At 39.8% G+C, this 68,870-nt stretch overlaps 9 protein-coding genes across 10 annotated transcripts in view; 7 read left to right on the top strand and 2 right to left on the bottom strand.

The window, feature by feature from the left end:
* bdnf (brain-derived neurotrophic factor) overlaps positions 1-4,374 on the top strand; it is an 8,028-nt gene extending 3,654 nt beyond the window's left edge. Inside the window, exon 2 of the mRNA XM_076110099.1 lies at positions 2,967-4,374. Coding sequence (XP_075966214.1) covers positions 2,988-3,797 — 810 coding nt within the window. The 5' untranslated portion in view covers positions 2,967-2,987 and the 3' untranslated portion in view covers positions 3,798-4,374. The remainder of the gene's footprint in view (positions 1-2,966) is intronic.
* A 2,824-nt stretch (positions 4,375-7,198) lies between these two features.
* lin7c (lin-7 homolog C (C. elegans)) lies at positions 7,199-14,495 on the top strand. Its single transcript, XM_076109875.1, has 5 exons — positions 7,199-7,375; positions 8,714-8,832; positions 9,024-9,095; positions 9,238-9,447; positions 10,673-14,495. The coding sequence occupies exons 1-5, from the start codon at positions 7,339-7,341 to the stop codon at positions 10,838-10,840; spliced, it is 606 nt and encodes a 201-aa protein (XP_075965990.1). The 5' UTR covers positions 7,199-7,338; the 3' UTR covers positions 10,841-14,495.
* A 1,090-nt stretch (positions 14,496-15,585) lies between these two features.
* Positions 15,586-17,849, top strand: rplp2b (ribosomal protein, large P2 b). The gene is made up of 5 exons (XM_076109878.1): positions 15,586-15,723; positions 16,635-16,758; positions 16,869-16,917; positions 17,208-17,300; positions 17,728-17,849. Exons 2-5 carry the CDS (start codon positions 16,636-16,638, stop codon positions 17,805-17,807), a joined length of 345 nt encoding a protein of 114 aa, XP_075965993.1. The 5' UTR covers positions 15,586-15,723; position 16,635; the 3' UTR covers positions 17,808-17,849.
* Positions 17,850-21,005: 3,156 nt separating this feature from the next.
* LOC142969827 (ferritin, heavy subunit) lies at positions 21,006-24,528 on the top strand. The gene is made up of 5 exons (XM_076109876.1): positions 21,006-21,292; positions 21,966-22,071; positions 22,773-22,919; positions 23,234-23,359; positions 24,044-24,528. Exons 2-5 carry the CDS (start codon positions 21,970-21,972, stop codon positions 24,200-24,202), a joined length of 534 nt encoding a protein of 177 aa, XP_075965991.1. The 5' UTR covers positions 21,006-21,292; positions 21,966-21,969; the 3' UTR covers positions 24,203-24,528.
* Positions 24,529-25,456: 928 nt separating this feature from the next.
* On the bottom strand, positions 25,457-28,163 carry mcee (methylmalonyl CoA epimerase). Its single transcript, XM_076109877.1, has 3 exons — positions 28,086-28,163; positions 27,014-27,354; positions 25,457-25,780 (listed from the first exon to the last, which is right to left on the bottom strand). The coding sequence occupies exons 1-3, from the start codon at positions 28,111-28,113 to the stop codon at positions 25,628-25,630; spliced, it is 522 nt and encodes a 173-aa protein (XP_075965992.1). The 5' UTR covers positions 28,114-28,163; the 3' UTR covers positions 25,457-25,627.
* mphosph10 (M-phase phosphoprotein 10 (U3 small nucleolar ribonucleoprotein)) lies at positions 28,145-34,147 on the top strand. The gene is made up of 11 exons (XM_076109872.1): positions 28,145-28,291; positions 29,353-29,998; positions 30,088-30,266; positions 30,360-30,516; positions 31,385-31,526; positions 31,686-31,753; positions 31,852-31,989; positions 32,074-32,184; positions 32,998-33,105; positions 33,207-33,437; positions 33,798-34,147. Exons 1-11 carry the CDS (start codon positions 28,182-28,184, stop codon positions 33,945-33,947), a joined length of 2,040 nt encoding a protein of 679 aa, XP_075965987.1. The 5' UTR covers positions 28,145-28,181; the 3' UTR covers positions 33,948-34,147.
* A 1,306-nt stretch (positions 34,148-35,453) lies between these two features.
* Positions 35,454-41,240, top strand: ist1 (IST1 factor associated with ESCRT-III). Of its 2 annotated transcripts, none has more exons than XM_076109874.1 (10): positions 35,454-35,549; positions 36,149-36,249; positions 36,388-36,568; positions 36,690-36,777; positions 36,898-36,981; positions 37,092-37,202; positions 37,296-37,544; positions 38,135-38,236; positions 38,721-38,766; positions 39,347-41,240. In XM_076109874.1, exons 2-10 carry the CDS (start codon positions 36,162-36,164, stop codon positions 39,511-39,513), a joined length of 1,116 nt encoding a protein of 371 aa, XP_075965989.1. In that variant the 5' UTR covers positions 35,454-35,549; positions 36,149-36,161; the 3' UTR covers positions 39,514-41,240. The 2 variants fall into 2 exon arrangements, with proteins under 2 accessions (XP_075965989.1, XP_075965988.1); XM_076109873.1 differs by having other exon boundaries at positions 35,480-35,549; positions 36,153-36,249.
* A 1,281-nt stretch (positions 41,241-42,521) lies between these two features.
* On the bottom strand, positions 42,522-54,560 carry pkd1l3 (polycystic kidney disease 1-like 3). Its single transcript, XM_076110183.1, has 23 exons — positions 53,556-54,560; positions 52,427-52,534; positions 52,236-52,264; positions 52,119-52,152; positions 51,928-51,989; positions 51,744-51,806; positions 51,459-51,617; positions 51,278-51,390; positions 51,014-51,137; positions 50,803-50,925; positions 50,186-50,405; positions 49,742-49,923; positions 49,426-49,656; positions 49,199-49,300; positions 48,294-48,472; positions 47,969-48,115; positions 47,683-47,885; positions 46,206-46,393; positions 45,876-46,008; positions 45,454-45,649; positions 45,139-45,358; positions 44,908-44,992; positions 42,522-43,770 (listed from the first exon to the last, which is right to left on the bottom strand). Exons 1-23 carry the CDS (start codon positions 53,881-53,883, stop codon positions 43,724-43,726), a joined length of 3,276 nt encoding a protein of 1,091 aa, XP_075966298.1. The 5' UTR covers positions 53,884-54,560; the 3' UTR covers positions 42,522-43,723.
* dhodh (dihydroorotate dehydrogenase) lies at positions 54,344-64,340 on the top strand. Its single transcript, XM_076110184.1, has 9 exons — positions 54,344-54,453; positions 56,304-56,516; positions 56,606-56,805; positions 57,945-58,027; positions 58,476-58,663; positions 59,275-59,388; positions 62,307-62,460; positions 62,562-62,721; positions 63,252-64,340. The coding sequence occupies exons 1-9, from the start codon at positions 54,436-54,438 to the stop codon at positions 63,376-63,378; spliced, it is 1,257 nt and encodes a 418-aa protein (XP_075966299.1). The 5' UTR covers positions 54,344-54,435; the 3' UTR covers positions 63,379-64,340.
* Positions 64,341-68,870: the final 4,530 nt, after the last annotated feature.

Raw genomic sequence — 68,870 nt, 5'->3', positions numbered from 1 at the left:
TCCTATTGTTCTGGGTATGTTGTCTGGAATAAAGGCGTGTTTGCAGCGGTTATTGCAGGCTTTTATCTTCCTGTTATCTCATGTTAAGTGATTTACGTTGATGGATAAAAGAACTGTCATACTTGGACAGCCTTGACACTTAGTTTATTATGTGACACAGCTGGATTGTTGGCATCTATCTGGATTTCATTTACAAACAATATGATTTCAACAATACTCACGAGGCAAAAGACACAAGATAACAGAAATGGCACTGTGCCCAGCCAGCTCCTTGTGTTATCTTTTTTTTATAATCAAACCGCTCGTCACAAAGTTGGCCCAGAGGCTCCAAAAAAGTACATTTTATTCCAAACATTCCTCCATATGTTGTTCTGCCCTCGCTCTATTATTCATGCTCATTGTGTTAACTCGCAAGCCGCTTTTTCATTAACTGCGAAATCCAGCAGTGCACATAAAATGTTCCTTCACTGGATGTATAAAACAAGAGCGAACCAATCAGTTGTCACATTTAGCCTCTAGTAGATATAAGCCAGAGATTCTCCGCCAGTCCCACAGCAATTAAATGATTCATTGGCTTTATCGCATTTTAACAGGATGTTGATTGAGAGCATAAGCCATATTGATTGTCCTGATGGAAACAGGAAATCACAGAGATAGAAATAAAATCATTTGTTGTTCCCGGTGTGAGGATTCCCGGGGGAGCAGCCTGCAATTGCACACTGTTGAGTGGCATTACCCCCAGCAACCTCCTCCCCTCCATTCTCTCCCCTATGGAGACCTGGAAGAGACGTCATCTGTGGTTGTTATGCTGCGAAATGACGCTGGCAGTCTCTCCACCCCCTGCTACTGCAATATTACCCCTGTGGTCTGTTACGGAAGATGCAGCACTCATCGTCTGCACCATTTCCAGCATGAAGTTTGACGCCTAACAGTAATCAGCCCTCTGCCTTCATTTCCGTCATGTGGAAGTGGAGCCATTTGAGCGTGATGCTGATAATAATATCAGCCTAAATGCATCCTACACATAAAGCTCGTGACTGGCCTCGATCCCGTAAACCTACATGATTTTCTGTGCTGGGAAGCCTCACAGAGATTTCATTGTTATCAGAACCGAAACCGTAGCAATATAAAGGGGTTACTAAGCTTGATAAATACGCTTTTATTAACAGTATTTAATTACAATTTGATAATTAGCTCCTTTGTCCTCATTGTTGTTTTAATTGCAGAGGGGAGAGGAAAAATACCCCCATCTCCTTGCAGAGATATCCAAGCCAGCCCCTCCCCATGCCCTCCCCCTAACACACACACACACACACACTCACACACTCTGGAGATGCACGTCACTGAGCTCAGGGAATGAGTGGCTCATTAAGAAGAAGGATGTGATATTCTGAATAGAGACTGTGAGACTCCCAACACATCTATTTATAGACGAGATATCTCTATGGCAGTCACTGTGGTGTTGGTTAATTGCAGCCACGGCCCCTGATACCAATTAAGAATGAAACAAATGCTTTTAAGGTGGGGTTTTCGCTCCTCCCTTACTGTAAAGGTCCTCATGTCCGTCCTGAGTGGAGGCAGAGTGTGTTTGCTCGCCGTTTTTTTTTTCCTGTATCAAGTTGGGACATGCAGAGTGCAGTCAAAGCCTCGGTCAGGCTATTTTTAAATGAGCCCCAGTGGAAAGCAAGATCTAGATTTTCTTTTCATTATGGTTGCTTTTATATCTCGGGCTGTTGGATGTCCATATCATTGATTTGCTGAGTCTTAGAGCTTCTGAAAGGTAAGGGATGCATATATGCTCAGGCAATGTATATATATATATATTTCCGCTACACCTGGCTCGATGTGGATTGCCCCCCCCCCCCCCCCCCCCAGCAGTGCTTTGCTTCTCTTCTGACATTTGAGTTTTTCCAGATTGGTACTTCACAGTGCAGCGAGGATCACACATCTTTCTGTCTCTCAATTTCCGCATGACATCCTGTTAGTTCATCCTGCAGTGCTCTCGTCATCCACCTATACCAAAAACAAACAGTGTCCCTCAACAAACTCCTGATGCCCGTACATGACTCAAAGGGATTAGTATCAGACCTGTCCTACAGCACAGACCAGTTAAAAAACAGCCAGTAAGTGCTGTCCATGAGGGTTGATAATGGTGATTTTGTTAGTGAGGTAATGTCTAAGCCAAAAGATAATACATGAGCTCTTCAAATGAACAAAACCCTATCCTTATGTCAACACATGCAGAGCCTGCCCTAATTTTGTGCCAATCCACGGTTGACCCTCACTTGTTTGGAGCCCAATGTGTATCCATTTTTCGCCAATTTAATGGTCACTGTATTGTGAAATCTTACAACTTTCCCTAAGTAACATAATGTTTAACATTATCTGCCATGTCCTTTATATAGTTTTAGAAAATAGGGGAAGGTCTGAGCTTTCAAAACGAACAAAACAACCCTATGACTGAGGCAGTGAGGGATGAATGACTGGTTTGGTCGTTATATCCCTACAAGTTCGAGAAACAAACTGCACAGTTTTAACACACCTTTTTCTTTTTTTAAAGCGCATGAATAATAACAAGCCTGTTCGGATGAAGGGACATCTATTTGTGTGTGATCTTATCTTTTGTAATAGGAATCTTTTAGATGCTCAGCACTGCTTTTGCACACGGCTGCCAACAAATAAAAACCTAAGCCAGACCTCACATAGGAACAGAGTGATTACAGTTTGCAAACATTTTGAAAACACTGATGACTCAGTTGAATAAAAAAACGTTTTGTGATTATTCCAAAGCAACTGGCTCTCCTGTTGGCTTGCATAGAAAGGGATAGATGGTGTAAATAAGAAGAAAGGCTTACATGGTGCATTATGGATCAAGAATAAGCTAACTTCATTGAAAATGCTCTTTGACTAACAGTTTTGTTCTCTCCCCCTCCCCTTTTGTCTTCTGTCTTTTTCTCCCCCTCCAGTTCCACCAGGTTAGAAGAGTGATGACCATCCTGTTCCTTACTATGGTTATTTCATACTTCAGTTGCATGAGAGCTGCGCCCCTGAGAGACGCCCCGGGCATGCGGGGCCATCGGACGGAAGGCTACTTGGGCGCCGCTGCGACGGCCACACGAGGCCACGGGACTCCACAGAGTGGTGGCGGGCCAGGCCAGCACGGGGAACTGCCCTCACTCACAGACACCTTTGAGCAGGTGATAGAGGAGCTGCTGGAGGTGGAGGGAGAGGCGGCACAGCTGGGACAGGGGGCTGATAAGAGCCAGGGAGGTGGGGGCCCATCTTCTTTGGTCACCACAGAGACCAAGGATGTCGATCTGTACGACTCGCGGGTGATGATCAGCAACCAAGTGCCTTTGGAGCCGCCGTTGCTCTTTCTTCTGGAGGAATACAAAAACTATCTGGATGCCGCTAACATGTCCATGAGGGTGCGGCGACACTCCGATCCCTCGCGGCGCGGAGAGCTCAGTGTGTGTGACAGTATTAGCCAGTGGGTGACAGCTGTGGATAAAAAGACGGCAATAGACATGTCTGGGCAGACAGTTACCGTCATGGAAAAAGTCCCTGTCCCCAATGGCCAGCTGAAGCAATACTTTTATGAGACCAGATGCAACCCCATGGGGTACACAAAGGAGGGCTGCAGAGGAATAGACAAGCGGCATTATAATTCCCAATGCAGGACAACCCAGTCCTACGTGCGAGCGCTTACCATGGATAGCAAAAAGAAGATTGGCTGGCGGTTTATAAGGATAGACACTTCATGTGTATGCACATTGACCATTAAAAGAGGGAGATAGTGTATAAAATGTATAGATTTTATTGAAGAGTTTAAAAAAGAGAATAAAGAGAAAATATCTATTTGTATATATACATAACAGGGTAAATTATTCCGTCAAATGAAAATTTTATGGACTGCATGTAAAAAAAGATGAAGTTTATACAGTAAAAGTGATACTACAGTCTATTTATTGAACATATTCATGACCTTGTAAACGATTAAAAAAAATCTGATCAGTCATTTGCGCCCAGTTTAAATTACTATATCACATCTCTCAAGACATTGTGATTTGTTTACGTTGCCAAGAATTAGAAAATGAAGGAGGAAAAAAAAGGCAAGGAATGAGAGGGGACAGTTCCATCTTCAAAAAGCTTGCATGCTGCTTCAATTGTGAATTGAGAAATTCTCCACTTACAAAAAAGGATACGACGCTGACCAAAAAACATTCCGTTTACATATTCAGCAGAAAACAATTTTCCTCTCAAGTAATTTATCTGTTTACTGTTCTAAACTTCTCAAGGTAATGTTGGACTTACATACTATGTCAAGGTGCTGTTGTCAAAGCTTTGCTGTTTATTTTTTTATCCCCACCAGAGGACAAGATATATATATAAAAAAAGAATTTATATATATATATACATATATATATATATATATATATAAAATATATTCATTGACATGTTTCTGGGTTAATATTATTCATTTTGTATGTTGTGAAGTTGTTTGCAATATTAAACTGAAATATTTGAAGAAATAAAAATATAGGCAACTGAAAAACAAAATCAATGTCGATAAAGTTTCAACAGTGCATTTCCGAGCAGGATAAACTTTATTATACAGACAGGAAGGCGGGGAAGAAGGCATGGCACACATACACACTCATGCACGTGCAAAGAATTTGCTGCCAACCAAAATGACCAAATTAAAATCATGCATGACCAGGATGCTCAATAAATTGAAAGGCTGCAAGAAAATATAATATTTTCAGTAGCAGAGGAGTCAATGCATTCGGTTATATTACTAAAAGCAATAATGACTGAATAATGCTATGGGTGGAAAGAATGTATATTTTGCAGCTCTTCGTGTTATTCAGTATTATAATGAGGAGGGGAAAAGTTTTAAAATACTCCTAAACCACTTCCTGCTCCCCACCAGCACATTACTTACACAAATGTATCGAATGTCCTTTGATACTTTGGTGTTTATACACTTATTCAATGATTTACTTGCTGCACATGTAATTTACAATTACAAGAACTTAGACTACAGTACAAGTAGACTGAGTTTCGACAGGGACACATACATTTGTGTACATTAAAAAGATACACCTGATATGACATGGTAATCCCATCTTTGAATCTTCTACAAAAGAACAAACACCCAGATTTGATGCAGCAGTACATTTACAGTGATCGGAAGGAAAATGCCTGGTTTGGTATCTGGGTTAAAGACTACTGCAACTTTGTATCTCCAGCAGATTATAACTCGCAGTGAGCATTACGTGGTGAGAACCCCATGCTTTCCAAGTCCGGATCCCATAGTTTAAGGTCATAGCAGGATAACAATTAAACATGTTCACTTTGCATCAACCACGTCCCATAATAAGACGTACTTCAGAAAGAGAAGACTCACATATAAAAAGACAGATACAAAGCTTCATTGAAGGCTTCAATTATGTCTTATATTTGTGTTACATGTGATCCCAACCACCTCATTTTACACTTCGTCATCAACCTGAAGGTAAGTGTGACCTCTGAAGAGAACCGGATCTGGCATTTTGAGATTTGGAAAACAAATTGCTGCAAAGAGAAAACTTTTTTCATGAAGCAAGGAAAAGATGTTCCACTTTCTTCTCTATTTGTCTCGGATTCTCCAGAGGAGGCTGATGAAGATGCTGTGAGTTACTTTTTTTTTCATACAGAAGCTTAGAAGAAATAGAAAGTCTCTATGCCACCTCTGAGAAAGATGACAAGCATGCAGTAGTGTCTCTCAAATGATCTATTGTCATGAATCACAGAGTAAAAGGTCTCACCAAGTAAGAATTTAAAAAGTATTTAGTTATCCTACAGGACGACAAGCAGCTGCTCTGCCTTGCTTTTCACAGAAAGTCCACCCTAGAATTTGAATGATTTAATACAATTCAAACAACATGTCTGAGCACGAACACATTTTCAGCATACAGGACAGTGAATCAAACCTTTTGCCATGTATAATAGACAAGGTATTCTGAGCTGCTCCATATATCATGAGTAGGAGCCTCTAGCTGTTTTTGTTTAACAAAGCATCAGTAATAGAAAACTGCCATCCTCTAATCAAAGTGACTCTGAATAGGCCAGTTGCCTTTCACTCCGAATGAAGCCCATATTGTATTTTGTGATCATAAATCATACATGTGAATAGATCTTACAGTATGATTTAGCATTTGTTTAACCCAGAGATGTGGCTGACGCTTAGAGACAAAAACAATGAGCCTTTTGTATAAAAAAAAAAGACAATAAATACTGCTGCTCCACTACATTCAAGTGTGTTGTGCTTCTGGCCGCACCCCAATCAGTGATGTCACAGCAGGTGTATTTCATCAGACGTCAAAGGCAAACACTTTGTGAGTCATCACTGGGGTGTGGTCAGAAGTGAGTCAAGCTTGAAAGTTTCCGCCCACATGGAGCAGTGCAGCAGCAGTTTTCTGCAGATTTATGTACTGGAGTCTCAATATGTGCTGCAACCAGTAGAGAGCAGCAGAGAGAATATTCCGAGGTATCTGGAAATAGCCAAAGAACATTCTGGTTGTTCCCTTGACATATTATGTATTAATCCCTTGAGCTATGAGCATCCATATATAGGTGCAGCACAGCCGTTAAAGGAATGATGCACTAACACACAGATTACTGTTGATTGTGTGATTGTGAAATGGGTCTGGGATCATAGTGGGCAATTTTCTTCACCTTTTTCCTGAATGCTGCGAGGAGAACTATAGTGTAAACACAACACAAGAGGTCCATATTCCATGTGCGCATTACAGAAAACGTACACAACCCAATACCTATACTACAAGTTAAACCAGAGTCACCGTGACATATCCAACATTGAGAGTGGGAATCAACTCCAGAAATAAAATATGCACCAAGGCACTCGAGCATTAAGAAGGACGGGTCCTCAAGGATATAAATAACTTCCATTATCCACTACATTAAGCCATGCGCCCTTATTGTGATGTATGTACGGTATTACATAAATACTTAACTACGTCTGGGTTGTTTGAAAATAAAATATTGACCTATTCACATTAGTTTGGAAAGATGCCTTCAGTGGTGCCTCGGAGCATCCTTAACTATGGGAAAACAACATGGCTTTGGTGGGTAATGAGTTGTAGACTTTACGATTATTACATGAACGCATCATGACACTGGCAACTAGCCTAGCCGGCTAACTTGGCTAATCTGATGTATCGTCTCGGTTAAACGCACGTAACGTTAGCCCACAGGGGATTACCATATTTCGTTTTCCATATCCAGTGTTTAACGCAAAAACTACCTGAAATTAAATAGCCACTAGTTTCAAGAATGGCATCGCTTGGGGAGCCCGTGCGGTTGGAAAGAGGTAAAGTTAATTGGCTAGCTAGCGTTAGCTTAGAAGTATTTGTTGTGATCCATGGCGACATTAAGATAGCTTAGCGTTAGCCACACAGAGCTGGTGATCATCGGCACTTTCTTGTGTATCGTTAGTGGGCCAATGCTGTCCTGCTGATAGCCAGTGTTTCTGACTATGACTAATATATATATATATATATATATATATATATGTGTATATATATATATATATATATGTTCTAGTCACCGAGCGAGAGTAACGATAGCTTTTACAGCTACATGGTTTTACTTAGCGCACTAGCTAACTCGCTAATACCGGTGACAACATACAGTAATCAGTTAACCCAGCTGGTTCGTTAACGTCTTCAACGTATGATAATTGAGGTTTCATGCACTCTTTTGCACAAGCTTGATCATGAGCAGCAAGAACGAGCAGGACATATTTACATAGCAGACTCACTCTTTCTTTTAATAACAAGCTGACATTAGTTCATGCTGTGTCTGCTAATACAGTGTTTTTATTTAAACTAGCCCCAACGTTAATGTTAACCTAGACTAAAGAAGAACATAAGAAACGTCAAAATAATATGTGAAACAATCTCTTCGCTTGTTGGTGAAACTGAAATGCTGAAGGAAGTTGTAGCTAATGATTTAATCAGCCTACGTTACAGTAGCTGTTAGCACAGATTAACGGAATAATAAAAACATAAACAGGAGGAGGAAAAAGGCTCACACTTGTTTTTGTCCGTATTGTAATTTCATATTTATTTCGACAGAGCAGCTGATAATGTTTGCTCCTTCTCCCTGTGGTGGTAGAGGCAATTACTCATCTGTGAAACATGAAGTTAATGATATATTAGCTCTGAAATGTACTAATACAGTATATCATTTAGCTAATGTCCTCGCTGTGGGTCTAATAAGGGATTAACTTATTTTATATCTTGCTTTGGAGTGTTCTGTATTGGAAGTTGCTCTATTGACATGTGTAGTTTCTTAACAGTTTATTAGTATTCTTAATATTTTTTTATTTATGGTATATTAACAGTGCTGCAAGACAAGCTTCCTCACAGGGACAAAGTCTTTATCATCACAACAATTGTAGTGCAAGTCGAGGTAAATTCAATCTCAGACTAACTAAAGTCATGTTAACTGACAGAAGTGATCAGTAATCAGGTTCAGTGGTAACAACAAGCATTTGCTAAGCTTATTCATAGTTACTTGCTTTTTAGCTTTATATTGATACAGATTTAGTACTGACATTAACACCGAAAACAGTCATTGTGAATGTCTCAATTTGCAGATATCAATGGAAACCCTGACGGTGGTGTATGTGTGTTCTTGTTGACAGATATTAACCGTGCTGTCGAACTGCTTGATAAGCTCCAAAGGACGGGGGAAGTGCCTCCCCAGAAGCTGCAGGCGCTGCAGAGGGTCTTACAGAGTGAATTCTGTAACGCTGTCAGAGAAGTGAGACCCGTTGACTTTAGTATTTGTAAAACACTTAACTGTGACATGGCGTTAGTTCACTTTTCTCGTCTGCTGTTAAACGAATGTGTTTTAAAAACAGGGTTTGGTTTGATGACTTTGTGTTCACCATTTGGAAATGTGGCAGCTGTTCCTGGGATGTGACAAAATATTGTCCAACAATGTCTCTTCAGGTTTATGAGCATGTGTATGAAACGGTGGACATCAACAGCAGCCCTGAGGTCAGGGCCAACGCCACAGCTAAGGTATACCCAACTCAAATAGCATCTTTTTCACATTTTATTTTCAGACCATTTGTTTTTTTTTAAATTACTCTAGTTGAACACTTCACATCGCGTGTCGAGTGCATTTTCAATGGTTGAATGACACCACTTTGTTCATTTGTAGGCAACTGTGGCAGCTTTTGCAGCGAGTGAGGGACACTCGCATCCACGTGTCGTGGAACTGCCCAAAACAGAAGAAGGCCTGGGTTTCAATATAATGGGTGGAAAGGAGCAAAACTCACCTATATATATCTCACGGATCATCCCAGGAGGCATCGCTGACCGACATGGAGGCCTGAAGAGAGGCGACCAGCTTCTCTCTGTCAATGGGGTGGTACGTTCACTTCACAGCATCGAGACTTACTCCAGGATGTTACAAGTGAAGCTTTAGCATGACACACACTTCAGATGATCTTTTTGTAAACTGGGCTTCATTATTCACCAGGTGATAAACTAAACACTTGAGCAATTAGGGCAGATTTAACAATTTAATACCTCGTAGATTTACTTCTATGTTTTTTTTATAGCTTCATAATATCATAAATCACAAATTTGCCTCAAAGGGCTTTACAATCTGCAGAGCAAAGGACACCCTATGTTCTTAGACTCTCTCCAAAGTTCACCTCTGCTTCTTTAGCTTATAGCTCAGCTAAACTTCAACTTGTAACTCATGTGTTCAGTGTACTTGCCACCAAAGTTGGACTGAGGTGTCTCCAGCAATTAGGCAACAGAGATGCATTTTTATTATCATGTTGGTGATGGTGTTGTTATTGTCAACGGTCCCTTTGCACAAAGCAGATGTCAGAAGAACTAAATCTAGAGTTTTTTTCAGTGTTGCTATGGAGCAATGTTTTTAGCAGTAGGTCCTCTATTTGTCAGTGGGGATATTCAAACATTCCCCCGTGTATGTAGGTGACGCATATTCAGTCCTGGTGTTACACTATTCCACTAGGTAGTTGTAAGCATCACGGCCAATATAGCGCCTGCTAGACTGCTAGAAAAGCAAATATGAATGTAAACGATAAAGGTTTCAAATCCTTCTGAGAATTGCTACTTCTAAGAATGGTTTATGAGGAAGGGAATTGCATTCAACATGTTTTATAGGCTTTAATAATACAAGCAATGTGTTTTGTTTAGAATTTAAACATGCAGTTATTTGTTTAAAAAAAACTCCACACGGCAGCACTCTGCAGATGTGCTTAGTTAGTTTAAAATGCCGGGATCAGCCAATAACAATCATCCGATTGTTGTACAACATAAACAGATTTTGTTTATTGCTCAGTTTATTCTCCCATTAAAATTTCCAAATTACAAATGTTTATATGGGAAAGTTGAACCAGGCTGCCAAACCTTATGATAGTTTTAAAGTCTCTCCAATTCCTATTAAGCTTTGAGGTTATTGTTTCTTCCATAGGTTACGACATAACGTGTTACTTAACAATTGCCCACTGTATATTGCTTTTTGGATTATGAAGCTATACAAACAGTGGACTTTACAACGGTTGTTATTCCTCTTTGTGATTAAAATCTTACAGCATGTTTCTGTGTTTTTCCCCCAGAGTGTGGAAGGTGAGCACCACGAGAAAGCTGTGGAACTCCTCAAAGCAGCTCAGAGCTCAGTGAAGCTGGTAGTAAGGTACACCCCCAAAGTCCTCGAGGAGATGGAGTCACGCTTTGAGAAAATGAGGTCGGCGAAGCGCCGGCAACAGAACAACTACCCCCAGTAGGATTTATCTGTGTTGATGCCCAGCTCCCATGTCTCTCCTCCTCGAGCCTTCTGGCCATGTATTCTGGTCTCTTTTTTTTTTATCTCCCTGCCCCAAAAAATGCTTCACACACTCAAGTTTTTAGTTTCAGTTCCTACTCACATATACTGTACATCGTGCTTCTACTCTTTTCTGCAGCATTTTTTAATATTTGCCATTGTTACACTGGACACTACAGCTCTAGACAAACGTAATAATGATCATGATTGTCAGTGTAGGTGGTCACTCACACGTGTGCATTATTTTTGAATTGACAATTTGAATGCAACTCTGAATGCTTTTGAGACCAACTACACAATTCCTTTAAATGGAAAGGTAGTGTTTTTAATTCTTTTATCACAGCCACTACCAAGTGCCTCAGGGCAAGCATGTTTATCTTATGTACTGTGTTCACCGTTATGTTTTTACTGTTAATGGTTTAAAGTCAAGTACTGGTAATTCAATGCTTGTGGCAGGAATTACTAAATCCTTTGCATCTGTTATTTTCAAAGATTCAAATTTATATAAATACATGGGGGCATTTGTAGAAACCCTTTAATTGTGCAAACTCAGAAAAGGTGCCGTTTTATTTTTATTGCCGCTCTACGGGCAATGTCCGGAGAAGGGAAGCTTTGGAGGAGTTGATGAATGTTTTAATTAGTTAAAAAGAAACCGCTGTATGCTGGATAATAAGGGAAACCACTGAAAGGACACTTCAAAACAAAAATGATGGATTATCTATTTTTCTCTGGGCTTACATTTATAGATTTCTAACGTCACAGCACACTATAAATAGCTCAGCAGGCACTGTAAGTGATGTAATGGGGTCTCGGCAACTTTTGAACTAAATTGCTGCCGCCACAGACTCCCATTTCTACTTTTAATAAAGTAATAAACCTTCATAAGCAAATACTTGCTGTCAGCATGACATGAGATAAAAAGCTGTTGAGCTTCTGTTTAATTTGTCTTGACATAAATCAGGAATGTACTATATGTCATGTTCTTCTTCTTTTTACCAGCTACAGTAGTCAGTTACTGAACATCTGTCTTTGGAATATCAAACAATCTCTGTGGTCACAGTAATGCCTAATGTGAGCTGATGATATACGGCTTCTTCATATTCAGACTTTACACCGTGTTTAAGGGATTATGCTGTAAATCTGCTGCATTGGCATATTTTATTTTTCTGTCGGTTTCTAACATTTTGTTTAACGTCTTGCAGAACAAAAGTGTTCCTTAAATGAAACATTCACTTCATTTGAACATTTTCTTTTTATCCTGATAGTCGTTGACATCTTTAACTGGTGCTGGGATAAGACTAAAAACAGGAGTACAGTCTGCATGTCACTGCAGACTTATTTACGTATCTTTTTGTCGTTATTCTTTTATCATCACTAGCCGTTGTCTTTGCTCCATTAAAGCCAACACTTTAATGGCAGCTATGTACTTTGTATGTAATATACAAACTGCACAATATTCTAACAATGAGAATGATATGACATTTTGTTACTGAATACTGCCAAACATTCAACTTCCTGACAGGCAGGTTTAAGCAGGCTAATGTCAAAGCAGTGTGAATGTCCCCCAACATGCTGTATATGTAGACCTTCCTCCCATACTTTTATAGTTTTAAAGTGTTTGCTGAGTGCATGTTTAGCTGTAATATGGATGTTCCTTATTATGAAGTGGAATATTAATGCTTTTAAAAAACCTTTCCTCATGGAGAAGCTCAAATCCTTCAGTTAACAAGTCTGCAAGTCATGGTTTTCTTTTAAGCATTTTATTATTCAAACAAAAATGAGACTTTTCTTGCTTTCCCAGCGAGGGTCAAACTAATAAGCTTCAGTATAAATGGCTGTTAGAGGAACAACAAAATATGTGCGTCTCAGGATCAACGCATGACATCATTGAGACAGGAAGGTAGTGAAGATATATTTGATGTGTCACTGAAGTAGGGTTGGATGGATGGTGGATAAAGTAACAGAAACGCATGCAATGTATGGAAGCAGGAACATGTTGCCTTCAGTGTAGCCTCAGTCTCTTTGAACCGTTCCTCAGAAATTAATTCCTCTTTAATGCAGTTTAGTGTTAAATGGGTTTCCAGTTAAGTCGTGACCGACATGACATTATTGTGCTGATTAGATAGTTCTGCAGTTCACCGATTGCCTGTGTAGCTGAGTGTTAAGTTATCCACCATCTATTAACATACAGTAAGAGAACTAAATAATAATTATAATAGTTGGAACTAAAATGGCTGTTTGCTAAAGTTAACTTCAGAGCAAACAAATCACTGTTTTTTTTCTTTTGTTTGTTACAGTCGCTACATAATGTCCGTTGTTAAATGTCAGGTTTTATCGTCACTGGAGTCAGTGGGAGGCATCTTTGCCGGATTGTACGTTACTTTAATATTGCAAGATAAAAGTGATGATACACACAGACCACATAGCCCGTTATATTGTAGTGGGTGTGCTCCCTGTAATCCATTGCTCCTTTTAGAAAAATGCCAAATTTTGGAACAATAAAATAAAACAAACGCGCTGCAAAAAATGGATGCAAAATCAATTATCTATGCAAAGTCATTTAACAAACTTTGGAAATATCCTGTAATGGTGCAAAATAGTTGTCATTTTACTGCAGAATGTTATTGGACATCACTGATTTAAGGCTGTGTGGACAAATGTCTCCGTTTGGGAACGCTGCACTCAGACACATTGGAGTTAAATTATCTTATGAGACATTTACAATGTTTGTAACTTTCTCACATTGATCATCAAAGTAGTTGCAGTGAAAGTCTCCATTTGACATTAGCCTCGCTGTCTAATTAACGATGGTCGGGATGTGAACGTGTGGTTAGCAATAGACCATTCCATAGGCTACTGTGAGCATGCTTTATTTTCGAGGCAGAGAGTCTGAGTGTACATAGAAGTTCGAAATGTCTTAATATAATGTATTGATTGTTTTATTCAACACTAGCTAGCTAGATCCACTGCTTACACACATGAATAGTAAATCAGGAAAACATGTAATGAGACTTGGTATTGATACTGCACAGTCACACTCACCACTGAATGTCACTGACCATTGTCTAACTTGGTTGCAAACGTTTGTGAAGTACCTTTCAAGTTTCTACCAGTTTCCCTTGTCTATATATTGGAATGGTCAATAGAGTATTTTTTATAATAGCTTTCTTTTGATATTTTTCTCAAGTTTTATAAGTGATTTTCCTAAAAAACAAATACCGGGAATAATGGGTACTTCCATTTTGACTACAGTGTACCAGGGCCATGTCAGCAAAGTGTCTCTTAAAGCAGCGCTGCTGTTGGACCGAGGTCTCCTGACGGTGTGAACGTTGGAGATGAACTGTCCTACATCAGCCCCTCTTTTCTGAGGTCTGAACTGATTTGTCTTTTCTTTCTAGTACCAAGACCAAACTTGCAACATTTGTGAAAACTTTGATAATGTTTTGAAATAATTGAGTCTGTGCTTGTTTAGGAGTATTACCTGTAGGCTATGTTGTGTTATTCTGTGTTCTGGTTTCTTACCCAGTTTACTGTGTTACATTGATGTGGAATGTACAATGTTGTGATGTAGAATAAAATAACAGTTGGACTAAAGACTAAATAAACTGCTAAATAAATATTTGACTTCTGGTGGTTTTTTTAACGTCTTTTACACTATATTTATTTTTAATTTTAGGCTCAATAACATTGGAAACAACCACCAATGGCAGTCAAAGCGCAGAGAGGACACTTGTGATCCCATCCCTTCATAATCAAAACAATAAGATGTTTATGGGCATGTTTCTTATCGTTTATTACAGGTTATGTTCCAAACATGTAATACTTATAGAAGACGCAATTACAGGCTGCAAAAAAGTCTACACTCTTCAAGTCTGACACATACTGTAAGTGTTGGATGTTTTATGGAAAATCTGCATCAAGAGCATGAACAGTCGCACAGTAAGAGCTCTTTCTGATGTAGAGTGAAATGTTACATTTTAGCTGTCAAATACTGTTGGGAGGAGTAGAACGGTGGTTCTACAACCCGGGAATGAGTCCACATTTTTGCACTTCCGGTTCCCTTGTCAATGTTTTTCTTTTACCGTTTTTTGATTAGATGCCTAAAATAAGGTCTGTGGTTAACATAAGCTCAAGAGATTTAAAAATGTTGCTCTACGATGTAAAATACATCAGTAAATACCCCCTGACAGCAGCTTGAATGATGTGTATCCATGTTATTGGTTTCTTGGACAGTGATTGGAATCTTTCAATAATGCCTTTTTTTTTTTACCCCTCGTCTTTATTGTATCAAGTATAATTTAATGGAAGTACATGGAACAAACTCTTTAATAACATTTTAATATCCCTTCATAGATATATAAAAACACAAAATACAAAAATGTCCCATAATGATTTCAAACAAATAGACATGAATACAAATTAATTTTAAATGCAACATTCTGATTAATATCTCTTGCATTGCACTGCTTTTTTTCTATTTAGGTGTTTTATTAATAGAAATAGAGCTGTGGTGGTTTTCTGTATTTTTTTGTTTTTTGAGATACTATTCTACATCTAATGTATGAAACCATTGTTGGGTTGTGTAGAGGTTTACAATAACGCTTCATGACCGCACTATAAGATATCAGCATTCTCTACGTGTATGTTGATAATAAACACTCAGCCATAGAAACTAGCACAGTGTGCACTACACTCTCTGGAACAGCAGGTGGCGGTGTACCTGTTTTCGGACTTTTATTAAACACGAAGAAGAAGAAGAGGTTTCTTTCGCCTTCGTCGCGTGACGTAACTTCCTTTCTATCCGTGCTAACCTCGAAGTGTACACGCGTTCACCGTCTAGCTCAAGTGAGTGTGTTTTAAAGATATAATAAATGTATTTATCACGGGGAGAACATGCATGTTATTGATATAAATAAGTACACCATCACCTCCAGTAGCTGGAAAGTATGAAAGAGCGACATTTTAGCGATATTATCTCATTTCCAACACCGCAACGTCTTTGGCGGCTAGGTTAGCTACCGTTAGCTATCGTTAGCTAATGTTACCGGGACTGAAGAACACGCCGCCACATGGGTGTAAAAACTAGTATTTCTTTAACACGTTTCAAACTAACATTTGTTTGAGAAAATCCAACATTTTTCACTACAGATAGTTTATGCTTAATAGTTAATAAAATGGAGTTCACACCATGAAGTCTAGTCTCAATAGATGCTCTTATTTGATACCCGGTTATATATATATATATATATTTTATACATGACCAGAAACCCAGTAACACGGTGTTTTGAGACATAAAAATGTCTTCAACTCCAGCGTTTTGTCGTTACAATCTGGCGGGTTTAAAATGATATGTGATGTAACGTCTAACGTTAGCTATAAAGAATACAAAACTCAAATTTGAAGATTATGCTGCTTGACAGTATTACTGTCACGTGCTGAGTAGAGGGTTCGATCAGAAAGGTTTGCAGTTTATAACAAAAGATGCCTGGTCTGGTTTTATAATAGAGGTGCCTCTAAGTACTTCATTTTGTACATGTCACATTCATGGTTTTAATGTTGATCGTCAATGTGTTGATTTAAGAAGTCTAAATATGTACAAATTTAATAAATGTATGATTTGGTTACTTTAACTTAAATTATTTTTGTCTTATGTTGAAAAGTTGCTAAACGTGTACACATTTTATTGTTTCTGGTCAGTGATGTCCATAAGCACACCTGCTCCCTGTTTGAACCTACCTGGTTATTGTTTTCTGCAGGATGCGTTACGTTGCTGCTTACCTTCTCTCTGCCCTGAGTGGCAATGGCAGCCCTGCGGCCAAGGATATCAAGAAGATCCTAGAAAGTGTTGGCATTGAGGCCGATGACACCCGCCTGGACAAGGTACAGAGCGTCCTGCACTCAACTGTGTGTCTGGTGTTATGGCAGCAGTTCTTGTACCAGCAACTAGTCATTGCCTTTGTGATATTCACACATTTGATATCTCTCAACAGGTCATTTCTGAGCTCAAGGGCAAGAATGTGGAGGCGGTGATCGCCACAGGTGAGTGTTTGTCTGTGTAGCAATTAATTTAGATTTTAGTTTGAAATCAACTGTTTTCTTAATGTCATTACTCATAACTCTTTGAATCAAAATTTTGTATTTAATAGCAGGCGGAGGCAACATGTTAATTTCAATTAGCTAAGATTAAACAAACTATGTCAGAGTATTACTAACAAAATTGCCTGATTATATCTAGTGATAACATACTGATAACTGACCTGTCCTGTGTCTGGCTGCAGAGTGTCAATGTGATGACCTGATCTTATGTCTACCAACTTGTGTCTCCTCAGGTTACGGTAAACTGGCAAGCGTGCCAGCAGGTGGTGCTGTAGCCGTTGCCACCTCTGTGGCTGCTGGCTCAGGTGGAGCTGCTGCCCCTGCAGGTGAGCTTTGCAGCTTAGCACCTTGTTTGTCACCGCCAACGACGCTTGGCACACGGTGCCTTTGTCTACACCTCGTATGTTAATTAACATGATTACATGCAGCCAAATCAGTTAGGCATCAATAGTTTTTCCTCAAGTCAAATTTTACAAATGGTCAGAATGTACCTGGTGGGTACAGTCACCTTGGTAATCTGTTAAAACAATTTAAATTCATGGGACATTATTGGCTTATAAGCGGGGTCCTTTTGGATAAACTTGTTATACTTTCCATATTTGATAGAAAATGATGTGACTTCACACAATTTGTCATGTAATGACATAGATGTTAATGATTGCTTGAATTAACAGTGATCTCATGAGCGTAGCTGTTTAAATATGTTATGGTGACTATAGCAGGAAATAATATGAAGTGCTTTTTGTTTTGCAGCTGCTGAGGAGGAGAAGAAGGAAGAGAAGGAGGAGTCTGAGGGGTCCGATGACGACATGGGATTCGGCCTGTTCGACTAAACTTTTTCAAAAAATAATAAAATTTATTAAAAAAACACCAAACTATTTGAATTTCTTTTCACTGCAGAATGACAGTGCATCAAGTGATCCTGGTATTAAGTACGGTATGAAAAGGTGTGTCGCTGTTGAGGTACAATGTGTGCTGCCTCCTCTAAAATATAATAAAACAGCCACCTCTAACTCAAGGTTTTTAAATGTGTGAAAGTCAGAACTTAATTTGACTAGATTATGCACATTCAGCACTATTACATAATTGTGCTGCTGTAGCACACCAGAGTAACTACCTAGCTTGTTATTGAATTATGTAATTGAGCCTAAAGATCAGCAGATGCCACACATGTTTTGCACCATACATGTAAGTAAATGCGATGTTGTGGCCCTCTATTTCATGCAGTGTTTAAAACATTTTTGAATTATCCATGAGATCTATGTTGATCCCTTCACTATGCTTATACTTGCACTACTTACTGCTGTGGTTAAACAATCAGACAACACGTGCAGGTGACCTGCTGGTCCGTAGTCATTTCTACGCTGTGGGTTCAGGTGACGGGTCGCCAAATGTATTTAAAGCAAACTGGCCCTGAAGTATAATTGAAGGTTCACTATTTACAAAAACATATGTAGTCTTACAGGTTGCCAATTACAAAATGCATTCATAAGAATCAAAAGAAAGATGTACTACAAAACAGCGATCAATCTAATCAGTGAAATCAGGTTTCTAGTGTTCAGTGAACTGATAAAGAGAAGAAAAAACCTTGACTTTAAAGTTTTACTGGGGTCAAACCAAGTGCTTCCAATTGATGTGGTTCAAAGGTCAACATCATGGATGTCTATCATTTACGACAGCATCAAAACAAATAAATCATTATTTCAATAGTGCGAATTCTTGATAAGCACTGCCTCCTCTTATTATCCCACGGTGTCTCACAAAACCATTTCAATACAGTAGACAATGACAGAGTTACTAAAATCACACTTAAATGTAAACTCTTACAGCCGAAAAAGCTATGGGTACATTTGATTTTTTGTTTGAACAGTACTCACCGGCAGTGAAGACACAATGCCTACAAATCCTTTCTCCTACGCTCACGCTGGCAGGCTCTAAATATACAATATCTGATAGATGGATCTTGGGGGTGATGTAAGACTTAGCTTACAAAAGGTACTGCGTCCTGTTCAAGGCAAGAAACAACTCTTACTGTGTTGTTCATAGTGTATATATAGTCAAATACAGAACATTGTGCATCACTTTATGTTTTTAAGCTAACTTTACTTTGTGACCTCGACCTCTTACTAAACCCACACACACTCATTCCAATGTAAACTGTTAAGACATATGGGGATCTCTGAGCCAAAGTCCCGCCCTATGAACCTGACAGAATTTAATTTAGGAATATGTACAACAGGACCTGTTTTCAAAACAGGGCTTAAAATCAGGTAATAAAGCAGGACCCAGTCTGTGATATGGTGCTGTAGTTTATGGACATTTCCCTAAAAGAGTACCACAAACCAACTGCCACACGGTGGGCCTGTGAACCTGGGGTTTTGGTGCCCAGTGACAGTTGCCCACTTGGTAATCTAGCCTTGTGAAAGATGGAACAAGTTTAAACCACACGATGAACTTTGAATATGGTAACTTACACAGTATGTCCCAATAAGCCAATTAGTCATGTGTATGACTATACGGCTTACTTAATCTCCAACTTTTGGAGTTTTCCAATGAGCTGAGTCATGTCATGTTCAAAGCTGAGTCAGCATGGTAGCTATGTGTGTTTTTTATGTTGGAGGTCTGAGGATAGAGGATGTTGTATGCTGTGGATATTGTTAGTCATCTGCTCTGATATAAACTCGTGATTTTGGTCTATACAAATAAACTTGATCCCTTTGTTACGCTCGAATGCTTCTAGAAGTGGTCCTTGTGCTGAAAGGCTTCTTTTAGAGTGTCATATTATTTGTATTGGTACTGTAGTGACTGATTCCAGCAACATAGCCACTCGGCTGGGTGCGGGAGAAGATTGTGTTTTCTTACTCGCTTTGACATAAAGATTCCAGGCTTTTCACTTTTGGGTGAGGTTCCTGTTTAATTAGAATAATTGGTTAACAGATGATGACATAATATGATATCTGACTTATCTTCCTGGTCTCCCTCTGGTGTGTCTTGTTTGCAGTAAAAAAACGTGTGATCTCCCCGTCACCCATGCCTCATTACCTGCCTGTTGCACCTGTGCCCCATATATCAATTACCTGCCACACTAATACACACTGCCACCCGTGGTCAACCTGAGATAGGCTCCCAATATAAACTGATATAATACCCAGACCTAACTAATGGCTCGTACAGGTACATTGGAATGTAAGCAGCATGTCAATGTTATAGCTGGTCACGGCTGGCCTATTCCACCTGATTCATCTGTTGGATATTAAATCTATAATGTATTATATGTCATTCACCAATCAGATGTTTTCAATAAATAATATTAATCAGCAAGTAATATATTATAATTTTAACTGTCAGATAAACCTAGTTGAGTCAAAATATCTTCCTAGAGGAATATAATAATGTCGGAAGAAGTACCCAGAATTTTACTTAAGTTAAAGTAGCAAAACACTGTGAATAAATATTCATTAATACTGTATACTCTACAAGTAAAAGTACAAGTAAAATGACAGTAAGTAGTATTAAGTATTACTATCAAAATATACCTAACGTATCACCAGTACATAAGAATCAAAAGTACTTGCTGAATGGCTCATTTTATAACAATTCATATTATACTAATGGATTGCTGCCTTATGAATAATGTGAAGCTTTTCTAATTGCTTATTTTGTATTCATAATCTTAATCTGCAAAGTAACTATAACTAAAACATTAAAAGCCATGAAGTGGAGTAAAAAGTACAATATTTCCCTCTGTATTTGAGTAGAAGTTTAAAGTAGCAGAAATTACTGGAATTACTCAAATAAAGTTTAAATTGTACTTGAGTACTTTCCACCAAGAGTGGTGAAGTAGAGGTATACAGTAGGAAATATTCAAGTACCACAATATTGTACTTCAGTAAATATACTTTGCCAACACTGAAAAAAATTCTCCGAACTTTAGTACAAGGTATAAAATACACGAAGGGCGGGGCAGCTCGCGGTACAGCCTCCGTGGCCCCGCCCTCTCCCGGGCAGTTACATCACGGGCCACACCATCTGCTTATCAGTCGGTCGTCGTCAGCGGACAGTGAAGGTTACCTGCTTCAACAGTGCTTGAACGGCAACCTTTCAACTGTCTTCAGACGCAAATAATAGCTTTGATCTCTCAAACCACAATTGATAACAATCGACTGAAATTAATTTGACCTTGAAACAACAGCTAAAGATATCCTGAACGCGTTTAGCTTGCTAGCTATAGCTAACTGTTTGTTTAGCCAACAACAACGCCAGACACTCGGGACAGTTGTTCGACCTCCTCACAAGAAGACCTGCCACTACAAAATTGGTAAGAATTCATCTCTATGCATTGCGTCTTCTCGTGTGTATATTTTCCTGTCGCTGACGGACCCACACCGACGTCTCCGTGAATGTGGGTTCAGCGGAGTAACGGTAGTACTGGTTGTTTATCTCCAGTGAGGCCTTGGCGCAGTCCTCCTCCCTCTGTAGCGTTATTGTCCTCAGCGCGAGGCATGGCGGAATATGATATTCCGACAATTGAGTTTTATTTCTGTGACTAGATTTCCTCTTACATAAAATGAGCCTGCGTCAAACAAACCTCGTGATACTGAGGTAATGATTAGGTGTGGTGAGCGCTCTGAAAATGATACCTCTGATAAAGGTTGGGCCCATCGATTGGCATATCATTTTTTTTTTTTTTTGTTCACAACAGATATATTTGGTAAAATCATTGTTCTACAGTTTTTGTATTTAAAGTAAATGTATAGCAGTGCACCTAGCGAGTCAGATTTTTACCCAAGTTAAAAACAAATTTTCATTGTGAAAGACAGATTAACAGATTGTCAAAATGCTCATTAATTTACTGAAAACACACTAATCGTTTAATCTTTAATTGTGACATATACCGCACAGACCTATCAAACGTGTCTGTTACACATGCTTATGAGTTGTATCATTCTGAGTCTGTTTGTCTAGTAAGGGATTTGTTTGCTCCGTTTCAGAATCATGAGTTCCCAGGTGAGACAGAACTTCCACCAGGACTGCGAGGCTGCAATCAACAGGCAGATCAACCTGGAGCTGTATGCCTCCTATGTCTACCTGTCTATGGTGAGAGTCCAATTAAGAGAAGTGTTCAGGCAATAATGAAACTCAGCTGAGGGAACAACGAATAGTGGAAACCCCAGAGTGGAGCAGCTGATGACGCTTTATACTAAGCATAAGAGGAACTGTGTATACCGGTTATAAAAGTATCTGGTATTATGGAGAAGTGATTCTAATTCTTTTAACCAGACTGCATTCTGGCATGATGTATAAAAGCCACCATCAGAGCAGCCATGTTAATTAAAGAATAACTCGTCAACCATGTACGTGAGCTTCTAGGTGGGTCTGTTTCATGTCACGTGAAATGGAGGAGAGGTGAAATGGACTGAGAAACAAAACAAAGGTTGAAGTTCATTTCAGAGATTATGTACAGAGACCGGGCATGGAGGGCATTGCCTAGCCTTAAAAAAAGTGCTTCACTTAACGCACAGCTTTCACCTATCGATCCCGCACCTATCGTAATGTAGAGTTGGATGGAAGCTACCGTTGGAATATTATTTTCATTTAAAGCATAATTTTAGCATATTAAATTCAGCATGCACAGCTAGTTTTAGCTGTGTAATTATTTTGGCAGCTAGGCATTTCTGTGTTTATGTTTCAGCCACATTTCAGGAGTTTTTTTTTTTTGTTTCACCTGAAGGAAATGTCTAGTGTTTTTTTTTTTTTTTTTTTTTTTTAACAGACATTCCCCTCTTTTCTCCTCACAGGGATACTACTTTGACCGGGATGATCAGGCATTGCACAACTTTGCCAAGTTCTTCCGTGATCAGTCGCATGAGGAGCGCGAGCATGCTGAGAAGCTGATGAAACTACAGAACCAGAGGGGGGGGAGGATCTTCCTGCAAGATGTCAAGGTACAAGCTCATATTTGATTTAATGTGTTTTTTGTGACAATTAATCCGTTTTAACGTAAGCACTGGGTGTGAAAGTCCTGTTCTGGGCTATCGTGCAGCGCATGTTGGGAGGGCAACATAAGGCCAACAAGATACAAAGGGTGTGAGTGCTGCGCTGCTTATCTCGCACCGACACAAAAAACACAACCCGTCGAACGTTAAACTGCAAAACCCACTCTGAAATAATCAGACGGCTTGTTGTCTGGGTTGGGTCGTTGGCCTTCCACCTCATTAATAAGTGTCTCACTGTTCTCCCGACCTGCTGTGTATTGCAGAAGCCAGAGAGGGATGAGTGGGGCAGTGGAATTGAGGCCCTTGAATGTGCCCTGCAGCTGGAGAAGAGCGTGAACCAGTCACTGCTGGACTTGCACAAGCTCTGCGCTGATCACAATGACCCACATGTGAGTATTGATTCGTGGCTTAGTGGTTGCAAAGCACCGTTATGTCAACATTTAAGTTCTAGAGAACACCAATCCCAAATTATAAAAATTTAAAATAACTATCTAGCATATTAATGAGTGGATTAGCCAATCCACGTACTGATCCAGTTACCTTTTGCATACATATAAGTATTGGCCTGTTTCAGAATACAAAATAGACCAAAGCACTTCAGACACACATCGCTTGTGCACCTGCAATTTAGAAATGTAGAGATTTGTTGAGCTGCAAATTCTACAAGTTTCAGTTTTATTCTTTGCAAGATATGACAAAACATCTGTCAGACTTTAATGTGGCCTGTGTGGTATTTACACACTGTACATTTAAAGCAAATGTACTATTCAGCGGACTTGGACCCTTTAAAAAAAAAATGTTTTAATCAATAGTCAGTCCAAGTTCTTTTCAAGGCTAGTGGATTTGACAGACCTATAACTCACTAAATGGATGCAAAACACTATTTGATTACCATCAGAATAGAATCATCACAACAGTCTCAATTCAACTCATGTGTAACCTTTGCTCGTGTTAATTTAAAAATATTTAAGGTAAATGAATACAAAAAGACAATTTTGCCATATTGGGAGTTCTTTCAGTTCAGCGAGTGTGTGTGATTCAGCCCTAATTTGGTTTAACTCTCTTTCGTTCAGCTGTGTGATTTCATCGAGACGCACTACCTGGACGAGCAGGTGAAGTCCATCAAGGAGCTGGGAGACTGGGTGACCAATCTGCGCCGCATGGGAGCTCCTCAGAACGGCTTGGCCGAGTACCTGTTTGACAAACACACCCTGGGAAAAGAAAGCAGCTAAATCCATCCAAATCACATAGACGAAAGCTTTCTACATATGTGTATTTGTATCTTGCTTTCAATCGTTCTTCAAATATGAAGTCATCTGCATGGTACTGGCAAGTAATTCAAACCTCTTATATTACTCGCGTTGTTATTGCCGTTTACTCCGCATTACAGTTACTTCACTAATCCCTGAGCTGTGGGCTATTACATCCAAAGCCCACTCTTGTATCTTTTACTTCTCTCTCTGCTGTCAGCGTTGCCTACGTCATTACTATGTGTTTGCTGTGTTTTACGCCAGGAGCTGTTAATGAAACCAAATAAAACGAACCCTCTGGATTCTGATATGTCATTTTTTTTTTGATGTCTCAATGTTAAAACCAGAATTGAACTCTGTCTAAAAAAACAAAAACAAAAAAAAATGGTCCACTGAAAGGGGTAAAAATAGCACTAATCTGTTTCACTACCATTACCTGAGAAAACAGAACTAGGCAGTGATCTTCTATTGTAGGTTGTGTTTTTATTGCAAATGACAGGTTTTTAAAGATCTGGCTATTTGCATTGTATTTAAACTTATGGACAGCTACTGTAAATGTTTTGGTAGTTGGAGACTCCACAGACTGGTAGTTAAGAAAATAATCACAATGTTTACTTAAATATGAGGAACATAACTACTGTTTTCCTTGGAGCCTGTGGTGTCTAGAAAATATACACCAAAAATCCCAAATAAGTAGCTGGACGTGAAACTAATGATCATCTGAAGTTCAGGTCTCAAGGCATTAGCAAATAGCCACTTGTCTTGTGCCTGAGTATTTCACAGACTGTTATGATCATTAACCGATGGTACCAAAGACCGGTTTTAAAAGTTACTATCTATGCACCATCTAGAATCACGTGATTGGGGGATTTCCAACTCAAATGTTTTACAGCAGGTGTAGATGTTTGTGCGTAGACTTGCATCATGAGTTTATAATCAGACATCCGTTTTCTTTCGGAGAGACTGTTGGTGTCACTTCTAGTAGTGATACAGTTTTAAATATAAAAAAGGAATCTACTTTAATAAAATGTTTTTGTTTGTGCGCCATGCTAAAAAAAAACTAAGATTTTGGATTGTTTGCCATCTTTTCTGTACTGCGAACTTAAGCATGTTTCACCTTAAAGACAAGTTTTTTTGTTTTTTTTATTGGAGACTGTTGTCGTCCTGTTATGATGTTGTAGAATAGTGGCATGAAGACAAGTCAAAGTCCAAACTCGAATGCAAATAAACATCCACTGAACACCACGCTGTAATTTATTCCCAACAAAAGGAAAGTGAAGAACAACTTTGAGGCAGCTTGAGATCAAAAGTTCTATAAAGAACAATATTACAAAATCAACATTTGTTAGCAAACTGACTGGAATATGTGAATTAACAGCTCCCACGTTTCCTGCCAGACTGGGGCGTTCAGGCTTCTTCAAGCTCCACCAGCACACCGTCACAGTCTTTAGGATGGAGGAACATCACTGGTTTCCCGTGAGCACCTATCCGGGGCTCTGCTGACAGAGTTCTGATGTTCTTTGCTTTCAGGTCCGCTATTGCAGCGTTGATGTTGTCTACCTGCAAACATCAGGAAAACTTCAACCTTTTTTTAACGTTGGCTAGCCTGATACACTCACTATCATACTGATAACCTTCAATGCACAGTGAAGTGTACTGTATTGGTTTCCAAAGTTTAACAAAGAGGGCCTAGTGGTTAAAATAAGGTTTAAACTGGTTTGTTTTGTTTAAGGTAGCTTCACTGCCATAATAATGAATTAGAGACTGACACCAATATTGATAATTGACAGTTTAAAAAGTATTTTGACACTTTTGTACTGCGTGGGACATTTTACAATCAAACCTGTCAGTGCTCTCTGGTGGAGAAACTGTAATATTGTTTCTACTACTGGATGACTGCTGCACACATTTCTTTAACATTTCTGTAATGCTTGTTACTTAGCAGTCAACATATACACAAGTAATTATATTGGGTATTAAGCTAACATTGGTTCATCTATCAATTGGGCTGTTGGATAATTGATTGTTTAATTGATTGATTCTTTAGCTTAGCGTTTACAGAGGAACCCAAATAAGAAGCAAACCAAATGTGCAAAATACACGATATTCCCCTAAACCACACCAAACACTTCAGGTATGAAAGCACTGGAAGTCTTCCACCAAAAGCCTAAAGCTGGAGTTCAGTGTCTCCAGACTCCAGACCCAAAAGAGCATCTTTGTGATAAAGTGGTGCAGGATGTTTGTTGTTCATGTGCTGCTATGTTTTTTGTAACATGATACCATTCTCAGGGCAGACATTCTGACTCATCAAACGGGTAAAACGAATGAATGAATAATAGAAACGTTCTATTCGGGTGTTGGCCTTGTTCACAGAAGACATTTCAACAACATGTGACAGGAGTAGTTTCAAAACAATTCTTGCATAACATAAAAGAAAGAATCCTTCTTTGGTTTCAGGATTCTGCTATTGTGCATGCTGGCTCACTGTCACGGCTTACTGATGAGCCATCAATTATGTAACACCTGGGGTTGTCCAAGTATGACAAATAAAAATGTCTGCTATGAAAAAAGCCTGCTGAGCATGCTGGCTCACTTGCACACATAAAGGGAACGGATCTGTGTTGTTAGTTGTGCCTGTGCTTCTTCTGCTATGACAGATAATGTTTGCAGTGAGAAAGTTCTACTCAAGCTTAACTGAGGGAGAGTTAGAGTCCTACATAATACTGATCACATGTACCTGATGAAGTGTCCACTGAGTGTAGTCCCTATGACAAGTTATCAATGCTGTCTCACCTCAATACAAATGTGGTGCATCCCTCCAGACTTGTTCTTCTGTAAGAAGCCAGCGATCGGGCTCTTCTCCCCCAGAGGATGGAGCAGCTCCAGCTTAGTGTTGCCGAGCTCCACAAACACTGTGTAGACGCCGTGCTCGGGCACGGGCACCTGGTCACTCACTGTGGCCCCCAGCACGTCCCGATACAGAGCCGTGGCCTTCTCCATGTCAGGGACAGCGATGGCAATGTGGTTCAGCCTCCCAAGCTTCCAGAGTGACACAGGAAGGCCCTGATGGAGGGGTGCTTTTGTTGAACGTGTCCTCAGGAGTGTGAGACGAGAACATCTGGAAAGACCTGCCACTGAATAAACACATTCAAATATAATGAGATTAGTTGTGGCTATTGTTTTGGAACAATAGTCCTAAAACTCTCTTAGTCCACACTGTCTGACAGTAGGCTATTTTTCAGAGTAAACCCGAGACATATTTATATGGCTGCACCATTCCATCACATAAAAATATTCTAGATGTATTATGCATAATTTCACACCTTTCCCCAAATTCAGCCTGGCATTGTGTATCTTTGGCATCTCCACTAGATTTCAAAATAAAGGTCTGTGGTTTTGAGCATAGCATGCGTTTGATGATTGATACACATACAGTAGTTTATAACACAATTCAAACACCCTATTAGGGAGTCAAGCTTATGCAATATTACAGCGAACAGCTATGACATTTGTCAAATGTTAAGTTTTAGGGTCTCAGAGAGTTCAGCTCTACCATTTCAAACCTGACTTGAAAGAAACCGTTTGTAGATTGGTGAATATAAGAGTCTGTACCAAAGTTATCTTAGCATGTATTCAGATATAAGTAATACAGTCGTTTTACAAAAAACACAAAAAAGTGTCATGTAACGTTACCCGAACATTGCAACAAGACAAACACATGATGTAACGTAAATAGGGACGGTAACTTTGTGTGACACAGCTGATGTTGTCGTCTTGTTTTTAGGTTTAACAATAAATCACTTGAGGACGAACCAATAACTGGTGAAAGTATGCGTTTGGTTTTAAAATTATGATTTACACCAACCTGCAACCTTCAGTACAGCGGACGCCATGTTTGTATGTCGGAACCAAAAGCAGCAGCGGACGAGTTTCTGGGTGAGCCTGTTTACCTGCGGCACAGATGGCTACGCATGTGGGAGAAACGATGGCCAGTGGAGATATGTTGAGTGTGCTGGAGGAGTGTGTAAAGACAATAAATAGCACCGCAGCACAACCAGAGAACTTTCTGAGGCAAGTGTTTGCTGTCTGTGTGTTTGTGTTGTTGAAAAAGCGGTTAAATGTTGTTTACGCATGTTTGAGGAGAAGAGTCGGAACTAGCTAACCGTTAGCTAAAGCTAACTGCATGGACCGCTAACCCGCTTTGATACTTCAGGGGGTTTTGGGACGATATGAGAAAAGTTGGTACCAAATTATTCTAATTCTAATTATTCTTTATCAACAACTAGCCTGCATATAGACTGGTAGTTTACTACAATTCAAACAAGATTTAATTGATATATTAGACTAAAGTGGACAGCTGACCCTACTACATTAACACAGTTGTATTTCGATAAGTGCATGGCAAATGTATTTATACAGCACATACAGCACCCAAAGAAACAATCGGTACAGTAAAATCAAATGCTGCACGTGATTGTGATACACGATCTATTGCAAAACAAACAGCTGCTATAACATTTGTATCAAAGAGGAACAGAACGTAACGTCATAATCTGAATGTATTCTCTACATTTGATGTTTATCCAGTGTCACAGGATTTAGCGGTCCAATGTAGGGTGAGACTCTTGAATACACAAACAGATGTCGTTGGTCTGTATGAATTGTTGGTAAACCTCACAGATTCTGATGCATCTTGTGTCTCAATCAAAGTAATTAGTAGATTACTTCTGGTCTAAAAGTCAACATACATGTATATAAAAAATACTTTGTAAATTAGCACCTGCAGTCTTTTATTTAACATTCATACAATGTTATTATACAGTGTATTCATTTTTATGATGTTAGAAGTAATAAACTATTGCGGCAAAAACCCTGAAACAGACTTAAAGAAATCTTAAAATACCAAATTGTTATTTTAAAAAGAAGAAGGACATACCACTAGATAATAACTACATAATTCAAATGTTAACAGTGTCAGAGATGAATGTATTATATTATGTTGAGTACAAACAAAATTGACAGTGCACTCATCAGACTTCCTGTCTTTTGGACAAATACAAATAAAAAAACACCTATTGCTTCTAATAATACACCAGAAGTGCCATACTGACTGTGTGTTTCCACTCTTTCAGCCTCCAAGATGGCGTGGCAGAAGACTTTACCTCTATCACTAAGATCCTGTATGACCTCCACAAAGCTGAAGAGCCTGCAGATTATAAAGGCAGCCCGTTGGCTCAGCTGGTGGTGGAAAACTTTGATGAAGAGCAGATCTGGCAGGAGCTGGAGCTACAGAACAACGCTGTAATGAAACACTTTAAAAATGCATCCGATGAGGCTTTGTCAGATGAGACATTAACGGTGCTGGTAGAGGAGGAGGAGGAGGAGGAGGAGGAGGAGGCAGAAGTAGAGACGGATGATGAAGAAGAGGAGGAACCACCCAGACAGTCTAAGAAAATGGCTGCTGAGGATGGGGCAGACGGCTACACTGATGAAGACTCTGATTTAGATTTTGATGTGGACGCTCTGGAGAAACGAGAGAAACAGAAGAAGGAGATCGGAAGGAAAGGCTCCGCCACAAAGGTGGTTCCCTCTGAGGTCGATGATACATTCTTCAAACTGTCGGAGATGGAGTCGTTTCTGGATGTTATGGACAAGCGAGAAGGAAAGGAGGACAAGAACGAAAATGAGCTCGACTATTTTCAGGACCTGCCCTCCGAGGAAGACGACGATCTCGACTTGGAGGAAATACTTTCCACCCAAAAGAAAAAGAAAATCACTGTATGTGTTTTATCACTTTTCTCACAGATTCTATTATGTCCTGATGGTACAGAATACAGAAAACACATGTATTACTGTTTACATTCTAGGTAAAGAGCTCAAGGAATCTCAAGTACAAGGACTTCTTTGATGCTGTGGCTGGTGAACCAGCTAAAGACGACCAGTCAGATGGCGAGGATGACCGCATGGATAGAAGCCGGGAAGAAGGTGGAGAAGAAAAGTATGACGAGGCTGATGATTATGATGGTGAAGAGGAGGGTGACGATGAGTAAGTGTGATTGAAATTATGTAATACGTATAATTATGTGTGAGAGAAGCATGTGTGGTTGATTCCAGCATGTTTGTGTCTACCCTTTGCCAGGGATGAAGAGACCCAAACATCTCAAAAGAAAGTCACCTTTAACCTCTCTGAGGACGAGGACAGCGAGGGAGAGGACGTGGTGGACATCTTTGGAGGAAAAGCTCCAAGCTCGGCAAAATCTGAATCAAAGTCATCATTTGAAAAACGACAAGAAAAGGTAATCGGGTTTCAAATTTTGCCACTTTGAGTTGCTAGTCAGAAGCAACTCAAACTAAATGTAGAATGAATGCTTCAATCAGGAAATAATTATCAAGGGATGAGAGGAAGATGACTAAGAATCTGATCAGACATTTGATGACAAATGTCGGCTCTTGACTTTTTTTCCGATAAAAACATTTCTGTTGGTACCTGAAAAGCATTGAAGTTTGATATCCAGCATTAGCTGATTAATCAGTGTAAACCAGTCAACCTTCAACGTTTGCTTTATTGTCAATTCCACAATATGTACTGAACATACAGAGGAGTTGAAAAGACGTTTCTCTCCAGTCCCACATATAAACATATATTCGACCAGGGCTGTGTTCAGACCGACCGTAGGTCTCTGTGATAAAGCGCAGCCCTCTCATTTATTTAAACGAGCCCAGTCCAGTGAGACAGCAGTGGTAGAGATGGCTCTGGCAAACCGGTCATCAAGCTAAAAAGTTGAACCAGGCTCAATTTCCCAATTTTGCCCAATCAAATGTGTACGTGTACATTCCCAGTGGATATTGTTTGCCCAGAACGATATATTGATGAAATGAATTAGAGGTTGCAAGATGCATATTTCTCTCTCACTCTCTTTCTTTCTTACATAAAGTGACCTCAGACAAGACTATATGGTCAATTGCCATCACATTAAAGGGGTGCATGTCTGAAAGGGCCCGAGAATCCTTTAAATTCATAGATCTGTTCCTCAAACTGGACTTCCTGGATAGTGTTTCATGCCCCCAACGCAACCCCTTACATTGTTTTAGTGCAGGGTTGATGTCGGTGTGAATGCTCGCGAATGGCGGTTATTACATCCTTTTTGTTTCTCTAACCTGCAGATGTCACAGAAGATAGACGAGTTGGAGAAAGCGTCTCTAGCAGCGAAGCCGTGGCAGTTGTCAGGAGAGGTTACCGCACAGACTCGTCCAGAAAACAGCATGCTGGAGGAAGATGTGGAGTTTGAGCAGACAGGCAGGATGGGTGAGTGACTCTTCTTTTGTGAGTTGCATTCTCATGTTGGCAGATTTATACAATTATTCACACGGTTATGTTGTTGAATTAAGGTTATTAAAATAGGGAGGATTTATTTCTGTGTACTTCTTCAAATCAGATAACAAGCTTTTGTCTTTGTTCTTGTAGCCCCTGGTATCACAGAGGAAACCACACTACAGCTTGAAGACATCATCAAACAGAGAATTAAAGACCAGGTTAGTCACCATAACTTGTCTTTTATATATTATTTTGTATCTGAAACAAAGTTAATAATGGATTATAACCCAGTGCCTTTGACTTGTGTTTCTGTAAGGCGTTTGATGATGTGGTCCGCAAGGAGAAACCCAAAGAGGAGGTGTTTGAGTACAAGAAGAGGCTAACGTTGGACCATGAGAAGAGCAAGCAGAGTCTAGCAGAGATCTATGAGCAGGAATACCTCAAGCAGAATCAGGTTTGACTTTTATCTTGTTTTCACTGCTGTTCCAACACATATGAACCTGTGCTGCATCATTTCCCTCTATTTTAATGATTTCAGCAAAAGACAGAGGAGGAGGAAAACCCAGCTCATGTAGAAATTCAAAAGCTTATGGACACACTCTTCCTGAAGTTGGACGCTCTCTCCAACTTCCACTTCACACCCAAACCAGTAAGTTTTGCCCTTAAATTCCTAAAATATTGAGGTTGACTGTCCTTCAGAAGGCTTCTGAAAGTTGTTAAAGTGTCACAGAAAGAAATCACAGCCTTATTTAGCAAAAACCTAATGTGTAGGATTTTTACCCTAGATCCAACGCTTGTGACATCTTCAGTTTATATATATCTAACATGCCATCCCCTTAAAAAACATGTGGTTTGTAAATAGTGCCAATGCATAAAATGTAATAGAAATGAATTGAAGGGATGCACCGATCCCACTTTTTCAGTCTCGATACTTGGATTTTGGGTACCGGCCTACACCCAGTACTAATCCGATAGTTTCATTAATCAGCTGAATGCCTCACCAGGTGGAAGTGACTGAGATCTTTCTCTTATGGCTAAGGCAACATCTGGCTTGAGTTAAACATTGTTTTCTTAACTTTGTAAAACTAAATGTAACAAATAAATACAAAGATATAAACTTGCTGAATTGTTATTATTAAAATAATAAATCGCACACCAGCAAATTGGTAAAAAATCTTCTAATCTCAGCTGGAATTACAATTCACTAGCGCTAGTTTTTAATTTAGCAATAAATTGGTCAAAACTTACTCACAAATTTTAAATTCCAATATATAATGTGTATAGTATGTAAACATAGAATTCCATTGTATAGATCAACCTCCTTGTCACCAATCCTCAGTCAGTATCGGCCCCATATCAATGCATCCCTAATAAATAGTAAATGTAAACGGATTATTTTGACCAAAACAGAAAGCCAGTGCCGTGTTTGAAACCCTGCATTCATGTTGCTCTTTGTCCACAGCCCGTTCCCGAGGTCAAAGTGGTGTCTAACCTGCCGTCTGTCACAATGGAGGAGGTGGCTCCAGTCAGCGCTAGTGATGCTACGCTGCTCGCACCAGAAGAAATCAAAGTACGTCAATTCATTTCATCAATTCATTTTCAAACATTCATTTTAATATTGGTATATGTAGTTACACAGCGTGTTTTAACAATGCTCTGTTCTAACCACAGGAGAAGAACAAAGCCGGAGACATTCTGGGTGATACTGAGAAGACGTCAACAGACAAGAAGCGCGACAGACGCCACAAGAAGACGGTTAAGCGTCTAAAGATCAAGGACAAAGAAAAGAGGCAGAAACTTAAAGAGGCCAGTGGAACTGGGGAGAACAGAAAGCTGTCAAAGGCCGAAGTCACAGAAAGCCTGAAGAAACTCACAAAAGGAGGCAAAGCCAGGATACTCAAGGTGAGTGGCTTCTCTCATGTAGTCAGTATCCATTTAGCGCTTTTGAGGTACTTGTACTTCATTTCAGCATTCTGATTTTATGCTAATTCTCTACATTACAGAGGAAATATTGTACTTTTTACTCCACCTCATTTGATAGTCACTAGTTACTTTATTACTACGATTTTACACCCAAAACTTATGAACAATATAAAATATGATGCATTGTTACAGATAATCTACCCAGAAGTATAGAAAATAATTCAAATGAACTGCCTCTTGACCAGCGACAACATTAAAACGTATCAAAAATTCTTAGCTAATAAATAAAACTGTATGTTCCTGAGGTGACTCGATAAACATGGTGTTCTTCTGTTTCAGGACGAGGGGAAGGACAAGGCTCTGCGGTCCTCTCAAGCCTTCTTCTCTGAGCTGCAGGACCAGGTTAAGAGTCAGATCAAAAGTGCAAAGGACCAGTCTTCAAAGAAGAAGAAACACAAAGAGGTTTCTGTCAGCAAACTCAAGTTATAACAGCTGTGATGGTTTGTTGTGGAAGATCAACGTTTTATTGTACAGATTCTTTTTTTTATGAGAAAGCTGAAATATATTAAATCTGAAAGTCCTTGTTAAATGTTTCCATTTTCATTAACATAAATGGAGAGCACAATTGTGTTTGTTTGGCAATGAGTAAAGCATTTTCGACTAATAATAAATGTTCATTCACATGAAAATATTGGAGCACTTTACTTTGTGGAAAGATGAATGTACAGAGCCTGTGTGAAGAAGGTTGTTCACTCGTGGTATTTTTTATTTTATTTTTGCTCAGAAAATTTTAAATATACACATACATTACAAATAATCACACGGTATATGTAGGCCTACATGTATATATTGTCTGTGAGCGCATTATTGGCAAAAACCTAAAGCATCCTCAAACGTCTCGCCGTAACAGTAACAGTCTAGGTGTGTATTAGGCTGCTCTAGATCAGCCCTTTTTAGTGGCTGTTAATAGAAGCCACCGAACATCAAAGAACACATTAATCTGGTACAAGTATGACATCACACGGTGAGAGATGGTATATGTTGTTGCATCTCAAAAGTAAAGGTATGAACAACTACCCTAAGGCAGTAATACTCTCCTAATAGTCTTCCCTGCCTCAGTCAAACTAAGATTATCAAATTGTACCATATTTAAGTATAAGAATGAAAAGCAGACATTGTAAAGAATAGTTTATTTCAATGTCTAATGTTGCCTGCAACAACTAACTACCTTTTGATGGGAGATTATTTGGATACTTAACATAAAGTAAAAGTAATTTCACTGTGTAAAAAAAAAAGAAAAAAAAGTATTACAAGTCCTGTGGTCCGAGTTGTCCCTAAGTAAAGAAGCATTAGTGGTGAAAGTATCAAAAGTAAATAATGAACTATGCAGACCCTCTCTGAGTTACATATTTTTAAAGATATATTATTGGATTATTATTACAGGGTAATAAACATGTAAACAGTTGTTATAGCTAGTCGAGGTGGAGTTGACTTTATACTGTTCCTTTTATCCACCACATTTCCGCGGCTGATTATATGTTTTGTACGTAAAGTCTTTGTCAAGTATCCAGTAACTGAGGCTGTTGAATAAATTAAGTGGAATAAAAGGCACAATATTTCCCTCTGAAATGTGAAGTATATTTCGTAGATTTTTAAAGTAACAAAACACAAAAATATGTAGCATGAATGTAAAAAAACTCACATTCAAATATTTTTGCTAGAATATAAACAAAGTAGAGGAAACTGAATAGAAGTAGCACCCAGAAATATAAAGGAAAACTACATTATATTTTTCCATGTAGGATAGCCACCTTGTGCGATAAAAAAGGGAATACTTCTCTCTGAAATATGATGCCGTAAAAGTAAAAAGAAAAAGAAGTACCTTAAGTTTTAAGTAGTACTGCTTAAACATTGTAGCAATGAATAGTACTTCACTGTACTTGGGTCAACCTGTGGTTGAGTATGAAGACCCCGCCCCCTCCAGATATTACTCCCATGACGTCACTACAGATCATTACGGAAGTAAACCGGGCGACGAAACCTGACAGTAACCCAAATAAGTTGGTGTGTACGCTTGACAAATATTTCCAGGTAAGTTGTGGCATCTGTACCAACTGTTGTTTGCTTTAAAAGTGTCTCATTCTCCAAACTACTTGAGTGTGTTTGATCAGTTTGTTTTGTTTTTGCTAGCGTTGAGCGAGAGCTAGGTGACGTTAGCTAGTACTGAACAGACTGCTAACAAAGCGAAGGCTAGCGAAAAGACAGGTTTAGCAACATAGACCCAAGGGTGTGTTTCTAAACGGGTATATCATAGTATGGTTGAGTAAATAGACGAATATCTGAGAAATCAAATGGATAAGATGATAAAGTCTAAAACAGCGTGGTGTAACTTAGCCACTTTCGGTGTCCGTTGCGTCAAGCTAAAGCCAACTGTTTTGAACAGTTAAACGTCTGTTGATTACTACGTAGGTTTTGTTAGCACGCTAGCTTAATGTTCTCGTGTGTGTTGTATTTGTTAGGAGTAGTTAAATCTGCGGAGTCATTCTGTCGCGAGGGGTTGGTAATGCTCACATGATTAAGTGAGTCACTTGATCAGAGGTGAGGAGGTTGAGGTTAGATGAACTCTGTAGGCTGGTTTGGGTTTGTGCTTCCGTGTGGTGTGTGTTCCTCTCATGCTCTCCTGTTCATAGGTAGTCTGTCATCATGCTGGGCGGAGGATTCAAAGCGGAGAGGTTAAGAGTCAACCTCCGGCTGGTCATTAATCGACTCAAACTCCTTGAGAAAAAGAAAAGTAAGTCCAAGACTGAATTAAAAAACCCTGGTCCTATTCCCCTAGTGGACTCGGTGGGTTCTGGTTCATTTGTCTGTTCCTCAAAGTAATGATAGTTTACCGTTTCCCACTCTCCTCATTGACACATTTAAAATGAAGCTGAGCTTGCTCAAAAGGCAAGGAAGGAGATCGCAGATTACCTGTCATCAGGAAAGGATGAGCGGGCTCGGATCCGTGTGGAGCACATTATCAGAGAAGACTATATGGTGGAAGCCATGGAGATCCTGGAGCTCTACTGTGACCTGCTGCTGACTCGCTTTGGCCTCATCCAGTCTATGAAGTGAGTAACTAGTCAACAACAATTGAACATACTGATGTAAGGTTTCACTTTATTAATATACTTTGTCTCTAGCGGTCATTTTGGCCTTTTCTTTTAACCACTTTTCTGTTTTACCAATTAGGGAACTGGACCCAGGCTTACAGGAGGCAGTGTCCACCCTCATCTGGGCAGCGCCTCGTCTCCAGGCAGAGGTGTCTGAACTAAGAACTGTAAGTACTGTCCAGATGTAACATGGCGCTGGGAGCATTGCAAACAATATTTAAAAAGTCCTGTCAATTTATTCCTCTTGTGCCAGTCTTGACAGTTTTATCTCTAAATGTTTCTATCAGGTATCTGAGCAGCTATGTGCCAAATATAGCAAGGAGTACGGCAAGCTGTGCAGGACAAACCAGATTGGCACAGTCAACGATAGGGTAGGCAATTATTTTCCACTGACTGCCCACAAGTCTGTTCAATAATGCACACACCTTTAGCCTAGAAACCTTTTAGCGGCATCTAATGAAGTATCTGATATGTTTTATAGCTGATGCACAAACTGGGTGTGGAGGCCCCTCCCAAGATCTTGGTGGAGCGCTACCTGATAGAGATCGCCAAGAACTATAATGTGCCGTATGAACCTGACGCCATGGTCCGGGTGAGCATTAAAGAATCTGTCATCACTCACTATGAAGGATGAAATCATGCATTGTGTTTATTTACTTGCTCATCCACCCCTGTCCCCGGACAGCCCGAGGTGTGTCTTGGAGAGGAGGCAGACCTGATTGACGTGGACACCGACAAGAAGTTTGGAGGAGGAGGAGGAGGAAGAGGAGGAGGAGGAGGAGGAGGAGGTGGTGGTGGTGGTGGTTTCACTGCTCCTCCTGGTGGTTTCGCTCCTCCTGGTGGTTTCACTGCTCCTCCTGGTGCTATGCCCATGGGTATGCCCATGCCCATGCCTATGCCAACAGCTTTCAACTATCCAACTCCTAAAGGACCCGTAAGAGATTCTTTTTACAGACCATATTCTTTATGATTTTGTTGTGAGTTATGCATTTGGTGATACAAAACTTGCGGAGTAGGAATTGGCGACTTGGATGAAATCTTCAACCACAGTCTATATCGTCCTTTCAACCAAACATGGAGTGCATTTGCCTCTGAAAAGCTCAACATGTTTTTTCATAAACAATGTCCATGTGACTCAAAGTAGTCCATGGAAATCACTGTGGACAGTTTTTTGTATTTTTTTCCTTCTAAAGCTCCCCACAAAGAGGTCTGTGGATTATCTTCAGTGATTTCTTGTTTTGGGATTTGAATTGTACGGTCCAAAAATGGTCCATTTTATTCTGAAGTAAACGTAACATTTTGGCCCATTTTTTAAACTTTTGAAGTCGGTCATTGTGATGATATGACTATGTGGCGATGTTAGAAAGATGTAGTTTTACCAGCAATCATTGCACCCAAATACGATGTATGAAAAAATGTTCTTTGTTATCCTTTCTTTGGATGGCTTGAAGTAAATCAGAATTATAAAGTAGCCGTAGTCTGCTGCCTCCCTCGGACTAATACCTGACTGTTGTTTTCCTCCAGGGACAGTTTGACAATCCCACTGGAACCTACAACAACTTCCAGCACCCCATGGGAGGAGGGCAGCCCCCTCAGCTGCCCTCTTGTCCCCCCACATACGAGTCTGTAAGTGACTGAACCCCTCCCATCCATGCCCCCTACCCGTTCCCACAGATGGACAGACGGACAGGGCAGGGCATCATTCAGGGAAGAGCAGTTCATTTAGCTCGCTTGCGGTTTTGCCTGTCTTTTACTTTTTTTACACCATTTCTCAGAGTAGGCCCAGATTCTGCTTCGTCCGCATGAAGTGCTAATACTTCACTAACTACTAACTTGACTTGATCATTTGCGCTGACTGGGGCAGATTAGTATCAAGTGTATTTTAGAGAGGGCTGAGACTAGCTAAATCCTCAAGTCTGTTTTTCTGTCACACACTAAAGGTGACGCTTTCTCAAAAATCCCCTGCGGTTTTCCCTTTATAATTTATTTGTTTTTACTTTTGCACTTTTTAACATAATTGTTGATGCTTTCTCAACACTAAAACATATAATATCATTTTATTTCAATATGAAGACGACATGACACATTACACATTTTCTCTGTGTTTCAGATTGATGACCTAACTGACAAACCTTCTGTTCCTTCCCAGGCCGTAGGTGAGTTCTGCCAACGATCACCAACGGTTCATTTTTGTTTTTATTCTATATTTTTGTTACTTTCAACAAATCCCCCAAAAAAACCTTCAACCTTAATTCCATTTATTCCCTCTGATGATGTTAATAATGGAGCTATATATAGTCTTATTGTTAGAATGATATAAGAAGATTTGGTGCTGTGGTGATTTACTGCAGCAGGACGGGGTGCGTGTTGATTTTTGGACGACGATGTTAGACCGTGACAGACAGGAATACGCTATTAGGCTTTGTACTACTTAGGTTACATTCATTGTCTGTTTTGGTCTTTTCATATGATTTTAATAGAACATAGTATAGGATATCACCAGATGTATCCATGAATTATATTTAACATCACATTATTGAAATCATCCCTCAGGTTTTAAAACAGCATTTGTTCATTCCCATATTTAATTTTTCTGTTAACTAGTGTTTCTTTCTGACCTGCCATTATGTGCCATTTATATTTTTGCCAGTGCAGACAGTGCATGTTTTTCCTGTTGTATAAACTGCCGGATATACTGTTGCATAAATTAAATTCAATACCATCTAATATTCTCAGGTCCTGGCCCTTCATCTCAGCTATTTGACAACAACGCTCTCCCAGAACTCCCCTCTGTTCCCGACACACTCCCCACAAACTCCTTCGGCAGAAACGCCACCACCTCAGATGACATCGACTTTGACGACCTAACGCGGCGGTTTGAGGAGCTGAAGAAGAAGACCTAATTGCTTTATCTCTGGTCTTTACACATGCACACGCGCACACTACACACACACACAGGCATGTGCTGTCATCTACGCAGCTCAGAACTGGAAATGATTCGGATAGTTCTCTCCCTTCCACGGTGAAGTAATCTTACTTGGATATTAAACATACACGTATGTATTCTTACCTCATTTATATAAACATGACCTTGGCAGTTAGCAGAAATCTCATTTCTATTGGCGGTACCAGTGAGTTCCATATGTTTTCATTTCTTACATACAATCATGTGGGTTTTGTCTCCTGTTCACTCCTCTTTAAGGTCACACTGACTTTTATCTTTTCCAGTTTGTCTATGTAACTTAGATTTTAATTGTTGCTTCTCCCTGGGTTTTTTTATGGAGGGGGGGGATGAATATTTACAGTACAAGCCTTGATTCTACTTTCCGCATGCTTCGCTTTGGACTGAGTGACAAAGATCAGTCTGAGACGAGTCAAACAAGCCAGACTGCCCGGCCCAGTTTGATGGGGAGCTGGCTTTCACACTAACAGAGGCCAGAGATTGTTTCCAAGACGAGGCTCCAACACCCTGCAATTTATTTTATTTTTACATAAAGGGATGAGGACAGATTGACGCCATATTTTCAGTGTCTTGCTTGGTCATGCAGTTTTGTTCGAGTAGAAAGGATGTTTTTAAACACTCCTTACACTTCAAGGTTAATCCATATCAGAAACAATGTGTACTGTAGGAGCCCTCCTGGAAAAGCCCACGGTGACGCATGTCAGGCCTGTTCCAGGGGTGGTGGGGCACAGATATAAAGCGATAAAACAGTGTATGAAAACCTGTAATATAATACATTTACAATGATAGACATATTTACGAATAATTGAACTGTACTGGAAAAAAAGAGTTTGGTAGTAGGGAGTTCTTCAATATTTTACAAATGTTTTTTTTAAATCAAAAATGTTTTTTTTCCCTTTTGAATGTCAGTCTTACCAAATGCCTGCACCTTCTTAACATTAAAGTACTTAAACTACAAGCCGGTGTGTGTGTGTGTGTGTGCACACACGAGCAGCCACACAACCTGATTTGATTGATTCGATGTAAATAGTGACCTCAGAGGTGGTTGGTTTGTGTTGTCCTCTGTGATCATGTGTGCATGTCTCTCATACTGTATGTGCACCACTGCATTTGCCTTCGTTACCTCTGCTCATCAGAGGCCTTGCCAGTCTGTACTAGGATTATGCGTTTGTTTTCCATCCAGACTGGATACATGTTATCTGTGTGGGTCTTATTACACTTTGCTTTATTTGCTTTGCACATAAACAACTCTCTCAAAACCTGTTGAGGTGAAATTTGTAGATTGGATGAAACTCCTGTACTGGCAATATAGTTTGTTTCTATTTCCTGTGGAGAAAAGGGAGTCGGAGGGTTTTTGTTGTCCTAACCACACCCAGCTCTGCTTGCATGGCAAATGGGCGGTGGCCTTGAATGCAATGATTCAGCGATCTCTGGAAAGCCGATTCAAAGGCTGTCTAGCCGGTTGATGGGTTTAGGTTATTGATGGGTTGGACAAAATAGAGAATATTAACACTAAAGAACTGTGATCTGCTCACTGTCTTTTCTATGATAGACTGTTCTTTCATGCTAAACATTGAGACACAAAATTGTGTCTTGTTGCAAAAAAAAAGTTTTTTTCCACTGTATACTAAAATATCAATTTAATAAAAGAGTATTTGGAACTTGAAACTGGTAAGGTTTTTTTCTTCACTGTTTGCTGTTATTGTTCACAACACTTTCTCTGCTTTACATTGATGTAGTGTCTATCGTTGACCAGCAAGGGTCCTCAGTGTAAAGGGAAATAAATATTCCTGTAGAGAAATATACTCGAATAGCACTGACCTACAACAAACTTTTATTCGTAGATTAAGTTGCTTATTTTATCGTTTTAGTTTTTCCCACTTTTATTAATGCTGCATCGCATTGACATATGTTTTCACCTCTAAATGTGTGAGGATAAACTCAAACAAGTAAGGGCAACTGCGGTGGTCAATCGTGGCAACATTCAGACTATTTTATCCTTTTTGACAATTTATCAGAAATAAAGGTTAGATAATCTTCTGTTCTGTTGAGTTTGTAGAGCTCATTGCATGTTGCAAAATGTGGCACATCTTGTGTAATATCCACTAGCATAAGCGGCTGAAGAGAGAGACTGAAATCTGTGGGAGTCACTTTTGTATACGACCTCTTTGTGGACTCTTCTCTTCATTAAGTACATTAAGTCCATTTTACAGTGTTTTGGTTTAAATACTCTAAGTCCAGTGTTTGCTGAAGAGTGAAGTGCTTTCTGTGTGAATGAGCAGGACATTTTCAGCTGGAAAGGTCAATTGTGCTTTGTTGAATAAACAAACCTGATTTGTTTACGTGATGTGCATTTAACAGACATTTTGTCGGACTCTAAGTGCATTACCATAAGTGCATTTAGTCTACACAGCAACAAAAGCTAGATGTTATCAAAGATGTTTGATATAAAGTAAACTTTTTTATCAGTAGTTTAGGTGTGTGTTCATCACAATGTCACATATGTGTGACCCCGTGACACTAAGATTTAGGTTTATCTTTTCCTCATATTGTATCATTGTGTGGTTACTCCAGGCTCCGTTTAAACATCACACAATAAACTGAAAAACTGTTCACCATCAGTAAAGAATATACAGTACAGCAGTATTGACAAAGTAACCTAATCCCTTGAATCAGCCAATCACTGTGGCATTAATGTGGGTCGAGGTACTCTACTGGAAAGTTGTGATGAAAAATGTGTGTGTGTGTTTATATATATATATATACATACATACTACTTACATCCTTTGACATAATAGTGACAGTGAGGCATAAAGAAAATTGGTTTTAGTTTTGGCAGTCAGGTTTACAGACTTACAGTATCAGCTACTGAACGTCTGAAGCTCTTTCAGTTAAAAGTCACTGTAGAATTAAATACATTAGGATATTAGATAATATAGATCTGTTTATTTAAGTTCACACATACAATACATACACAGTATCAATAAATGAAAGCAATAAATCGATCGGTGATTAGATAAAAGCACAGGTCTAAGACAGGACATCAAAGTGTCTTCAAACCTGCTACATAAATCATTCAACGTGAGAACAGACTGAATCGCACAGAAGACTGCATGTATGATGCAAAGTCGTGACATGGACCTTCAGCATGTATTAAAGTGACATGAAGGTGAAATGAAAAAAGTCATGAATTGATAATCAGGTCCCATATGTTACGTAACTCTACTCCTCTCTACCGGAAGTGAAAGTCCATGTTGGTGTGCAGTCGATGGTCGGACGTCATACACTGTGATCACTAGTCATGTCGACAGCAGTAGGCTGTGGCTGTTAGGAGTCTTCCAATGCTAACCATATCAATATTTGAAATATTGTTTATAATAATAATGAAACAATAAAATGCTCGATTAAAACCCACATTAACTTAAGTAAAATTAATAAGAAGAACAAAGTAAATAGTTTTTTTCTTTGCAGACTGTACAGATTGTTATATATTATAACATTATATTAAATAATCTAGCAGGGCCTCTATTTCATTGCTTGTTGATTATGTTCACTTTATTGATTGCAGACTATTTGTACTCAAAATAACTCAAACTATAACAATAGTACAAAAGATAAAGCATTTTTAAAAAACAGTTTGGAAACGGCAGGGCGTTAAAATGTGAAAGTACAGTGCAGTGGTTCGTTCAAGAGGGACGGTTGCAATGGATCTTATATCTAAAGTCTTGCTATTGGTTCAATGGTTTCCCTTGTGGTGACGGACCAAATTGTGAGACAGTAGGATATTATTAAAAGAATAACTGCATGTAGATGCAGTATGTGTCTGAGACAGTATGGGTGATATATGGTCTGATCTGATTATGAACATAGAACTTCAGGTTGAGCTTCTTTGTTAAGTTATAAGAGTGTTGTAGATTTCTGTGATGGTGAGTTTGATTTGGGGTCAGACATAGACGTTGAAAATAACAGCCTCCTGAAATGAACATAAGTAACCAGAGATTTTCTTTGCATACACATACATCATCACGGATAGTAAATTCAGAAAGTTAAAACTTCCAGTAAGTGCAAAAGAGTGTTTAAGCAGTGAGGGTGCCGTGGTTCGCAGCTGTTCCCATCGGAGAAGACAACGCATCCCGCTAAATGCAGCTTCCTCACAGTGTGTCCCTGCCAGAGTACCGTCTACACTTGTCTTGTTGTTCTGGTAAATGGAGAAGACAGTGCAGTAAGTACTTTACTGCTCTTAAAAGGAAGGAAGCATGCACTGATACACTGTAGAGAGAGAGAAGTCACTTGGGAGCAGCAGAAAACTAAAAGGGTTAGTTTATCTTTGTCAAAGCTAATATGTTTACTGATTCATATGCATCATTTCATAAGAGCCCCCTGCAGTTAACCTAAAACAACATGGAATGGATACCTCTGTCTGCTAGACTAAACAATGTATGTATCCTAAAAGGCTGTTCATTCTACCTTTTTTTTGCTCAGTTGTAGGGCTTCAGGTGTCACAGATATTTTATGTTTATTTATACAAGTTTTTGTTTCAAGTTACAAGCTTGAAATGAGGTTTTTAAGCAAAGCAAATGTACTGAAACCAGGTTATTATTCCCCTTAGTGTTCCAGTGTTATTTCATTATTATTATAATAATTCTCCTTAAAAGTCTTTAAACCTGCATTTACTTAAATGTTGTCCACTTGGGGAAAGCAGAAACAAGCTGGGAATGGCGAAGTGTTAGCAAACAGTTGCCTTTTTACACATCTGGCGGACATGGAGCCACTTGTTCAAATGTAAGTCCATTATTTACTCTGACTTAGCTCTGCTTTTGGTCTCCACCAACTCTTGAGTGTATTATCTGTCTCTTTAGCAGCTAAATGCTACACTTTGTTCACCAGCTAGTTGCTAGGTCTGCTATTTGGTGCTGAGCAGGTTGTGTATAGTAGGTTTTCAGAGTCTGCTTCATCCAAAAACAACGCTTTGAGAGTGAACAAAAACAATAAAGGTTTGAGCCGTAAAACCAAAGCAATGCACTCAAAGACACTACAACACTCTGTAGTGCCGGGGATAACTGCAGAGTTGGGTGATAATTGTTGGTTTGTTACTTCCAGCACTCATTTTACCCATCATTAATATAAACATACTGATTTACCAGCTTTAAGGATGATGAAAAGACATAGTGTACTATTCTGGTTACATTTAACACCGCACATATCAGATGAACACAGACAATATCAAAGACAAAGGAAAACGTGTTTTTGAGCACAGCACTTACTTACTTACGGCTAGGAATCTATACATGCCAACCTGTTCTGGTAACAGATGTGCTGCATGATGTTTTCTTACCTAACAACACCTGCTCAATTTCTTCAGTCTCCTCCACAGCTGCAGGTTTCAGCAGCAGGGCAAAAAACACAGCAACTCCTATCACCTGTGAACAAAAACAAGCCACAAGAAAGCACATTTTCTTAAACGTAGTCGTGTTATCCTTTAACACGCAGGAGCATTTTTAGACTGTGTGCTGAGTGACGTTACTTTTTAAGATGAATCATTTGATACGGTTTGAGTTTCCCCCACCTTGAGAGGCTGCAGTATAAAGATGCTCTCGAAGAGGGAGAGGCCCAGAGACATGACCCACTTGGTGGATTTTGCTCTCCCGTACTGAAAGCCGTACAACAGGGTGAAGAAAGTGGATACGCCGCTGATGGACAGCAACAGGAACCAGCCCAGGAACACACACCACCAAGGCAGCCAGCAGCTCGCCGACCTCCTCTTCCTTATCTTCACGGGAGGCGGACTGGGCCAAGGAAGTAAATTCAAGTTAAATCAAATCAGTCATATTTCTACTTTATACAGATATTTTTGTTTCTGTGTGTTGGCCGGAGTGCTGACCAGTAGACCAAATGGCTGCTGAAGACCATCTCAGCCTTGTGAACCAGCAGGTTGGTGACGTTGAGGGTCTGCTGGTACTCTTGTGCACTCGGGAAGTGCTTTTCATCCAGTTTTTCCAGGCACATCAGGAGGTGACAGAGACCAGCCAGGAGGAACTTGCTGCAGTACACCCAGTGAGGATCACTCTCACTCTCACCTTTAACAGGAGTACAGACAGACCAGCGTGTCATTTCATTTCTCTGCACAGTTTATACAATTACAATCCCATCTTGGTTTTCATTCAAGATTCATGTCTTCAGTATTGGCTCGGGACTGAGAGCAACAGGCAGCCCGGGGCTTTTCATGAGATATAGCTGTGCCCGAATAGGACGCCCCAACTGCGTGTCTGTTTGCTGCAAACAAATAACAAAATGAAAAACTACCTTGCATCAGCTGGATGAATTCATGCACCCTGTCCAAGGCAAGGCCGAGGTCAGTGGTGGACTCCAGTCTGTGCATCTCTGACATCTTGTTCCTCGGACTACTGCTCACAGAAGAAATCATCTCCTCTGTATCCTAGGGATATCCGAGAGATGCACAACAAACCAAAAGCTACATGTACAATGGTTGATCAAACACATGGAAAAGTTAGAGTACATATTTTTCTCCAAAGTCCGAGCCACAAAGCACTTACAGTAAGTGGGCTTACAAGGCCACAAAACAAAGTGCTGAACACACTCACACCCATAGAGAATAGGTCATGCAAAACGCACCTTCAGAATAGATGCTATGGTCACTGCTGGAGGTCTCAAGTTCTCCTCAGAGTCTCCTTTTTTGGATTTTGATATCACGCGAGGTCTGATGCTTCTGAAGATGGTGATGATGAGGATGTTGATTGGAAACATGAGAAGACCACTCTGTACCCCCACCATGAGCTCCTCCCGGGTGATTTCCAAAGAACCTGGAGAGACAAAATAAAGACAAAGACGGTGTCAGTTGGTGATGAGAAGCAACAGAATTGGTTGTATGGCTCTCTCGAGCCTCATTACAGCTCTGATAAAGTCTGTGTGCTGCCTGCCCAACAATGAAACAGCACACAGACAAGGTTAGCAACTCGCTGGTGAATACTGCGGAGCATTTGGCTTAAGGGGCAGATATTTCTCTCAGGAGCCGGTAGAGAGCCAAACAGAGTTAAAAGGATTCATCAGGTGACCAGAAACAAGACTCCATATGAGGTTATCACCCTTTCTAGAAATTAATGTGATTATTGAACAAAACACTGTATACAAACTCAGATTAGTGTGGAAATTGGGCAAACATTATGAATGTTTTATTGAACTATGACAACTCTGTTCTCAGTATTTATCGTCTGACGTGAGTCCTTTCAAGACTGTTTTATTCATTATCATGCTTTCAACAGAAGCAGTTAAAAGACTCAAATTAAGGACGTTGACTATGACCTTTAAAATAAAACTTGATTGCAGTTTATTACCAATCATTTTTTAAATCTCCTAAACTCTCAATTTTAACGTAACCCACTGATTACCCCCACCATCCTATCCGTCTATTTGATGCCCTCCCACCCCTCCCCAGTTGCCTGAGTTCTTAGTTTTAAGCCATAACAATATAATTGGATCCTGTGGTGTTTAGTTGTCAGCTTCTTAAAAATTGATACAGGAGATGCAGAAATTAAGATATTGTGGGTTACTATGTATATGGCCAAGTTGCCTTTTCCTACACCTGTGTCCTCTGAGAGGCAACAAACAAGGTCAGCATTAAGCTAAAGTTTGTAAAGGTGGCTCTCGTCTCTCCTCCCACACATTGATTTATTGCTGCAGGGCTGTGCTGGTGCCTTGATGGTTTAAAATGTTTCATTTGCACATGTGGAAGCGGAGGTGTTGAAGAAGATGATACAATATATCAGGAGACAACAGACAGCCAATCAACTTGTTTCACTCTCTACTCCAGCTCGCATATTGGCTCCTACATTTGACCTTTCATCCAAAACTTTGAGACCTTAAGGCGACCTCTCGTTGTATTACATTTTAGATGTTCGTTAGGTTTTATGATCAGTATGGTAACTTTCTCAACTGTGGGTTTGTTGCGTAAGAGGCCTTATATTCTAGAAAAATCTTTAGACGCAGAACACAATTATTATCAACCAACAACCACACTGATAAATGAACATAAAGATTATAGTTCCCTCTGGAATGAAACTTTGCCCTATTAATGAAAGACTGCAAAATTCACCCAACGAGAAGAGTACTGGCGAGTCCTCATCTGTAGGAATGTTCCAGAAGGCAATATTGATGGCCATGGTGCAGAGCAGCAGGCTCATGCAGCAAGAGACCCTCTGGGCACGAGTGAATGGACTACGTGAGGGAGGATCCACTATGGAAACCCAGATGTGCTCATCCCTGAAGCCAGTCGATGTTCTGCTCTGGAAAATATTCCTGGCAGAGGAAAAAAAGACAGTCATAATGAGAATTCCTCAAGAGCTGAGTTAGTTTATTTCAGCGGTGTAACGTGGTCAGACCTGAAGCTGGCTATCTCGTTGTTCTTTGCAGCATTGAAGGTTTTCTTGATCATGTTGTCTCCATGGTCAGGACTCAGCCAACAGCCACAAAAGAAGTGAAACACATGTCGTGTTTGGAGGTCTTGTATGGTCACCTTGTTTATATACCTTATGATATGGGAATTCATAAAATACCAAACAGTACACATTTAGCAAAGGGTAATTATACGCAAATGTTATATAATATTTAAGCTATTAGTGTGTGTGTGTGTGTGTGTGTGTGTGTGTGAGAACAGTCCACTGAGAGTGGTATTTAGTGAGAAGTGATGTTTTTAATCTCTAGTACCATGATGGTTGACCTCCAGAGTTGTCATGCTGCAGCCTGAGGTTTCGCACTTCGCCCAGTGGGAAGGGTGTGGCCAGCAGGAACATATCGAAAGCTCCTCTCTCAAACACGGGCTTGTCAGGGTCCGTGAGGTTGTGTGCGTCGCTCTCGCCCTCTGAGCCAATCAGCTTCACTGTCACCTACAGGACAGCACAACGAATGGATGTAACAGCACTGGGTTCACACATCAGTGACCTTACCAAGATTGTGTTCAGGACCACACTAGTATAGTGTCATAGTTTAGTCCGCTTAAAACACATTGTGTGTGTATACTTGACAAAACTACCAACCATTTTCTGACGCAAACCATAGATTTAGACTGATGAGTGAATTTTTCATTTCGGCTGGTTTTCATTCCTTTTCATTCTTTAACGTTTAACGTTATGATCCTCAAGAATTACATGAATTCAAACTTCATTTTTGCAATTCAATGTATTCACATTCAGTTAGTACCTCTCTATATATAGTAGCTATTATGGTAAGTGGCTGGGTCCGCTATCTGCATATGTTCAGGTGTTGATCAGAATTTTCAAGTCAGTCTGAAAACAATAGTCAGCCTATTGAAACAAGTTTTGCTTGCTGTAAAAATCGCCCCTATCCATACCGACTATTGTTCATAAAAGCACCGTACTATTGTTTCAAGACATACTTTAAAAATTGTGAACCTGTCCTTTAATAAGGAAGCTACCACATTCAAGTATACACAATTTGTTGTAAACAGGCGTAAACATGCAGTATGGTTCTTTAAGCCAAGACACATGGTACCCTCAGTAAAATAATTATTCTATGAGCTATTCCAATTCTCTGTCATAAACATTAATAAGAAACAAACCATGATGATGTGAATGATGAGAGAAGGCTCTTACATTGGCAGTAGTCCCAGCATTCTTGCGATGGCCAGTTTGGACACCGATCAGATAGTTGTAATGAGCTCCTGGGTGGGTGTCTTCCAGCAGAGTCATCTTCATCTTTCAACATAAAACATTGTGGTGCATACTATGAATGTGTTGGCATGCATTGCTGTATTTGGGCAGTGGAATGGATACGAAGAGTTTAGTTTCCAAACAAAAGCTCCACCACTCCAGAGACTGACCTTAGAGCGTGACCTGCGGTCAGCATAGCAGGCCCACAGCAGAGTGGCCAGGTAGAGCCCGAAGAAAGAGCACAGCAGTGCCAGAACCACGTAGTTCTCAGACACGGTGGCAAACAACTCTGACGTGCGAGATAGGTCCACGTAGTTTGGCATCACAAAGAAGGAGCTCCCAAAGAGAGTGAGGTGGTTACACAGGCACTGAGTTCGCTCTGGAGTGCTTTTGTCCCCCACCTGAGACAAAGACAGCACATCACTGTGTGATATGCAACATCGTTGTACATGCAGAGCCAAAAGAATACAGCCAAGTTCAACTCACCTGGCAGCCATCAGTGCTCCATGTCTCCCTCTCTATGTGCCAGTACAAGCACTTGCTCATAAAGGAAGTGATCCTCAGCGTCAGCTTCGGCTCCCAAGTAGAATTGAAGAGGCCGGCGGAAACATACAAGACTCCAGGAATCTGCTGTAACATCCCTGGGGTTATCATCCAGCGATAGCCTCCTGTTGGATAAATTTGCCAACATATGACTTCATAATCCAAGAGCCACTATACCAATAAAACATTGTTTATCTGATATGTTAATAATGCACAAGAGAAGTGAGGGCTCAAAGCAAACCAGGGTAAAATGGCCTCTATTACTATTTTGTGTTGTTATTACAGCCATCTCAATCACAGCGGTCCTATTGCCACACAGTGTTACCGGAGATGTCTAAACTCAATGACTTTAAAGCAGCTATGCCTGCTTGTATTATTGACAGTTACCTGTTGGGCTCAAGGTGGTCGTGTTGCTGAAATATGTGCTGGTAGGAGGTGACCCTTCAGATAAAACAAGAGTCAATGACACATTAGCACTGGGCTCCACGCTGAGAAAGATGGTCATATCAGGATCGGAGACGTTGATTGTGGTCAGAGCGTGTGTGTTTTTCTCCAACACAACAGTGCTGTTCGTCTGTATTGAAGCATTTGGTTGAGGCATAAAGATCTGCAGAAACCAGAGAAAGCAAGTTAGTATTACTATTCAAATGAAACTCAAGGACATATATCTTAAGCAAAAATAGTCATTTGAAAATTATGTTTTTTTCTAACTTTGTCTCACAAATGTGATTGGCCTTGATATATCTAGCAGCTTTGCTTCGCATTTACTTAATCAGCAATATACATAATTTTATTGTAGACATGAAGGTTTTTTAAGTTATATGAATTAATGTAAGTTTCTGACTTTGTTTAGTAACATTTGAAAACTTCCCCTGAAAGTCCACGAGGGTATAATTATATGCATTTATATGCATGAGGCAATAACAATATTTTTTGTTCTTAGTTGCAGTATATGTATCACTTTTTCTCCCCAATTTGGAACATAATTCTCATGTTGGTTGTACCTCTATCATCTGTGTCAGGTTGGCCAGCTTTATTTCTGTATCTCCATCACTAAGAAAAAGGCTGCAAACACTTCCTGTGATGTTGCCATCAGACTGATGGGGATTATTTGAGAATACAGCCAGCTAAGAGGGAGAAAAGCTCTGTTGAGAGGCTGCAGATGACACAAACAAAAGGTGCAAGCACACATACACATGAGGATACCACACAGACCTGAACGATGATTGTGCTGTACTTTCCAAGCTGAGGCCCGAGTGCTGCATATGAGGGGAGTTTGACAAACCCACCATCTTTTTCTGAACCGAGCACGGCGTCGCTGAGGTCAGTTGGTGTGTGTCTTGGGGAAGGGAAATGACATTTGGAAAATAATAAAATGCAGTTAAAATAAAATAGAAATACTTCCTGACATATTTAAGAATGCAAAACTGGTAGTGAAAGAAATATTTGGTATACGATTCTCTGAAAGAAAATACCTACTTGCTCTGATAGATGGTGCCTGATGGGTGCCTGATAATAACATTCTGTGTGGTTCCCATACCAACCAGCAGTGAGACTGTCCGAAAGATCTCAAAGATTTCCTCAAACAAAGACTGGAGAGGAAAAAAAGGCAACGTCACCTGATACAATGACAACAAAATGTGTACAGTGCAGTACTTACGGCAGGGTTCGGGTTAGCATTGATGTCACATTTCTTCATTGAGAGAAGGAGGATGCCGGTGCTACAGTTGATGATGTGACTGATAGTGTCGCTGTTTTGCACAGCGAATTTTGGAGTCAGACGTTTAGTGCCATTCAACAAAGAATCAATGAAGATGTCCTGTGAAAGGGAAACCAGACTTTCATTTAATGTGCCATGACACACTCTCAGCATTAAAAAGGTGAATAATGCCACAACAACAACAATAACGTAATACAACAGGCTTTTCAGAGTGACGGTACCCACCCTGCTGACGTCTGTCGGCTCCCCTATAGTGGTTTCCATTCGCAGTAGTTCTTTATCTGCTTCCTGTCTCAGAAAAACATCACTTGTGAACTTTGATGTATAATTTACTGCTATTACTAATCAATGCCCTTTGTGATTCATTGGTCAAACAGTGTGCATGTGAAATAAATGAGGCATCTCTCACCAGGAGAAGGCTACCAATGTTTGCAACAGACGAAGCCATGGGATTTGTATCCCTTTTGAGTCCTGAAATCAAAGTGTGTTTTAGAAGTACAGAGAAAGAAACACAAACACAAACTGAGTCTTATGGCTTTTCTGTTCCCAACTTTCATTGTTGATTGAACTGATGAAACATGATATTTCAATCCAACTTACGAGATAAGGTTGCATGACTGGACACTATTGTGTTCTGCAAAGAAAATGTGAACAAAAGCAGCATGTGAGTCTGGATGTTTGTTTGGCGTTTTACTGAGTGTGTAACGTGTCTCTTACCTTTGTGTTTGACGAAGACTCACACACATCTTCAAAACAAGAATGACACTTTTTAACAATCTGCATATCGCATGTAATGTGAAATAAAAAAAGAAAACGAATACATTTCACTCAGTTGTTATGAATACAAGAGAAGAAAGGAAGAAAAGGCAACAAAGTTAAAGCGGTGATTAGAAGCTGTTGATGCATACTGTGGGTGCAGAGGAAGCCTCGTCTCTGGTTGCAGTCAGATGCCATGACGACCTGAAGAGGATGCAGCTTCATGTACGTGCAGTTGTCCTTTGAAACGTCAGCATTTTCTGTTTTGCAAAAAAAGAAGTGTGTGTGTGTGTATGCAAACACACACACACATGAGGAGCGCTTAATTTTTTTTGAACATTGTTTGAGATACAATAGCATCACCTTGAACTCAGTAAAGACAAACAAATGTAGGGCAATCTGTCAGTTATTCAGACGCATCAATTATAGTGGAATTTGCCACATCAGTTACAGTTTACCAGCAGTGTAAGGGCTAACCAACAAAAACTAAATATATTGCTTTTTAATGATAAAACAGAGAAAAAAATCCAGCTAATTCTCATATTTTAGGAAGCTGAAAAACCTGATTTATCAATTATCAACATTGTTGCTCGTACATTTTTTGTTAATGGCCTAATTTCTAGCACAAGAATAGATTCAAACACTTTACAAGTGTGAATGCTGTAATGACAACAACTGAAAGGGACAAACTCAAGGACGAGGGAGCAGTATCTTTCCGTCAAAAGTGCCTCAAGTTATTAAGTCAATCTCAACAGTGACGCATTGAACAAAAAAAAGATACAACTTTAATGATCTGATTCTTTGTTCTGTAATTCATGATGCAGTTAAGACGTATTGGTCTGGTGTTGTCTGGATGAACTAAAAGATTTTTATTTAAATATAACAAGTTACGTTTCGTATCATATTTCCGAATCTTTCAAGTACTGATTTTGTAATCTTTAATATAGTATATCATTATTTATTTTTTTCAAATGAAACCCAGCCCTCTTTCCCATAAGAAAGTCAGAAACCTTCCTTTGTATAATTTTGAGGTATTTGCAATGAGTGCTTTTTTCTCTTTAAAACAATATTGGATAACCTTTAGCCACAAGGCCTCTGATCATTTATCAAATCAAACAACCTAAAGAAAAAAGGGACATTTTTGTGTGTCCATCACTCCGCATGTAAAACCTGTGGCAGGAGGTCTTGAACAGACACTACTTGATTTCAAGGATCTCAAGTAAAAAACACCCAAAAGAGAGATGCAGTGTGTCTGTGTGTGCGTGTGTGTATTTAACTCACTTATGATGGGTACCTGGTACTGCCCTTGGACCCCCTCTCCCAGCCACCAGGAGAAGTTGCTGGTGTTTCCTCCTCTGGTGATGTTCTTCAGGAGCAATTTGATCGCGCTGTTCATCACCTTCAGGAGCTCGCCTCCTCGCTTTTCACAGCTACCCCTGGCTTGAGACCAGGTTTCAGATTCCCCAACAAACTCAAAACAGACATTTCTCAAAACAAATTCACACCGTGCGGGGAAGTCATTGCCAGTACAGGCCTCAGACTTTTCCAGTAAAGATAGAAATCCCACAGAAATCCACAAAAAAGCAGAGGTTCGGAGTAACATGCCCATAGCTATTATAATGTAAAGAGCTGAAGCACATAGTGCTGCAGGAACCGTGGCTGGAGCTGAGCAAGATCACATCCGTCTGTCACATGGAAATCAGAGAGTTGTCTCCAGAGCAAACTATGCATGTGTTCTCAATAGATTAGGAAAATCACTGCAGACACTCAAACAAGATGCAAAGTGAAGTTGTCATCACCAAAGGTCACACAAGCTGAACTTCCCCGACCAAGGACACACTTTAACTTAACATGAAAAACATACTGTAGGGTATATTATTATCATTCGTATTATAATGATGACTTTAAAACGAATCAACTTTCCTCCTAAATAACCTTAGATATTCATTGCCATCACATTGAGAAGCACCTTGACTTAACTGAATGGCCCTGGGCCAACATCTGCGCCTCTCCTCTCCTCTCCTCTCCTCCCTCCACTCTTCACACAACCCAGGAGTGAAATATCGCGAGACAGTGTGGAGGAAGCTGCTACCGCGTGTGTTTGTGTAACATGTCAGGAAATCCATCCAATGCCCTTTAATGCAATGACAGAACTGCGTCCATGGCGGGACATCTGAAGGTAATGCCAGAGGCCATTTATTCGATATCCCTGTTTCTTTTCTATAATCGGACACTTTTAACCGACGCCATGAAACTGGCTGCGATAGTTCCTGTTTGTTAGCGCGGTCGCTCCGCCTCAAAGTAACGTTGAACCAGGAAACACTGCAGCTTAGCTTTGCTGCCTCTTTGCATACAGAAACACATGCAGTGGTGGAGTCTTTGCTGTTAGCTCTGTTTGCCCTTTGGAAACATAGACGGTTGTTGTAAGACAGCTGCTTTATGTATTTAAGATGATGCAAAGTGTTGGCAATTAACGTAACAGAGAGAGAGAGAGACGTATCTAAAGTCATATCGCCTCCGAAGGGTAACGTTAGCCTCCCTCTAGTCACATGTCAACAGTGGAGAAATGTAACTTATTAGGCCTACATTTACTTAAGTACTGTACTTTTTGAAGTACTTGTTCTTGAGTATTTTTTTTGCTACTTTACACTTCTACTCCACTACATTTTGGAAGCTAATACCCTTTATTTTCCACTACATTTATGCGACAGCATTCGTTACTTTGTAGATCATTAATACAGAATAAGGATCAATCAACTACTTAACTGATACATTGTGATGCATCGTTAAAGATGAAGCCCCACAGTTTGTAAATCAGTTGAAATCAGCTCCACCTTTACCAGCTGCAACATCAAAGTAATGTACTCATGAATGTATCGCATGTATGCATGAGAATCTTAATGACAACGAAGACTAAAGAGTACGTCTTTTAAAGGGAGAATTGATTGAAAGTTATTCTGTTAACATCAGTGACACTCGTACCGAGTGGTATTACGCATCATAAACTATACATTTATCAATTTGCCAAGCACATTTACAGTAATCTGTCTTGTCCAGATGTTGAGTCCAAAACACTGTGACTGTGAATTAAATCTGTTGTTCAAGGGTTGTGAGTCATTTAGAAGATATGATCCATTGTTGTTCATGTAAATGCATTATTCTTATCGGCCAAATATTTACAAGTCCTTGTCCCGCCTTGTTCCATCCACACTGGTGTCTTCAATTATTCTGAATGATTAGATCTCTTCACAAGAGTAGAGAGAATTACCTCCCAAAACTGTGGTTCACCTCCGTCTATGACATCAGTCATGCCCAAAGATTAGGTCGGGGGGGTCGAAGGAGATTTTATTAAAGGTCGCCAAATACATTTGCTGACTTCCTTCCCCAATCTTCTATTAAACATTTATACCTGCAGTACACCTTTGAGGGAGCCTGAATGTTGGTATTGATCTGATAATTGTAGCCAATTTAAAACATTGAATCTAATATGAAAAGCTAGCATTTATTCTGATTGATTTACTGGTGAGAGGAAAACACGAAAGCCTGTTAACTCCGCCTAAATGCATTTATTTGGTGTAATTTATAAAGTATTTAATATATAGTATATGTTTTCAACAACACATGCATAAAACAAAGATTTATGAAAGGTATAGCTCTTCTAAATGGCTGCTTTACCTATTCAAGATAAATTAAGGTGATGTGGAAATGACAGTAAACATGGTCAGGAACATTCATTTACGCACAAATTTGCTCTTCTCACGGTTCATGGATAAGGCCTGTTGTGAATCGAGTCGCGATGGTTTGTCATTTTTCAAAATGTGTTTCTGCTCACACCAAGTGGTCCAAAAAAAAAAATCAGTTATTGCTGATTTAAGCACCATCAAAGTCTCTCCAATAGACCTTTAACTAAACACCATATACAAAATCAGGTTATTGCGAAAATTCTTTCACTGCAAACAATTATTCACAGTAATTAATGTCTGATGCGAGTCCTTTTTAAAGACTTTTTTTTCATGCTCTTGTCCACAGAAGCAGTTAAAAGACGCCGTGAAGATCATCGGCTCAGGTAGCCTTCTGTTTGCCTCCTACCTCACTGCGGTCGGAGATGAGCGTTTCTACACCAATCAGCTGATGCCCCTGCTGCAGAGGATTGTGGGAGCAGAGACGGCGCATGTGTTGGCAGTGAAGATGATTGGTCTGGGTCTGGTTCCTCTCAACCGCTACCAGGACCCTGCATCATTGGTAAGCACACGGCCTCACTTCCTGCTCACAATGTGTTTCCATCGATCCAAGGCACCGTGCGACTTTGTTCTGTTTTTATGCATCTACAGGAAATTAACGTCCTGGGATTAAAGTTTAGAAACCCGATTGGGATTGCGGCGGGCTTCGACAAGCACGGAGAGGCCGTAGACGGGTTGTACAAAGTGGGTTTTGGCTTCGTTGAAGTGGGCACAATCACTCCCAAACCTCAGGAGGGGAACCCCCAACCACGTGTGTTTCGACTCGCTACAGATCATGCAATTATTAACAGGTACGTTTTTTTGATACGGAATAGACAGTGTAGATGGTTTGCGCAACTGAATTTACACAACATGGGCGATATGGTTGAAATCAATGTCACAGTATTTTTTAGATATTAGGAAACACTCAGCTGTCATTTTATTAGGTACTGTACACATGTTGCTCAGTGGATCAGGTAGGTTCTGATTTTGAGTTGCTTGCTTTATTGTAGAAATACATGACTTTTTCCTCTCTTCTTTTTATCGATCATGCTCTGTAGATCAATGCCCTTTTTTATTTATATAACAGTAAATGAGTCATATTATTCTTAGTTTATGTTAAAATCCGTACGACAGAAAACAAGAGCAGGGGAGACGAATGTCAGTGTATATTGTTCTCACATCGCTCAGTATCTTCAAAGGGATTATGTTTCCTACATTTCACGTTTATAAAGCTGTGTGTGAATAAGAGTTCGTGGGTTTACTCGCGTTTTCTTTGCAGATTTAATTTGCAACACCGTATTGAATGAGCCAAATGAAGGAAATCTTTTATTCACCAGCTCTCTCCTGATTTTGTGTCTCTCTTTCATTATACACAGTCAAATTGGTAATTTATGGTAATTTATATTTATGAGTTACATACTGTATCTCTAACAATCTGATTTTAAAATGTTACATATTCTATAGATGTTTTTATTGAGTGACTTGATTAGGTTCACTCTAAGGATCACCTAGTTAGATGGAATTTATTCAACATTACCAGTATTTCCACAATATACTTTTGAGATAGTGCTTCATTTATGCATGCAGTTATACCAAGAAATACGAATAAACCGGGCTGCAGATCCCTCACTATGACTGTGTGTTGCAAAAACAATAAAGTTTGTATTTCACAACAAGAAACGTCTCATTATAATAAAATGATTTTATCTTGAGACTTCATGGTTGTAGGCACACAGGCAGAGTGTCTCTATGGGAGAGGATTCTCTGCATTTCAGCCCCACATAGACACAATCACACAGTTTCTACTTGCTTTTGACCAAATTCCGTAACACGCAAAAATGTATTTTGACCCTTAAAGGGGAGATTAAATTAGTTTATCAACAAGTCATCACTGCAAGGAAAGTGTCAAATCTGGAGTTACAAAATGTGTCCGTGTGCTTCTAACCAGATATGGATTCAACAGCTGTGGTTTGGCAGCAGCTCAACAGAGGCTCGAGGCCAGGAGAGACACACAGCAGCAGCAAAGTGAAGGTTAGCAGGCAGCGACTTCTGATTTCAGTGGGACATTTTTCAACCTGTTTCTAGTTTTCCCTTTTAAAAATTGAAGTTACTTTCAATTTTATTGCTACAATAAGTCTGAAATGAATCTGTCCTGTTTTTTGTTTTTTTCCCAGTGTGCATTTATTATTTACTAGTTACTGTGTGTTTGTAACAGGGAAGCCAAATACTAACTTAGGTATGTGGTTAAATACACTTTTTTATTCTATTTGAACGATCTTGGCCTGTCCTTGTCTCACGTTTCCTCGTGTCTGATCCATACCTGCTTCCAGCTTATTTAGCTCATCAGCAGCCTCTGCCCCAGTTGAGTCATGGGTCTGATGATGCATCCTGCGTTTGTGCTTGTCTGAACTTTTTCTGTTTGTTTGTGTGTGTGTGTGTGTGTGTGTATTTGCATGCGTACGTGTGTCTGTGTTTATAGCTGGCCTTCCCCTGGGCATCAACCTGGGGAAGAACAAGTTGTCCCAGGACGCAGGGGCAGATTACTTGGAGGGGGTGAGAGTGCTGGGCCCGCTGGCTGACTACCTGGTGGTCAACATCAGCAGCCCGAATACGCCAGGTCTCCGGGATCTACAGGGGAAGGCTGCGCTCCGCCAGCTCCTACATAAGGTAGGACTGTCCAAATGTTCACTAAATTACTGGGTTGGGACCCAACAGTGACTAAAACACCTTGAAACTTCATCTTTTGGCCTCAGTGCTCACCGTTTCCTCCTCAAAAATAATAATAATAAGTGAAATAAAGTCACCGTCATATACAGAAGAGCTTAATTATATCAATGTCTTAAATTACTTTACAGAGAAATTTGATAAAAAGTTATGTTTCTTTATTTTAACAGGGACAATGTACAAACAACATTACACTTATATACAACAAGGAGAGATCTAATGTACTGGGTTTTAGCAAACAGCTTTTTTCCGCAGGCGGGATACCTGTTCCGGTATCAAACCCCATCGTTAGGCTTGAAAGAGATTTTTGAATTTGTCAAAGGGATGCGTTCAAGCTTCAACATGGTGTTAGGCTGCTCTTTAAACAAAGTAACTATTCTGTATTTTTGTGGTGGAGCACGTCATCCATCAATTCAAAGGCTGACTTTTCAATCCTTCCCGTTCCTGAGTGTTTGGATCTGTCATCACAGTACACCAGGTTTCTGTCTAGTCTCCAGTAGTTGTAGCTCTCTCTGCCGCCTCACCTGATACACTTTCTCATCCAATCTGCTCAGGTGTTGAAGGAGCGTGATGCCCTGCAGGGGGGACGCAAACTCCCGGTCCTGGTAAAGATCGCTCCTGACCTCACTTCTCAGGACAAACGAGACATTGCTGATGTCGTCACTGAGGTTTGAAGTTCTGCCGTTTTATTTCCTAACTGTGTTTGATTTGATTTTCTAGTTTGTACTTTTAATTTTATTGTAATCAAATGATTTCATACCTGCAAACTTGTCGCTTTTCGGCGAAATTCGCCGTTTTGAATCAAAATATATCATCCACGTGAATCATGTAGATCCGTAGAGATTTTTTTTTGGGGGGGGGGGGGGGTCAACTGGCCAGCCAGCGTTTCTCAGATTGGAGTGAGACGAGGAGAAAAGGTGATGTCGTGATCTTCGCAATAGAACATCGTTGATGTGTCGAGTCTTGGCCAATCAGCGTTCAGATGTCTACAGCGTCTTCATTTCCCTCCGTTAAAGTTTAAGTTACGTTCTGTACCGTTACAGTTCAGACTTGCTGGGTTAAGGATAACGTACACTGCATGCGAAACTTTGTCGACTGTTAACTTTCGTTATTATCGCAATTTAGGAAACAAAATGTAACATGAATTTTCAGAAAGCCTGCAAGCAATCATTTGCACAGTAGGACGTATTGAGAGTGTTCCATTTCTGGCCTGGCCATTCAACAGTTTCTGAAAGAAAGCCTCCCGCTGAGAAGTGCAGCTCTGGCTGTCGTTACAGTTATAGAAATGATTGTATTATAATAGTATATTATAATGGTTTTTGTGCTCTATATGTTACATACAGTAAAGGATATCATTATTTGAGCCCTTGCTGATTTTGTAAGTGCCCACTAACAAAGAAGCCTAGCCAGACTCTGGACCTTAGTCCCATAGAAAATCAGTGGAGGGAGCTGAGAATTCGAGTTGCCAAGTGACCGCCCCCCGTGTTCAGTTCACGCAGTCACTCATTAAAGTTAAACCGGAACACAGGTGGATGGTTGCAGGTTTTTTTTTTAACTCAAAGTAGAATGAGGGGATTTCGTGGTGATAACTTTTATGAACATGAAAAATGAGGCCCGGATACTGATGAGATGATGAGGTCAAAGAGTTTAAGGAAGAAGAGGGTCCGTGTACGTTTTGAAAGTCCGTTTTACCGTTACAACACGGACCGGAGAGAGGGTTATGGTGCCTGTACCTTAATTTCAGCGGGTTGCTAATGCAGAGGTGTGTATAGATCACAGCTATTATTTTACTCTTGATAAGATACCTTAGCCAGAGTAGATTATCATTTTCATTTAAATAATTGAACTGGATTGAATGCATATTAATTGCAAATAGAAGATAGGCCACAATTCTAACAGCTTTACAGTAACAGGGTTCGATGAAAACTAATCACTTTATTTGTACAGACGATGGTTCCCGCTACTCTTGCATATCTTTGTTTTTATGACTAAAACTTTTGAAAATGAGACCTCGGTCTCAATGGATTTTGTCTAAATAAAGGTTAATAATAATAGAGCTGAAATACTGATTAATAACTGAATAATAAATTATTCAGTTATTATCCCCCCCCCCCCCCCCCGACAGGGTTTTCGGGTTTCGGCGCTCGTCACCTCTTTCACCTCTTATGAGTTTACAGGTGTGTTATTTGTATTCTTTGAGATTTATTTTATGATATTAATGTAATATAATAACATTTTCATTTGTAATCTCTGCTGAGCTTTACATGTATGGGCATGTGCAGCTTTAATCGAAATAGGATTGTGTCCCTTGTTACTGTGGACTAGTTGTTTCTTTGGAGGAATACATTTTAATTCTCATTTTTCAGAATGTCAAACTGGCTATTGAGAAAAATACCAGAAAAAAAAAATACATTTCAGGTTTAAACATTCTGCTTTTATAGTGTACATCTTAAATATGTGGTGTTATTTTAGTGGATGTGTGTTCTTTTATCCCTTGAAAAAACATTTTTCAGTGGAAAAAAAACCCAGAAGAAGTTCAGGTCCTTTAGGTAACCCTAAATCTCCCTACTAGTAATAAAGAATATTATAAACTTTATTTCTTCAGCATGTGTCCAAATAAAGTGCGTTTTTTGGCTTTGGCTTGACTGTTTTCAACATGGTGGCCGGATTTTATTTTACAGGTAAACGGGAGATTAGAACCTTATTGTCTCCTGCTCTGTCAGGGTATGATGACAGTTTGAGTTGATTATGTCTGTATATTACTACTAATAATACTTGAATGCACATGTACAGTTTCGTCATGTTATGCAACATGTCATGCAAGAGCCATTTTGTTATTCCATCTTCGTGTTATCCGACTTACGTTTGGTAAGAAACGAGACATCCTAACTCTAATGCTGCGTGTGGAAGCTAAAGCAGCTGTGGGAGGCTACATTCATCACGTCTCATCTGATGGGTTCAGTCCGTATGCTTGCTTTGTTTCTTTGAAGGACACTTACAGACAGGAGATGCAGTAGTGCAAAAAGCATCACTTTTTTTAAAATACGGAGTGGTGTTTTTGTGCTCTTTGGAGCGAAGAGGAGGCAAACCTTAATGGAAGAGACATTAAGAAGGGAAAAGCTCAAATTAAACAGCACTCTGGCTCTCGTTTGTTGTCACAGTACATTTCACATCAGAGGTCTTCATGCATAGTCGCCTACATACATCAGATCTGCTCCTGAAGATGCAGGCACATATACAGGTGCATCTCAATGAATTAGAATATCATCGAAAAGTTAATTTATTTCAGTAATTCAATTCAAAAAGTGAAACTCGTATATTATATAGATTCACTACACACAGGGTGATATATTTCAAGCGTTTATTTCTTTTAATTTTGATGATTATGGCATACAGCTAATGAAAACCCCAAATTCAGTATCTCAGAAAATTTGAATATTACCAATTTAAAAAAGGATTTTTAATACAGAAGTGTTGGCCTACTGAACAGTATGTCCATGTAGGATATTGTAATTCATTGAGATGCACCTGTATGTGACTCACTTCCTGTCCTCTCCTTGGTGTTTGTTCTCCTTTGTGTTTGCAGCTGGGAGTGGATGGTTTAATGGTGTCTAACACCACAGTGTCCAGACCGGAAACACTTCAGGATTCTAATAAGTCTGAGGTCGGCGGTTTGAGTGGCCAGCCTCTCAAAGACCTCTCTACTAGCACTGTGCGAGAGATGTACAACCTCACTAAAGGTACTCATTTACACGCTGACATTTTCTCTCCATTTCCGATCACCGGAGTTTGAAGAAAGAACATATGAAATATACTTATGATGTTATTTTTTTTTTTTTAGGTAAAGTGCTCATCGTTGGAGTTGGTGGTGTGGCCAGTGGGCAGGATGCTATGGATAAGATCCGTGCCGGTGCTTCACTGGTTCAGCTTTACACAGCGTTGACCTACCAGGGTCCGCCCGTAGTGACGAAGATAAAGCGAGAATTGGAACAGCTTCTTAAGTGAGTATCGCTGTGAATTGGACTAAAAGGGTTTGCCTTACACAAAGTCAGGGTCAATCTTTTAGTGTGAGATTTTTTGGAGTTTTTTTTTTGACAATGTTCTTATTATTGGAACATTTCACTCACCAAGTGAGCTGCTGAAATCTGTGAATGTAGCGCTTAACAGTCGGCAGGGCCACACACACGGAAGCAGTCAGACAATCACCAGTTCATCCAAACTTGAGAATGTGCTTAATCTGTCTTCTTTTTAGCGTTGTTGCCATGTTCCTAGATCTCAGCAATCCTTTTGAGTTATCATAACTGATGGAAATGATAGCTCAAGCTTTGCATATAAGTCCATAATAAACTATATTTATCCTCCACTGTTGTTTAAAAAGTCGACTCTCTTGAGTTTATGCATCAGCCTACTCATAGTATTTGACAGGAACGAGTGTGCTATTATGTATGCTATTCAAAATGTCTTTTAATTTTCAACACAAATAAATTCTCCCCCTCGACAAACTTGATTTTTTTTTTGTTTTTTTTTACAGAGAACAAGGTTTCAGCAGTGTATCGGAGGCCGTTGGAGCAGATCACAGGGGAGCAGACACGTCGACTCATAAGCAGAGCCTGCTGAAAGAGATGGTGAATGTTAATGTGGACACGCAGCACCTGTAGCTGCCATCTCCTCCAATCAGGCCAGATCATCCTCAACCTTTCCTGAACTCTGACGAATCCTGAATAATTGCGAATGTCCGGCCGTCTGCCTTGATTTCAGGATGAGATATGGTCCGAGCTTTGATGTTGTATTAAGAAGCTGATGTGTGTTTGTAACTATTTCAGACGTTCATCCTTTGTTACAGTGTAACAGCAACAAGTGTTTGTCAAATGCATACTGACACCAAAGTGTAAACCAACTAACCTCACAAACGTATACAAACTATTTTCTTGTGTATAAGGAAAATAATCTGACATGATGTCATTTGGATAAAATACCAAGTGCTTAGTTATTCTCAGTTTTAGGAACAGTTTAATACAGAGGTCCCATCTAAGAATGGACAATTTGCTGAGTGCAAAAACTTCATAAAGACATATTCAAGATGATATTGCACAGAAATAGGAAAGTCTCATCCCTGGCAACTGAGAGGCACTAGATTTCCCTCAGAAAACTGTATTGAAGTGATATTTGTTCCAGTGTGGGAGATTCACAGCTGGAATCAAACTACTATTGTGGTGTTTTTTAGTGAATTATTTAATGCTTCACAGAGGAAGAATTGTATATGAATTTCCTGTTCGCAATCCTTGAGCTCTCATGTGTAGATTGTCCCGTGAGATTATCACTACATTTTGCATTTGGTCGAGCTGTCAGAACCGTCCTTTTCTTCCTGCATCAAAAGATCTTGAATCTGGTGAAAGAAACGTGTACCTTTTGGAGAGATCCACATTCTGCCGGTTTGAAATAATGTACTTGAATCTGAATGTACTTGTACACTGTGCCGTCCTTTAGATTTTAGCATCATCAGTTTTGTTCCAGTGTGTCTGTGGAGGACAGCACGTGTTGAGGCGAATGAATCACATAGACTGGAAAATGTGCTTTAAGGTACAACTATAATAAAAACAAGGTTACGTTGTGCAAAGGCTGCAGTCGTTTTTTTTAACAATTACAGAGAAATGTCTTCTGCTGGAATGTAACCGATCCTTCCTAATCAGTTGTAGCAGCAGTGAACACAGTAGAGATTTATGGCCTTAAAAGAACTAAGATGGCTTTGCTATGTGTTCCTGGAAGCTATAGAGAAAGCCCTTCGAGTCCTCTTCATTTAGCTAAGCTCTCACTCCCCACTGTTGTTATTAGCTGTGGGTATTGCGGCGTCATGGCCTCCCGATGGTAGTGACGGCTGCTTCTTTTAATTTTATTCTTGGGTTTTTCCTCGTTCATCGGCACATTGAGATGCCGTTATAGCCTATCACGACAACGCCTGCTGATCCCAGAATAAACAGCGTGGCTTAGCCAGTGAAAGCAGCAACACTGAGGATCAGCTGTGAGCTTCGGGGCACCTCCATCCTCTTCCTTCCTCTCCCTGAGGCCAAGTCCAGACTGGCCTTTATGCCGTATGTGGTGTCACAGTAGGGAGGAGAGGGGAGGCCTGGCTTCCAGACAAGCACAACTTAAAAACTGATGGCCACTTGGATGCACAGTTTCCCTAATATGACATCGGTTATAGCTGGGAGGGAGCGCTTATCTGTCTTAGAGATGCAATTTGTGCCCTGCTTTGTTACAATCTGAGAGCTACCAGGAACAGGAAAGTCAGCGTGGGTTGCAGATCATCTTGAAGAAGTATACCCAAATATTTATCTCTTGTTTCTACAATTATGCATGTATTCACAAGGTCAGAGTTCAAGCACTGTTTTTCACAGTAGTGTGAGGGAATAACCAGCACACTCATTAACTGTTTTCTGTGGCGAGCGGATGTCTGGGTAGTCCTCACTCCGCCAGTGAAGAGAAGGGAATAAGTTGTTTGACTGCAAAGGGAGAGAGACAAAGAAAAAAACAGCAGGGAATGAAGATAAAACACACATTCTGCCGCTGTAAGATCTGTATGCAAAACATGTCACCGAAACAATGCTAATGCAAGTAAGATGATTTTCTTCACATTGAGTAATAAAGATAAATCCCTCTGCTAGGGCTGCAACTGATGACTGTTTTCATTATCGATAACGCATAATTAGTTTTTCCGAAAAATTCTTTAGTTTTTACAATTTCATAACATCGCCAGCTGCTCAATTCAAACTGTACATTTTATCTGACAAACAGTGCAAAACCCAAAGACATTTCAGTTTTAAATTATATGAAAAACAGTAAATTGTCACATTGGTGGAAATTGAAACCAGCTAATGTTGTCCAGACACTCAAGTTTTCACATTTTTGTTACAAATGTATTGAAATGAAAATGTGTATTTTTGTAGCGCCTTTTCAGACTTTGCGCTCACATGCACAAACATGCACTAGAAGCATGCGAGGCCGGCCCGGATATGTCAACAAAGCAAGAAGAAGCTCTTATAAGAAAATAAACCGCAAAGGGAGAGCGACTCCATTCTCTGCTCAGGTAGACATATTGCTCCACTTTATCTTTACGTAGCAAATGGTTGTTTGCTGTTTGATTTACTGTAACGCTGAATGTTAAACACAGCTGCTTTAAAGATCTTGACTTTCTGTGTGCTGAACGTTGTGACTCTGTACATCGAGGAAAACAGCTGGTAGCACTTCTGCACTGTTATCACATCGATTAAAGAATAAACGTGAACATTATCAGACTCCTCATCATAGCTCGTACCACTTAATATCATCAACATTAACTCTCAAATGGCATGTAGCATATAGACTAGGTACACTATCGTTGAAATGTCACGCCATAATTATGTTACTCAGAGTGCAGCTGGTGCTTTCTGAAGTGTGTGTTTGCCATGAGGAGGAGGAGGAGGCATGACAGCTGCAAGTCTGTCAGGTCAACCAAACAGGCAGAAGTGTTTTTCCTGAATCCTGATCGTGATTTAATGTTATTTGGTTGATTGTAATGAATTTATTTAATTATTTTTAGCTGGGAATGAACATAGTAAGATACAATTGGTAAAAGAACTGTATATACATTTTTTTAAATATGAATTATGTGGGGGGGGGGAAGTCGGTTTGTTGAATGTGTATTATTTTGCATTAATACCCTCAAAGGGTAACGGTCACTGTGCTTATTGGTATGTATATTATTGGTAAGTATTATCTACAATGTTCACAATCATTTTGAAGCATCCTCAAGGACAGTGGCCAAATAATTTAGTATCAATGATTCATATATCAGTCTATAAAAAATTAACCTGATACACATGTAACCTTTAGCATTGCTGGTTTTTACATCCATCTATGGCCCCTGAGTCAACACTTTTAATAATAATATGAATATTACATCTTAATGTATACTTGCTGCATCAGGACAATTCTTCAGAGTTGTATCTGCTTCAGCAATAGCCTCTGGCAGTATTTTATGATTTATATCATGCTCAAATTAATATGCTAGAACACAAAAAGATGTTGCATTCTGCTGCCTCTTATCTCCATTCTGTTGGACTCTAAACTGTGAGCCAGTCCAAACTCAAGGCACTGACACTATTAGAGGAGACCATTTGACCACATGCTGCCATGTGGTTTGCAGAACCTCTCCTAACCAAACCACATCAGTACACATACTGTAACTCCAAAGTCGACTCCAGTATTACCACACCCTCTTTGTCTTTCTTACATCACTGCACGCCATGCAAATAAGAGCTGAGAGGCACCAACATGACACGTTTCCCCAATGCAGCCATTGTCGCAAGTACCGGAGACATTATTTTTTCTGATCTTGACTTCAGCTTCATTTTAAAAGTCTTGCGGATGCACAATGTACAGAACAGTAAATTGTTCTCTGTATATATTTCAAAGAACATAAAAGCATAATAAGTCCAATTTTGTGTCATTACATCTGATCTTTTTGTATATGAATAAATATAGACAAAATGAGAAAGCCTAAATGGATTTCGAAAACATGTCTGTAGTGCATAGTGACTGAAGATTACAGTCTAGTGTCCTTCTGCAGATGGCTGGTTATAAAAAGCCTTAGAAGCCTCTGGCTCCAGGAAGTCACAGGTGTGATGGAGGCAGACAGGGACATAAACGACACACTACGCTGCCCAAACCGGTTACCACTGATGGGAGTGTGTTTACATCTAAAATACACAGGAGGCAGGGGATTGATACAGGAAGGGAGGAAAGAAAGAATAAAAGAAAGTAAAGAAGGAAGTGAAGATGGAAAAAAGTAAATAAGGAAGGACGGCCAAAAGGAAACAAGGATGTAAAGAAAGAAATGAAAGATGGAAGGAAGAGATGAAGTAAAGAAGAAAGGATAAACGGAAGGATCGAAAGAAGGACATATAGAAGGAAGGAAAGAAGGAAAGAAGGAAGGAAATCAACTTGCAAAGAGTAGCAAACACCCACTCACTCTCAGCCATGCAGTAAAGCCATATGGGACTTCAGCCCTTATTAGTCCAAGCAAGCGGTAAACAAGTCGGCTGAAAGGCATCAGAGATAACCATCACTCAATCCTGGAAGTGGTTGCAGTACAGCCCTTTAATGTGTTAACTCCTATACATACATTAAATACACACATATATACAGAAGAAGCAAATATACTCCGTCAACAAAATACATTACTTTGTTGTTATTGTTTGATTGTTATTACCTATTACTTTATTGAGACTTTACATTGAATCTGATAGAAGACACACAAAGAAAGCTGTTAATTAGTAAGTAGACTGGGGCTTAATACATTAAGCATGCATGCTATTTGTTTGTGGTGTTTAATAGTAATGAATGCATTATCAGTTTGGATGATGTAACAGACTGATGAAACTGATCTAAGTTTGTTTTGTGCCTCTTGCCGGGAAGCTGATGATTTCAGGAGCTGTTGTGTTATTATACCACCTTCCTCAAACACAGTAAAACCCCTGTGATAAATATTACAGAGCAACTTCTCTGTCTGAGGACGAGCTGCAGTGACAGGACCACTCAAGTTAAGTGCAATAGTGAGTTAACTGAGGAGCCTCTGGATGAACTGTGCAGGTGGATGCTCATAGAGGGCCACATCAGCACAGACTCCACGTAGACCTGACACCAGACCAGCAGTCCACTTATCTGAGGCTTGGTCTGCTGGGCAGGTGGCATCACTTGGGCCACACTGTGAATAATCTAGCTGACATATCTGCGAGGTGTGGGACCGAGCAGGAAGGACGGCCGGCGATGGAGCTGTTGTTTCTGAACTCTCAAAGGAGCGTCTCCTCTTTTCTGGAAGATAGAAACTTTCTATGAGGACAGTGAGAGAAAGTCTGCATGTGCAATCAATCACACACTTTAATTCGGCTTTTCCAATTTTCTCTGCACACCACTTCAGCAGTAAACAGATTGACATAGTATATATACTATGAGTGAGAAATAATGGGAATGCCAGCCAAAAGCCAATTACAGTTAAGAGCAGCAGGCAATCAGTCCATTGGGTCAGGGACTGATTGTCCCTCAATAAGAGAACAGCTGAACTATAGCCTCACTGTAGCAAACCACAGGGTAACTAGACAAAGATTACAACTCG

This window comes from Anarhichas minor, unplaced genomic scaffold (genome assembly GCF_050575085.1).
Source record: "Anarhichas minor isolate MPS153535 unplaced genomic scaffold, ASM5057508v1 ptg000042l, whole genome shotgun sequence".
Classification (NCBI taxonomy): Eukaryota; Metazoa; Chordata; class Actinopteri; order Perciformes; family Anarhichadidae; genus Anarhichas; species Anarhichas minor.
Note: the sequence above shows the minus strand (reverse complement) of the source record. Positions and strands in the feature narration are given on the sequence as shown.

Excerpts from the sequence above, each read along its gene's own strand:
- lin7c (XM_076109875.1), top strand. The coding sequence starts at position 7,339 with ATGGCATCGCTTGGGGAGCCCGTGCGGTTGGAAAGAG. Across the intron at positions 8,833-9,023 it reads TCTGTAACGCTGTCAGAGAA|GTTTATGAGCATGTGTATGA; the intron begins GTGAGACCCGTT and ends ATGTCTCTTCAG. Across the intron at positions 9,448-10,672 it reads TTCTCTCTGTCAATGGGGTG|AGTGTGGAAGGTGAGCACCA; the intron begins GTACGTTCACTT and ends TTTTTCCCCCAG.
- rplp2b (XM_076109878.1), top strand. The coding sequence starts at position 16,636 with ATGCGTTACGTTGCTGCTTACCTTCTCTCTGCCCTGAGTGGCAATGGC. Across the intron at positions 16,759-16,868 it reads ATGACACCCGCCTGGACAAG|GTCATTTCTGAGCTCAAGGG; the intron begins GTACAGAGCGTC and ends ATCTCTCAACAG. Across the intron at positions 17,301-17,727 it reads TGGAGCTGCTGCCCCTGCAG|CTGCTGAGGAGGAGAAGAAG; the intron begins GTGAGCTTTGCA and ends TTTGTTTTGCAG.
- LOC142969827 (XM_076109876.1), top strand. The coding sequence starts at position 21,970 with ATGAGTTCCCAGGTGAGACAGAACTTCCACCAGGACTGCGAGGCTGCA. Across the intron at positions 22,920-23,233 it reads TCTTCCTGCAAGATGTCAAG|AAGCCAGAGAGGGATGAGTG; the intron begins GTACAAGCTCAT and ends TGTGTATTGCAG. Across the intron at positions 23,360-24,043 it reads CTGATCACAATGACCCACAT|CTGTGTGATTTCATCGAGAC; the intron begins GTGAGTATTGAT and ends TCTTTCGTTCAG.
- mcee (XM_076109877.1), bottom strand. The coding sequence starts at position 28,113 with ATGGCGTCCGCTGTACTGAAGGTTGCAG. Across the intron at positions 27,355-28,085 it reads CGCTGTACTGAAGGTTGCAG|TGGCAGGTCTTTCCAGATGT; the intron begins GTTGGTGTAAAT and ends GTGTTTATTCAG. Across the intron at positions 25,781-27,013 it reads TGCACCACATTTGTATTGAG|GTAGACAACATCAACGCTGC; the intron begins GTGAGACAGCAT and ends TGATGTTTGCAG.
- mphosph10 (XM_076109872.1), top strand. The coding sequence starts at position 28,182 with ATGGCTACGCATGTGGGAGAAACGATGGCCAGTGGAGATATGTTGAGT. Across the intron at positions 29,999-30,087 it reads AAAAGAAAAAGAAAATCACT|GTAAAGAGCTCAAGGAATCT; the intron begins GTATGTGTTTTA and ends TTTACATTCTAG. Across the intron at positions 30,267-30,359 it reads GAAGAGGAGGGTGACGATGA|GGATGAAGAGACCCAAACAT; the intron begins GTAAGTGTGATT and ends ACCCTTTGCCAG.
- ist1 (XM_076109874.1), top strand. The coding sequence starts at position 36,162 with ATGCTGGGCGGAGGATTCAAAGCGGAGAGGTTAAGAGTCAACCTCCGG. Across the intron at positions 36,778-36,897 it reads AGGTGTCTGAACTAAGAACT|GTATCTGAGCAGCTATGTGC; the intron begins GTAAGTACTGTC and ends TGTTTCTATCAG. Across the intron at positions 38,767-39,346 it reads TGTTCCTTCCCAGGCCGTAG|GTCCTGGCCCTTCATCTCAG; the intron begins GTGAGTTCTGCC and ends TAATATTCTCAG.
- pkd1l3 (XM_076110183.1), bottom strand. The coding sequence starts at position 53,883 with ATGGGCATGTTACTCCGAACCTCTGCTTTTTTGTGGATTTCTGTGGGA. Across the intron at positions 52,153-52,235 it reads AGTCTTCGTCAAACACAAAG|AACACAATAGTGTCCAGTCA; the intron begins GTAAGAGACACG and ends TTTTCTTTGCAG. Across the intron at positions 44,993-45,138 it reads TTATACTGCAGCCTCTCAAG|GTGATAGGAGTTGCTGTGTT; the intron begins GTGGGGGAAACT and ends TTTTGTTCACAG.
- dhodh (XM_076110184.1), top strand. Across the intron at positions 58,664-59,274 it reads TCCGCCAGCTCCTACATAAG|GTGTTGAAGGAGCGTGATGC; the intron begins GTAGGACTGTCC and ends CAATCTGCTCAG. Across the intron at positions 62,461-62,561 it reads GATGTACAACCTCACTAAAG|GTAAAGTGCTCATCGTTGGA; the intron begins GTACTCATTTAC and ends TTTTTTTTTTAG.